Here is a 72,089-nt window from a genome sequence, read left to right on the forward strand (position 1 = left end):
AGACGTATGGTTCTTGTATAATGCCTATGTCTAGATCCTCCTCCACCAGAAGGATCCTCAGGTTATCTGAAGCTACCCTAGAGTGCTTCAAATTGATCTGAACGACCTTAAGCATAGTTTTAATGGGGGGATGATGTGGATGGCCCCTCTAGCTGCATATTATCGATCAGCTTTTCGGCATCGTCGACGTCAACACCATCGTCTTCTCCGTTCGGGCCAAGTGGGCGTAGTATCTTTACTTTGGCTTCCCTTACGCCAAAGAACAGTTTGTTGCCTAGTCTCTCCAGTGCCTCTACTCCGGCCTCTGTTATCGAGAGAACCAAGCTCATACTATTATACTTGGGTGGTTCCATGGCGATTACAGACCATTCGTCCATTGGAACGTCTTTGTTCATTTTCAGTAATTTGGGGCCGTCGCTGTCTATCTTGGGCAACCAAACTCTGGCTCGAGGTCTCATAGGGATATCTTGGGCTGGTATCAGCCGCAGGCTGATGTCTTCCCAAGCATCGCTGATCTTTGCGATATATTTCTCCAAGAATTCTTTTGAGAACTCGTCCATGCATTTGATTACCCTATAACCACGGTGTACCTCGCTAGAGTCGAAATGGGGCACAGGAGAATCGTCGTTTGCGAAAACATGTTCCATAACTTGTTCTGACAACTTTGTTTCTACCATGCCCCATTCCGCTGTGGTGATAGGGGACAGCTTGTTATTCTTGTCGTTGGCCACGGCAACCATCAGGTTATCCTTAACGACTTCGTTGAATGGGCGTTTTATTGTTGAAGAGGCAGTGGTGTTATGTTTTAACTTTTTCCTCTTTGCGGGCTTATTGTCCTCTGTGCGAGAGCGTTCACGCTTGGAGGATGTTGGTTGATCATTTTTAGAGGCTTTAGCTTTTTCGTATTCCTCTACGATTTTAGTGTAGGTAATCTTGTCTTCTTCATCCCGTTCATGGACTGTACCTTCTGCAGCATTCTTAGCAATTTTACTGAGAATATACTTTGCCTTCTGGTACAGGGCCTTACGAACGTCGGACGGGCTTTTTTTCTTTTTGTTAGACTGACCATCTTCAGTGACGGTTAGAGTTTGTGTATTAGTTTTATGTTGCTGAAGTGAGTCAGAGCTGTTTGCAGTGCTGACTACACTTGGTTGGCTAGCTGCCAGCTCCTGGCTGGAGGCTAAAAGTTCATCCTCGGATGAGTTGCCACACTGCAGCCGAGGGGTAGTTTTGTTTTGGTTTTTGTTTGTTTTTTTAGTATTTATACCCTACACCACTATGTGGAAAGGGTATTATAAGTTTGTTTTGGGGGAAATTCATGTAACACAGCGAAATATTCGTCGGAGACCCCCAATGTGCTATACCAATATTCATATCTCGGCGAGATAAAGCGATTTTGAGATGTGTGTCCGTCCGTCCGTCCGTCCGTCCGTGTGTCCGTCTGTCCATTATAAATTGTAATCAAACTCCAGGCCGCAATTATGAACCGATCGTCACGAAATTTGGTATGGAGGTCGGTTTCACATCAGAATAGATCGCTATTTTAATTGGTGATGATCGTGAAATATTTAGCGGGTGAAATGGACCAAAAACATAATTTTTATCCGATTTTGTAGCTGCTCTGTAGGTCGCAATAATAGTCCGATCGCCTCGAAATTTTAAATAAGGTAAGAGTATATGACAAAGAAGAAGCTTGCAATTTGAGATGGCGATCAGATAATATTTAGAGGGTTAAATGGACAAGAACTTTTGTGTGAAAATTTTGAAAAATTTTAATAAACAGCTTATATCTTTGTTCCTGAAAGACACATTCCCCACTCGTGAGCTATATTTGGAAGACGATCTCTTGACCTTTCAAGTGATCTCAATTATGTTGATGTACGTGATCAGATAACAGAGTTACAGCCTAATATATCCAGATTTTTGTTTGTAGTGTAATCATAAACCCGCTAGAGGTCGCAATTATAGCTCAATAGTCACGAAATTTTACACAAGGTAAGAGTTTAGGTTGAAGAAAATGCATATAATTCTGCATGATGATCTGATGCTATTTAGCGGTTGACATAGACCATTACTTTTGTATGAAAAATATACAAATTTTATTTTTGGTCCATATTTTCATTCCTCCTATATAGGGAAAAATAACTACTGATCTTTCCCCTGATGCAAATTGCAGTAATGTGTCTGCTAGATAATGCACCTACTGCCTGTTATATAATGTGTTTTGTGTAGAGAACCACAATTTCCTCCCATGCTACAAATTGTCTCTATCATGACAGAGAAATTTTCAATTCAGTTGTCAAATTGGATTTTTATACAAATATTGCAACATGGGGTCGCCTGGCCACCTAATTTTTACCCCAGGCTTTAGGGTAAAGGGGATACAAACAAAATACGACCAAAGATGTGTCTCATTGAAATATTGGTTTTAGATCAAGTATATTTGGACGATATTCGTTTCAGACAATTTGGAGTCTGTTTAGGGCTGTCCCTTCATCTGTCTCTCTTAATGTCTAGCTGGCTGGTGCGCACGATAACTCTCGAACGGATCTACCGATTAGAACCAAATTTTATACAACGTAATATTTTGCCCAAACTTTAAGTTAGAATGTAGCCTATGTCGGTCCACACTTCCCCCAAAAAAGTTCAAAATTGTTTACGAAAAAGGTTCTTTTTACGGTCCCTATCTGGGGATAAGTCATACTTCCTGAGATACTAGTCCAGAAGTTCCAAAAACCCCTGCCGGCTACAAGTAAAATTGCAAATCTGAAAAAATACTTCTCAAATATTTCCAAAATTCAGAATTTTGCTTACTAAAATTGATTTGGTATAGCGATACCTACAGATTCCACGTATTTTGAAGCAAACTCGTGTTACAAAATAAATATATTTTTAGAGGCTGAAGGTTGCTGACTTATACTTATACTATCTTCTTTGCTGTATAATTGAATATGAATAATTTTGGGATTTGTAAATTAGTTTGCAGCAAAATTTTTGAATTTCTATTTATTGTTAGTTATTTCTACCGGTATAACATATATTTTAGATATCACAATATATGCCCACAATGAACTATTTTCGAAGCATATGTGAGGTACAAGTGCACAATTTTTGGACGACAGATCTTCAATAAACACGCAATTTTTCCAATTACAAATATACCAAATTGCATGGTATATATATGTATTTATTTTAGGTCTATACCAAAAAGGAACCTGATATTCAAAGACAATTTGAAGATGTAGCAGGAGCGGCTAATCAATGTGAATTTTCCAATTTTCGAATATTATTTAGAAATGTATAATTTATGTATTTTTCAACAAACATCCCAGTAAAGACAAGGGAGGCTTCTCTTATATCAATGGATTCATATTATGTTATTGATATGTGACCTAGTTTTTATCGCCGAGTCCGAACGGCGTGTCCTAAGTTGCCACTTGTAGAGACGTTTTTCATGGCTGAAATACACAGGAAATATCGCCAACATTACTAAGGGGTATTTTGCCAACGTAGACAATTCAATGGGAATCGAACCCGGAATTCAGCGTACAAGGCGGTTGTACATAGCTAATTCCAATAGGTTGTGGTGTAGGGTATCACATGGTCGGCCCCGCCCGACTATAGCCTTTGCTTACTTGTTTTTTCCATAGATTGTTCCCACGAGTGTGCCGTAAGGGGATGGACCATCGTACGCAGTGACGGCTTGCGCAGACTAGGCTAATTATAAGTACCCCCGACCCGTGCCCTGGCGTCGAGGGGGAGTTGCTAGCGACCAGACTTCTTTAGACACTTGTCGGCCATTCAGATCCTCGGCACAACTCCATCACCTTGATCTTAAAAGTGTATATATATGTCACTCACCTAAAGGTGAGCTGTGGATTATCAGTTCACCTGCTTTGGTTGTGACAAAGGTGGATAACCTTTGGTCAGTCACACTTTCCTGTGTACAAGATGTCATGTAGAGTGAATACTAGGTCTTCATTCAGAATGTACAAGATGTCATATAGAATGAATATTAGGTCTTCATTCAGAATGACATGTCGAGCACAGAAAATTGTGACCTAAGCCCCCGTATCGCGTCAAGATTATAGTTTATGATCATTCACTACGGCGTTCAATAGCTTTTCTTTTTCAAAAAAAAAAAAAAAAAAAAAAACATAACACCTTTATCAGACACTAAAAGTGCGGTACCAACAATAAACATGAATACTAGTGAGAGTGACGACAGTGAAGAAGACAACTGGCAAAAGGTCGAACCAGCAAACAACAACAAACGAACCATTAAACATTCCAATTCAAGTCAAAGCAAGAAGCAATGTAAAGGGGAGTACACACCATCAGTCAAAACTGACAATCAACGAACTTTTGCTACAATTTTCTGGCAAATAAAAACTTTTGTTTAGGTAATAATGCTTGATATACAATATGTAAAGTATTATTTAGAGATTAGGAAAGTAATTATTCAGCTAGACTTTGACATTAACAAAATAGACCTCGATGACTGTCGGTTTTGTTGGCCGGTGTGTACTATGCTTTAGTCGACTAACGATGCACAGTGTCACGACCTTGGCCAAAAATGGTAAAAACTAAATACTTCGTTGAACAAATTTATTGATGGGGAGTGATAGAAAACATATTAATTAAGAAGAATCTGAATTTTGGTACTGATACGTGAAGTAGTTTTTGCTATATGAGGATTTAAATCAGACAATTTTAGTTAATACGTATTTTTGTGTGTTTAAATTAATAAATTATATTATGCGTTAATATTTAAAAGTAACGGTCGCTGCAAAAATGGTTCCTAAGTTCTCTTGGGATGTAATAAACTTGGCTACACTTTTGTTTGCATGTAAATATTAATCATATGGTGTTTACATTTACCCAAACATATATTACTAAGTTTATTAATTTTCTGAAGCAAATTTAAAATTGAGTGGAGTGGAAATTGTATAAAAGTGTATATCGATATTTTTTGCTGTATGAGTAGTAAAAAGTGAGTACTTCAAATATATAAAGGTCCCAGCTGCAGAGGTTTGCAGACGAATGTGTCATTTCTTTTATTCCGCACCCCCTCACCCCTTTTTTAACAAATCGTTTTGCGGTGTTGGCTATGGCGCGAAAAAGAATGAACCGATCATCATATATTTTTGTGGGCTTATTAAGTACCTAATAATCTTGCTTTAAAACGAGAGAATTTTAAAAATATCAATTTTTTAAAATACTGTGTACAGCGAAAATCAAAATTCGATTTTTTACAAAAAATTTACCGCTTTTTGTCCACTAATCGGTCAAAAAATTTTTTTAAAGGAAATTTCTCATATATAAAGACAAGAGTTTGATATATTCAATATGCTCACAAACAATATGAAGACTAAACACCAAATTTCAGTCATATCGGGTGGATATTGAGGCCACAACACTCTAAATACCGAAAATGAGGAGGCACGGTTCTATGGGGGCTATAGGAAGACGAGGACCTATACCGACATATTTCTGGTGGAAGGTTATAAGTTCCCCAACGGAGACTTAATACCAATTTTTAGCCATTTCGGTGTGATAATCAGGCTAAAACCTCCAAAATACCGAAAATCGGGAGGTACCGTTCTATGGGGGCTATATGAAGGCGTGGACCTATGCAGACAAATTTCAAGGTGAAGGTATAATGCCCCCTACGAAGACTAAATACCAAATTTCAGCAATTTCGGTGTAATAATGAGGCTAAAATCTTCAAAATACCGATAATCGGGAGGTACCGTTGTATGGGGGCTATATCAAAACGTGGACCTAAGCCCACAATTCTCTGTTGGAATGTTTGATACCTCTGCCGAAGACTAACCACAAAATTTGAATACTTTCGGTTGGTCATTGTGTCTAAAACATTCAAAATACCGAAAATCGGGAGGTACGGTTCTATGTGGGCTATATCAAAACGTGGACCGATCAACCCAATTTTTTGTCCTGAAGATTGTAAGTCAATAATAGGTACGTGTACCAAAATTGATGCACCTACGACAACTCCTTCTATTTTTGGCCACAGTTAATATGAACTCGCGACATTGTGCGATGTACCGTTAACATCTACCAACAAATTTGTCATACTAAGTGAAGAAAGTAACGATGTTAATGAAGTTATCGACAACAACGCACAAACTAATGAAGATGATGCATCAAAACCACATCCGATTTTTGTGCCGAATGTGGACAACATAAATAACATGGATTCACTCTGGCAATTTTGCTGAGATGTGTGTTTTACTATTTACTACTACTATTTGTATGTTAGTTAGTCAAGCTTAATCTCATATTTGTTGTATTCAAATTTTAAAAACAACAAGTTTAAAGTGGGATGTAGTTAAAATTGGGGATGGCAGAGAAGACTAGTTTCGTCTAACGCCACTTGGACTCATCAGTTCTCTTAGTTCTTTGTATTGAAACAACGAATCCTTCACCAATTTTATGACGACTCGAGCTCAAGAATAAGTGTGACTGATGAATTTTTTTAAATGCGAATTCAACCGGAACACCTAAAAACTCTCGTAGCCGCATATGTAAACGAAATTAACTACTCCCAGTGTCATGTGTCTCCACATTGCAGAGAATGCACATAACTATTTTGATAGTTGTCGAAAAATAACAACAACCAATCGTCCACGGTGCTCTGTGTCTGTTTATAGATTCACTTTGGCAGTTTTGTTGAGGTGTGTGTTTTACTTACTATTTGTATGTTAGTCAAGCTTAATCTCATATTTGTTGTTTTCAAATTTTAAAAACAAGTTTAAAGTGGGATGTATTTAAAATTGATTACTTTTGGGGATGGCAGAGAAGACTAGTTTCGTCCAACGCCACTTAAACTCATCAGTTCTCTTTGTTCTTTGTATTGAAACAAAGAACCATTCACCAATTTTGGTTGTTGTTATTTTTCGACAACTATCAAAATAGTTATGTGCATTCTCTGCAATGTGGAGACACATGACAGTGGGATTAGTTAATTTGGTTTACATATGCGGCTACGAGAGTTTTTAGGTGTTTCGGTTGAATTCGCATTTAAACGAATTCATCAGTCACACTTATTCTTGAGCTCGAGTGGTCATAAAATTGGTGAAGGGTTCTTTGTTTCAATACAAAGAACTAAGAGAACTGATGAGTCGAAGTGGCGTTGGACGAAACCATCCCCAAAAGTAATCAATTTTAACTGCATCGCACTTTAAACATGTTGTTTTTAAAATTTGAATACAACAAATATGAGATTAAGCTTGACTAACATACAAATAGTACATAAATAACATGGTCAAACAAATATGTAAAGTTATTCAAGCTGAGCAATTTTGTTATAAATCGTTAATGAACGATAATCAAAATAATGGTTAAATCGATTGATTCGTTCAGTAAACTCGTAAAGTTCCTGGAAGATAAAAACAAGATCTTTCACACTTATTAAATAAAACGAGAACGTTCTTTTAGAAACGTCGTCAATGTTAGAAGGCGACAAGACAAAAAGCCATTGCCTATGTTTTTTGTAGACCTTGATCCTAAGCCGAATAACAACGATATTTATAATCTAAAATATATTGAAAAAGCTTCAGTCTAGGTTGAACCCCCAAAAAAATCAACTGATTTAATTCAGTGTCACCGGTGCCAATTATTTGTCCAAACTAAGTCATACTGCAAGCGGCCATATCGTTGCGTTAAATGTGGTCTGGATCACCCAACAGCAGAATGCAGAAAAAACATCGAATGACAACCAAAGTGGACGAATTGTTTAGGGTGTACATACGGTCAATTATAAAGGTTGTAAAATATACCAACAATTATGGCAGAAAAATTTTCAAAATAATTCCTCTGCAGGTGGTCGTGTTGCTTCCAATGAACCCAGTAACACATATTTTACCGGAGTATCCCAAAATAATAATGTGAACGCGCAGAATCAAAACGTACTTTGTTCTGAAGTATTAAAATCAAGCATTGATTCTTCTACTTTTATGTCAAAGATAGAACAAATGTTCACCAAACAAATGGAGCTTACAAATACTCTAATAAGCATGACGACCATGCTTCTTAAAAAATTATGCGACTTAACATAAGAATTGTCATAGGGAACGCAAACGGCGATTCAAAACATACTTAGGAACTCACATTATTCCTGAATAACAATTTCATAGATATATGTCTCTTGTCTGAGACACACTTTACAAATCGTAGCTATTTCCGTATTAGAGGTATGACCTAATCACCGCCAACCATCCAGATAACCGAGCTCACGGAGGATCAGCGGTGTTAATAAAATCAAACGTTACAATATGAATTAGTGAATAATTTTTTTTAAATTATAATTAAATTAAATCCAGGCAGCTGGAATTAAAATTAAATGTGATAATGAAGATATTTTGATTTACGCTCTTCATTCTTCGCCTAGACATTCGATTCATTGTCAAGAATATTACGATTTCTTTAACAAACTTGGTCCGAGGTTTTTAGTCGGAGGAGACTACAATGCCAATCACCCATGGTGGGCATCGCGCCTAACTAATCCAAAGGGAAGAGAGCTTTTTAAATGCATTCAAAAATATAATTATTCCGTTATATCAATAGGAAATCCGACATATTGGCCTACTGATAATGCAAAAATTCCGGACTCTGACAGCAATGAACTCAGCTCGCATCACTCACCAGTAATATTAACTTTTTGTTCCGTACTTGAAAAAATAAAGAAATCCGTTAATATATTCACATCAAGAACTGATCTCAATTCACTTAAAAACTGGATTGAGCAAAAACTGGATTTATCTGTTTGTATGGACACCTGTGACAGTCTTGACTCTGCAGTAGAAGGTCTCACAAATTTAATTCATGAAGCTGCCTTTTTAAAAACCAGAATCCCCAACAAAGGGTAATCTCTGTAACGTTTCCTTTGAAATAAAGCAGCTTATTAAACAAAAAAGAAGATTGTACAAAGTCTGGAAAATCACAAGGAATCCAGCTGATAAAACAAACTTTAACCGCGCATCAAAGGAGCTATCGAGGCATTTAAAGGATTTTAGAAACTAAGAAATGGGTGATTTTTTGAAACAACTTGATATAAAAGTTCTTCGAATAACGAATTTTAACTATGGCCTGCAACAAAGTTTTTTTTCGCTTCGCTTTCTGGAATACCGCGCCTTTTCATTTCTTCATTCACTTGTACGCTCCATCGAAGCTTAGGCCTGCCGATTCTGCGTGCACCGCCATGTGGCATGTATTCATACGGCATTTATTGCCTCAAATTTCAAAATATATGCAAAAATTCCACAATTTTTATACATTACACACCGTATCTCCAAAACCGTTAACTTTTTCCAAATATTTTCTTTTGGAAAAATATTCCTTGGAATGTAATACACAACTCTTCAGAACATGTTGTAAAATGCCTCTATGTCGTTGTTTTCAGAACATTTTTCAACGACGATTTAATAAAAATGTCAATAAAGTAGTGAAATCCGATGCGAGAATAAGCTGTTGGTGTGAACTGTGTTTGAAATACGTGTTGTAAAAGGTATGATGCAAAATACCGCTGAAACAACATGAAATAAGCATTTTAGAGTTTCTAATGAATTGTTGAGAACTTTATTTGGAAGATTTTTGCAAAAGGTTACTTGGTTCAACTCCCAATAGTTTAGCCGATACTGACCGGAATTTCAGCAATTATGTAAAATATTATATATTTTATAGATTTTGATGCCCTAGATGGAGTTTTTCTTATGTGGTCTTTTCAAAAGATAAGTTCTACTAGTTTAGGGCTACAGTATTGCCAAAGACAGCAAGGTCAAATTCCTATTCTTTTCTGAGATAAAGGCCTAATAAATGCAAAAAAGTGTAGATTTAGCCCGGTTTAGATGAGGCCATAAAATCCGAACTGGATCTGACAGGACATAACCCTACTAGGGTTTTTGTAGTCTAAATATGTACTTTCAAAAAATGCATACTAGAAGTTGTTTGCATTTTCAGTGTTGCATAGTGTACTCCTGCTCCATTTTACTTAGTACTAAAATCATATCTCTGCGATCGACATTTTTACGTTAAAATTAACAATAAGGTATCGGATATATGTAATATTCATGCTGGTGTCCCTCAGGGAAGTGTTTTAGCTCCTGTTCTTTACGCCATATATACTTCAGATATGCCTATTAATGCAGATACCACTGTTGCAACGTACGCTGATGACACTGCTTTACTAGCTACTGATGACTGTCCAAACAAAGCTGCAGAAATTTTACAGCAGGCAATAAACGATATCGAAACCTGGTTAAACAGGTGGAACATAAAAGTAAATCCTGATAAATGCGTCAACGTAACATTTACATTAAGAAGAGGAAACTGTCCTGATTTTCATATCTACAATGAGGTCATTCCCAAAAAGGATTGCGTGAAATATTTAGGAATTCATATCGATAAAAGGTTAACGTGGGAACAACACATAAAAAATAAAGTTCAACATTTGAAGATAATAAAAATAGGTAAAAAAACTTTTTAAGTTAAACGGTTTTATGTTAAACATACATTGCAATGTTTGAGATAAATGTACTAAAAACCAAAAAATAATAAAATATATACAGTCGTGGGAATTATAAACATATGCATAGACTAGACAAAAATAAAACCGTGGGGCACGTCAATTGTCTACAATCGTTGATTAAAATGTTCGTTTTGTAATGTTACACTATAATTAGGCAGTTGTTCAACCGACAGCGATGGGCGTGTGATAAGTAAGGCTAGAATGTGCAAACAAGCTAGCAAGCTCGATTATAAGCGAGTTTTAGGGTTTCACAGTGGTGAGCGAGTAGTACTTTGTCGATTAAAGACAAACTACGAGCAGTGAAACGATTCCTCGCCAGCCAGCAGTGTGAATGTCCAACGATAAACTAGTTGAAACATCTCTTTTATTTACATGGAGTGTATAACTATTGGAATATCCATGAGCAAGAAAATAGTAAGTAATTTCCTCACCGTCTGCGGGCCAACTGCCTAACGACGAATTAAACGATTCTTCTATCGCACATTAAGTCGATAATTTGTAGACAATTGACGTGCCCCACGGTTTTATTTTAGTCTAGTCTATGCATATGTTTATAATTCCCACGACTGTATATATTTTATTATTTTTTGGTTTTTAGTACATTTATCTTAAGCATTGCAATGTATGTTAAACATAAAACCGTTTAACTTAAAAAGTTTTTTTTACCTATTTTTATTTTCTAGTTTTTAGTTTTTATTTCGCATTCTGTTTAATTCATTTAGTGCTTCATTATTGCAAGGTTTCTTGCCCGTTAGTTTATTGCAGTCCATCTCCTCTATACGTAGTCCCTGCAAAGATATTACTCTACTAAGAGCCACGTAGGCTTGACCTTCCTCAAACACTTTCGCACCTATGTATACGACTGCGTGATCCACAGTGCTGGCCTGCATTTTATGTATTGTAGAAGCCCATTATAGTATTAAAGGCAACACACATCTGTGTGTATCGCTCCCGTTGTTTTGTTAACCTGGCTTCATATTCTACAGGCGTTTCTGACGCTATCATCTGTGTGTATCGCTCACGTTGCTTTGTTAACCTGGCTTCATATTCTTCAGGCGTTTCTGACGCCGTCATTTGTGTATATCGCTGACGTTGCTTTTTTAACCCCCCCTCATATTGCTCAGGTATTTTTGACGCTAATTGTTCCCGTCGTTTCTGTAACCGACTATTTCTATCACCTTCACTTTCTTTAGCTCGTTTTGCATTATACTTTTCTTTCGCTTTTTGAAGCCTTCGTTTACGTTGTGTTGCAGTTTCTGTTTTATTTGTGTTTGTATTTTTTATATATTTTTTTACCATTTTGTTCCCACGAGTAATGGACATTTAAACGGTCGACCCCCCCCAGAGGTCCAATAACGGGGCAAGGCTATGTACAACAAGATGAGCCTGAGTCTTGAGGGGAAAACGCTAACGACATATCATTTTGATCCACCGTAATGCCATACAGTTCTCGGCGCGTTTTAACCTTTCACCTTAACTTGGGTGGTGTACCGCTAACGACGTATCATTTTTAGCCACCCTAACGCCACACAGTCCTCAACACGATAACAAATCTTGACTTGGGTGGTGGATTCAGGCTGGATTAATCAGATACCTAAATTACAGATTCAATTTCTAAATTTAAATCTTAATTATACGCCATTTTGTGGCTTCGCCCATCTTAAATATTGAGGTTGTATAGTGCACTGTATTCTTCTTGTCAAGCCCTTTTATTTGATACCCATATTGGTGGGATTGATAAAAAAAATTTATCAGCCATTTGGTAGCGGCGGCCATCTTAGATTTCAATTTTGCATAGTAAATTGTATTCTACTTGTAGAGACCTTTCATTTGATACCCATGTTGATGGGATTGATAGAACCTAAGTTATCCGCCATTTTGTAGAGGCCGCCATCTTGGTTTTTAATTGTATATAGTACATTGTATTGTACTGGTTGAGCACTTTCATTTGATACCCATATTGATGGGATTGATAAAACCTACGTTATCCGCCATTTTGTAGCGGCCGCCATCTTGGATTTCAATTTTTATAGTATATTGTATTCTGCTTGTTGAGCCCTTTCATTTGATACACATATTGATGGGATTGATAAAACCTACATTATCCGCCATTTATGTTTGAATAAACATAATTGTATTGTCACCAAAATCCACAGTGTATACAAAATTTCAGATTAATCGGTTGACAGGAAGAGGGTGAAATTTGAATTACTAAATTTGACCCAAGAATAAATAATAAAACAAACGGGGTGAGCTAAATAAAACCATTTAAAAAGGGTCTACACATGACATTTTTCGAAATTTGCTACCATAAAATTCTTCTTTTCATCGTAAACGTGTAATAACAATGACCTACGAGAGTTCTGAATTCTTTTTATCTACATTTTGATTCAAATTTGCTCTATTTTAGGGGATTTTCAAAATGTATTTATGTTTTCCTGAGAAAAATTTTAGAACGACCCCATTATATATTTTTTTGACATTCATGCATTTATCTTATATAAATATGCCTTGGCTTAAACATTTAATTTTATTTACCTATATAATTAAAACAATTATTTATTACATTTATATTCATTTTATTTATTCATTGTTTTACTTTTTCAATTTTCGTTACACGAAAAATGGTCAATATTTCGGTCAGTCGTGACAAAATAATTCATTAATAAAATATGTATAACAATAATTCATTATGTTTTGTATAAGTCATTTAAATGCTATATGTATCATAAAGATTTGGATAATAGGTAGATGTCTTGGTTCTGTAAGAATTGTATTCAATTTCAATATATTTTTAATTTGGCTTGTGATTTTTTTTTTTTCTGTTTTATTCTTAAATAAACTTGTTGATAATATTATTTTGTATGTATGTTTTTTTGCCATATATAAAAATTATTTTTCCAAGTGTCATTTCAGCACTTTTTACAACTTTTGACTATTAGAAATTGTCAGTTTTTTTTGGAATATATTCACATGCTTTTCACATCTTTATTTTGATGACAAATAATTTCATTTTTGGTTCGGTGGTTTCCAATATTGCAACAAACTGGACGGCACTGTTTTAAGGGGACAATCGCGACCAGCTTCCGGATTTTAAACACCTGTTCCATTATTTTCATCTACCAAGGCAGTTTCGTGATTTTCTTCTGGATGTTCCATATTGCGATACAGTCTATATACTGGATAGAGAAATAGCGCTGTTAATGCTGAAAAATTATAGAAAATATAAAGGTTAGATTAATTCAATCGAATTTATATGTATCTTCATTGTATAATAATTAATTCATGAGAAGCAACAAGTATCTTACTTGTATCAGTCGGCTGTGCTGACCGAGATATACCCTCAGCCACTGACAAAAAAAAAAAAAAAACCAAACCAAACACAATAATTATGTCGTATATAAAATATAATGATTTTGTATCACGAGTTTGCTTTAAAATCTGTATCCGTAATGTGGGGCTATATCAAATCATTGACATATACCAAACATTTTTAGTAACAAAACTTCTTCATAAAGGACTCGAAATATTAAATTACGTTAAACTAAGTTTGAAAGAAATTTTTGAAAAACGTTTAAGAGTTAGTTTAATATGTGTTTAACCCTTTCGGTGCTTCTTTTTTGTTTTTGATCTGAAAAATATATTTTTCCAATTTTATATATACTTAAGCCCACTATATGAATAATCAAAACTAATTTTTTAACATTTTGTTTGGAAAAGTGGTTTTTGGACACTATGCCATATGGCATAGAATGTATTTAAAGGAAAAAAAAAAACAAAACTAAAATAGTCAAGTTTTTAATTAAATTTCATCTTATAGAAGACCAGGAGGCCTTATAGAAGAGGAAGAGGTCTTCTTATAGAAGAGCAGGACGTCTTCTCATAAAAGAGCAGAAGGTCCTCTCATAGCAGGGCAGGATGTCTTCTCCTGGAAGAGCAAAAGGTCGTCTCATAGAAGGACAGGATGTTTTCACATAGAAGAGCAGGACGTTTGCATATAGAAGGGCAGGAGGCCTTCTTATAGAAAAACTGGAGGACTTCTTATAGAAGACCTGAATGTCTTCATATAGCAGATCTGAAGGATTTCTTATAGAACACCTGAATGTCATCCTATAGAAGGGCTGGAGGTCAGCTTGTAGAAGACGTGGGGCCATCTTATATAATATCTGGAGGATTTATTTTAGAAAATCTGCAAGAGTTGTTATACATCATCTGGAGGTTTTCCTATGGTGGATCTGGAGGTTTCCTTACAGAAGACCTGGAAGTCTTCGTATAGAAAGCCTGAAGTCTTCGTATAGAAGACCTGGAGGTCTACTTATACAAGATCTGAAGTTCTTCTTATAGAAGACCTGGAGGTCTATTTATACAAGATCTGGAGGTCTTCTTATAGAAGATCTAGGGGTTTTACAATAGAAGATCTGGGAGTCAAACAAAGTGAAACATTTCCGTTGGGAAAAATCTATGCCATATGGCATAGTATGAAATATAAAAAATCTGGCAGCTCCATTGAACTATATTTCGGATCTTTTTTTTCGTTTTAATTATTAAGGCAACGATTATCTACTAAATTAAATACAAAAAGTTAACAAAAAAATATTTTTGTTAATAAAATATATAAAATTATAAGGTGGTATTTTCATGCAAATTTTAAATCGAACGAGGAGCGCTTGCTCTTTGAGTCATAACAATGTATAGGGTCCACCAATCAAAAATTTTTGTCGAATTATTTTTAGATAACACTTCAGGGAAAAATACAAAATTATTAAAAAAGGAGTGCCCATAAGTATTTTGCCTTAAAACGGCCTTCAAAAATTGGTTATGCCATATGGCATAGAATCCCCGAAAGGGTTAATATGTGCAATATCTAGTTTAATATGTGCCGGGAAGGTTTCGGTGCTTGGACCATTATCTCAGGAAGTATTGACTTACTCCAGAAGAAGATTGTACCGTTGAAAATAAAAGCGCTAGAACAACCTGCTGAAAAAAGAATCAAAACGATGCGAGAAGAGCTATTAAACTTCACTCTTATCGAATTTTGTGGGAGGTACCCGAAGGAGTGGACCAATATAGCCCATATTCCAACCAGATGCATGACTGAATAAAATAATATGATGTCCAAAGTCTGCACCAATCAGAAACTCCTGAGAGAATTATATTGCGGATTTGACATTTTGGTTGGTGCCGTCACGGTTCCTTGGAACATTAAGGCCAATATCTCAGGAAGTATGGACTTGCGCAAGAAGGAATAATACGATGTGCAAAGTTTGGACCAAATCGATTGCTCCTTCGAGAGTTACCGTTTACACCATTTTACAGACAAATTTTGAACTTTTGTGGGCAAGGTACCCGAAGGAGTGGACCGATATTGCCCATCTTCGAAGTTAAACTATGTTTGGACATAGTATTTCGATACCCAAAATTTAGTTCAAATCAGTTGATCCGTACGAGAGTTATCGTGCGCACCAGCCAGACAGACAGACTTACGGACGGACGGACATGGCTAAATCGACTCCAAATTGTCTGAAACGAATTTCGTCTAAACATACTTGGGGCCTAAAACCGTTATTTCGATGAGACACATTTTTGGCCGTATCAAAGTGTATAAACCCTTTCTAGCCTAAAGGCTAATGGTATAAAAAACGATTCTTAGCGTTCAATATACATTGGTGAGATGATCCTTATTTAGTTGGATTCTACATTTACTTTCACAGGAATATCGTGAAAAGGGTGGTTTAATCACAAATCGAGAGAAAACTAAAAAAGACCAGTTGGCTTCAACCCATTTTTACCCATTTTGTAAAATAAATATAGACACAGCCTCCACGCAAATTATCTTTTTAAGTCAATATTTTTTGCCAAGTCTTAAAACATTTCATTTTATCCAAAAGCATTTAACTTTTATAATATACAACCACAATTCGTGAGTTATAAAACGGTAAACCTGGGCTTCAACTATGTTAAATTTTCAAAAATATTGCCCATATACCCTCCAAAATCAGATGGTATATTAAATTTGTCATCGAAATAATTGTAAGGACCATGTGCAGTACACATTAGGGCTACAAAAACAACACATCAATACTCATGTCCTAATAACAAAATCGCGTATTTTAGGTAGTTTCAGTGAAAATGTTGCGGTTAGTTAAACAAATTAACTTTGACTTATGTAGAATGGTCCCGTATAAAAAATAGGTTATGGTTCGATAAATAATATGTTATATTAACTGCAATGGAAAACTTCTATGCAATCGGCATGGGAACTTTTTTAACACAGGGGAAAAGAGACACTAAATCTCTTTATAATTTTCCAAGCTCTATGTGGTGGTATTTTTTATAAATCGTAATATAACGATAAAATGCTAAATCGACGTAAATTAAGATAGAGCTTTCAGAGAAATTATATAACTCCTAGGAGTTATAAACTATGTAACTCCTAGGACTTTTGGTATCAAAGATCGGTCCATGTTTTGAAATAGCCCTTTAGAACAACACGGCAATATATTGGTATGTTGATGCTACTTGTTATTTTGTGGAGGTACAAACCATTCTCGGACCATTTTTTCGACAAAGTTTCGAAAAATTAAATTGCCAGATATCCTGTATTTGTATGCCGCCAAAAATTTTTATTTGTTCCTTGCAAAACTTTTACTCAGAAAATTGTAGGTCCAGTTTTTCCACAAAACCTAGTAAATCTTGGTCATATATATACAGTTGGTAGATGTAACTTTGAATTTTCTAACTCGCGAGACTGGAATATGGAATTTTTTGACTGAACTATCTGTAATTTGACATTTGAGGTTCTCAGTGGTCTCGAAACTTCTCCACCAAAATCGTCAATATAGGTCTATATTTTGGTATAGAACTTATATGGGTTCTATCAGATTGAAGAAATTTTTTGTTTAACTTTTTTTACCTAATTTAGGCATTTAGGGTATCCGTGGTCGAATAACAGGAAACTAGTTATTCCATTTTAGTTCAGAATATTTTATGGTGGAGGGTATGTATATTGAATCCTTGGTTTAAGTTGTGAAATCGTTTCAAAATGGATAGTTTTACATTACTTTAAACAAGTGGGTAAATAATTGGGTAGATACCCGAGTATTTACCCAAATGTTGGGTAAAAACTCTTTAACTGCCGAACCACGTGACGTAGACTGACAAAATTTGGCTCAAATCTTTCTTATGTCAGCTGAACTTCTGATATTGAAAATGGGATCTCTGGATCCATGTTTTGATATAGCCCACATATAACCGTACCTCCCGATGTAAGTGTTCTTTTTATCTATTAGCCACATTTTACAATCTTATTGACTGTAATTTGGCACAGTGAGTTCTCGATGTGTGTAAATATCCTTGCAAAAATTTGTCAACGTAGCTCCACGTTTTCTTGTAGCCCCCATACTCCCGATTTCGAGTATTTACCCAAGTAAAAACTATTTATCTGCCGAACAAATTTACTTAGGATTCAAGGATATTTTATATACATTGAGAACCCACTGTGCCAAATTACAGTCAATATGATTGTAAAATGTGACTAATAGATAAAAACATCTTAAATCGGTAGGTACGGTTATATGGGGGTTATATCAAAACATGGACCCAGAGACCTTATTTTCAATACCAGAAGTTCAGTCAAATTTTGGCACCCTACATTAATTGGTTCCGCATATAAAAAGTTTTTACCCAACATTTGGGTAAATACTCGGGTACACAGAAAAAATTACTGTACTTCAGGAATAGTATTCATAAAGTCTTGCCAAGAATCAAATTCTCCATTTCAAGAACGCCTTTCATAAAGCAAAAAAATACTGGTTTTTCAGAGAGATTAAAAAAAAACAATTTTGGCGAGTTTTTGTTCTGTTTTTGTATTGACTAACAACCACCACACACCACCAAACAAAGCAGAGACAAATTTTGCTGTTTTTTATTTATTAATTCTTTTAATTTGTATTATTGTAACTTACCGGTTCTTCTAAAGATTTTCACTGTAGTTGTCGTCGTCTTGCAAGGATAGCAGAACAATATGAACCATACATACATATGTACATATATGTTAAGTCTATTAGCACTAGGTTAAGATATTAGATGTTGCCTTTACATCAGCGACGACCACAGAAATACAACCAAAGCGAAGACATGTATGTTTTTGTTTGTTTTCATTCATTTACACTGTACGTGAGAGAGAGAAACAAATGCAAAAACAACTCAGTGGGCGCCCTCACTATACGATCTAAGCAAAGAAGCTCGCCCCTGCTTTACATTAAAGAAATTACAAATTTGTAGTTGCGAAGGTTTTGACTATACGAACTTTGTTTTTTTTTCGACACCAAACGCACTGTTGTTGTTTGGTTTGTCAGTTAACTAACAACAATTGTTGCGACAGTGGTAGCTGTTGTGTGTGTGTGTGGTTTGTTGTTAGTCTCAATGTGATGGTAAGACGATGAGACCGATGAGAATGTAGGGAATAACAGGAAAGGGATTTTGCATCACATGAATATCTTACAGTGTTTTGAAAAGATAGTGGCTTTCGTTTGGATATAAGAAACTGCACATGTATCTTATGTGAGGTACCTGTACAGTATGGAAAACCTACATCACGAACGAAAATATGTAAAAATTCTTGAAATATTTTTTTCTGTGTATTCACCCACATGTTTAAATTATTGTTAAACTCTCTATTTTGAAACAATTTCACAACTTAAATCCAGGAATTGGGTGTAAGAAGTTGTATAAGCGATTCAATATAGTAAATACCCAAATAAATACCCAAATATGGGTATTTACCCGGTATTTATCGAATAATACCCAAATATGGGTATTTACCCGGTATTTATCCAATTTACCGGGTATTTACCCACTGCCCATCTCTACGCATAGTGATAGAAGACCAAACACCAAACACCGACCGAGGTATACCCTCAGCCTGTGTGAATTGTAGGTTCGCACCGGTAGTGCCCATCTTCGAACTTAAACTTAGGTTGGACAAAATATTTCAAAGGCCAAATTTTGAAGCGAATATGATGTACCGTTCGAGAGTTATCGTGCGCTCCAGCCACTATAGATGGTGCCATAAAGGTTTTTACAGCTTTCGGACTACTTTGTCAGGAAGTAGGGACCTACCCCTGAAAAAATCGTTAACTGCCGTAATGCGGGCAGTGAATACAAGTTGTTACAACAAAAATCAAAGCGATTCGAGAGCAGGCCCTAAAAAGATCTTTTCTGAAATTTTGCGTGGGAGGTAAACGAAGGAATAGACCGATAGAGTCCATATTGTAATCTCACCTATGCTCGGTAGAAATTTCACGATGTGCAAAGTATGGACCAAATCGGTATATACCCTCGTTATTATAAATGCCAAGGGTATAAAAAGTAAAACACGTGACCCGACATTTTACCGCACTTTCGCGGTTATGTGCACCCAAGGACTTGGGGCCTTGATCTGAAAAATCGTCTTTTTGTCTGGTTCATGTTAAACCGTTAAGAATTTTGATTGACTCTCTTGTCATAAAGAACATAAATTGTGAACACATAATATCCATCAAACATCATCCTCAAGATTAAAATTCTCAAAGTCAAATTTCTTTTCAAATTTTCTTTTCGGGTTTTGATCTATAGATAACAACCCTATCTACAGTGGATCCACTTGTATGGCCAAAAATATTTAGAGTGTAAAAATCAAGCCAATGCGCCGGTTACAGCTTTGTGCTGCTGCGAAGAGTGTTTTAAGAAACCACGAGCGTAACATTCTCCCCCTTTCCCCTCTGGAGGGGATATACGTTAAGAATTGTTTTATGCTGTTAATACAAAATTTCATAAACAAAGGTCCCGATTATCTTATGATGCAAAAATAGGCTTGGGGAAACAAAACAATCTCTAAAACAACATAAAATCCAACCAATTTAGCGGATTAAAAAAATCAACATTTTCGTCTGAAAATTTATAAAAATTTTTAATATAGATCTTATAGCGCTCCTCCTGAAAGGCACCTACCGTCAACGTAAGACAAATTTGGAAGAAGATTTCTTCACCATATGTAGTGGCTGGAGAGCTCGAACCGAATACTGCGTTCGTCCACACTTTGGATATTTTAATATTTCTTCGAATATTAGATGAAATTCGAAGGTGGTGCTTATAGGTTCACTCCTTTCGGTACCTCCCCCACAAACGTTCGAAAATACTCGCTAAAATGGTACGCGCGATTTCTCATTGAAGTAGCAACCGATTTTTGTCCAAATTTAGGATTTCTAAATATCGTCGAAATTTAGTTTATGTTCAAATTTGGGCCCTATCTGTCCAATCCTTGTGGTACCACCCACACAAATGTTCAACATTTTTGTTTGGTTAAGGGTCTGTTTGAGGATCCTTTGGACATTTTTACCGAAGGTTTTTCTAGTGGCCCTGTTTAAAGCGATATTATGTTTTTCGTAGGCTAATGTGATGAAAAAGCTCTATCTATCGATATCCCCGCAAATTTTTGAGCTTTAATCCTATCCATACTTTTGTCGGTTCATACTCCCAAAATTTTGAAAACCCCCCTAAATACATAAGTTTCTTTTTTTGGGAAAAATGTGTTTCAATTCACACAGGCTGAGGGTATATCTCTGTCGGCCGACTGATAATTTTTTACTTGTTGAATATGGGTTTTCTCCATTTTGATATCACAAATTCCGAAATTACAGCTACTTCTTCAAGAATACCCTTCAAGTACCCTGTTGATGTGTAGGGGTGTCATAAGGTCCTTTTTTGGAAATTCAAACTAAATATATACGAACAGTTCTAAAATGAAATAAAATATCAATTAAAACTGGTATAAGTACATCAATAATTTCAGTGTCCACCGTTTTCATATTAAATATTGTTTATTTGTATATTATTTCCTTTCCGCATACGAAGTAGCGGGCATTTTGCTAGTACCATATAAATAAAAATCAAATATCGTTTGTTAGTAATGGCATCAGTTGAAAACGGCTGGACCTATTTTGATAATTCTCATAACCCAACTTAGATTTGTATGCAAAGAAAATTTGAACAGTCCTACTTTTACTCCGACCTTCTTCTTCTTTATTTGCACATCCGGTATTCGGATATAAAGCGATCATACAATATAATAGATATGTTCTTTATACATTTTATTTTATATACTTCATTTTATGTTATGTTAGTGATATTAGTTCTCTATTTCTTGCAGCGTGTATTAGATTTCTTTCATTACTGTATCCAGTCCAATCCTGGATGTTTTTAATCCAAGATAACTCTTTTCTGCCTCGAACTCGATTTCCTTCAACATTGCCTTTAATAATGGTCTGGGGAAATTTGTACTTATCGTTCCTCAGAGATGTCCTAGGTATGCAATTTTACGGCTTTTGACAGATTTCAGCAATTGTCGATCCAAATCCATTTTTCTTAAGACTTCTTCATTTGTGACCCGCGCAGTCCAAGGTATTTTCAAAATGCGACGGTATACCCATATTTGATTTATTTGTAGAAAGCACCTCTGGCTACCTCCACACGACGTTTTATTTCTTTTGACATGTTCCATTGTTCGTTCAACAGTGTTCCCAAGTATGTAAAGTTTTTAACGCGTTCGATTGTATCATCTTTTATTTTGAGTATTGTATTGTAATTTTGATCCTTTCTGCTGATTACCATATATTTTGTCTTCTTTGTATTAATTTTAAGGCCATATAGCTCGCTTACGCATGTAAGTCTATCTAATAGTTTTTGCAATCCTGATAGGCTTCCAGCTATTAGTGTGGTGTCATCAGCATAACGTATATTATTAATTAATGTTCCATGCACTTTTATACCTATGCGTTCAGTTTCAATCGATTCATGAAATATCTTTTGTGAGTATATGTTGAACAGTAGAGGTGATAAGATGCATCCTTGTCTGAACCCCTTAGATATTGATATTTCATCAGTTAGTTCGCCATTTACTTCTATCCGGGCTTTCTGATTCCAGTACAGGTTTTGTATGCATCTTATTTCTTTTTCTTCAATACCAATGTCTCTCAGAATAGTCATTAATTTATCGTGCTGGACGTTGTCAAAAGCCTTTTCATAGTCAATGAAACATATAAAAACGTCCTTCTGCACATCTCTACATTTCTGAACAAGTACTTGTATGCAGAGGAGGGCTTCTCGGGTACCCATAGCCTCTTTGAACCCAAATTGAGAGTTTCCCATAGCAGCTTCACATTTGGCACATATCCGTTTATGGATAATTTTAAGAAACAATTTTAGAATGTGGCACATCAAGCTAATAAGTCTGTAGTCGCAACACTTTTTTGCATTTGATTTTTTCGGTTTTGCAATAAAGGTTCAGATTAGCCAATCATTTGGATATTGTCCTGTATTATATATGTGATTAAGTAATTCCATTATCAATAGTATATTATTTCCATCTATTAATTTCAGTATTTCTGAGGGGATTTCGTCGGGCCCTGTTGCTTTCTTGTCTTTTAGAGACTTTAGAGCTTGTTCCACCTCAGATCTCGTAATAGGGGTTCCAGTGACGTCAGCATTCAAGTCGGTTATATTTTCTGATCGATTTTCATCTGTGAACATTTGTTTAATATATCTTTTCCATAAATTCTTTTTTTCAGTTGCTTCGAAGATCGGCTGGTTATTTTCATCTACGAGAATTGCTGGAGATATTTTTCTCTAAATTTCTGCCGTTTCTTTCAACTTTTTATGTAGATTGAAGTCGTCATGCATGTATTGAAGGTGTTCAATTTCTCGGCATTTTTGATTCAGTAATACATTTTTTGCAGCCCGTGTCGCAGCGCGGATTTTCTTATTAATTTCCCAATATTTTTCGTAATCTACGTTTTTATACTTGCTTCGTTCTTCTCGAAGTTTTATGATTTCATCTGTCATCCATTCCTCTTGATTTTTTCTTGTATTGTTTCCTATGGAGTTGTTTGCTACATTGCAAATTGTCTCTTTGACGTTATGCCATACATTATCCATATCGTTCACATCAATATCTTCAAGTTTATGGTTTAGGAGGTGCTTGATTTCATTTTTTGTTGTTGGATTGTTGAGTTTCTCTGTGTTCAATTTACGGGATGTTTTCTTTTTTCGGATTACTGTCAATTTTATTCGCATATTCATCATCAGTAGGTTGTGATCTGAGGGTACGTCCGCTCCTGGATAGGTTGAGCATTTTGTCACAGAGGATCTAAAATGTCTATTGATGATTATAAAATCGATTTGGTTCCATACTATGTTTCCTCTATTATCTTGTGGTGATTTCCATGTGTAAAGCCTTCGGGGATGTAATAGAAAAAGTGTGTTGGTAATAGTCAGATTATTTTCTTGACAGAACTCTATTAGCCTATCTCCTCTATCATTTCTTTCTCCCAAGCCATATTTTCCTGTTATACCATATACCTTCTCACTTAAAATTTTGGTATTAAAGTCGCCTTGAATAATCGTTATTTCATGTGATTTCGTCATTTTTATCAGTTCGTTGATGTCATTGTAGAAGTTTTCAACTTCATCGGTATTTCCATCACATGTGGGGGCATAAACTTGAATTATGTTTAAATTTAATGGTTTTCCTGTGATTTTTATCATCATTACTCTATCTGACATCGCTATCGAACCAGCTACACTATTAGCTATGTATGTCTTTTCTGACTATAATAGCTACACCTTTCCTGTGTATTCCATCCATATTTCCTGAGTGATACACCATAGCATTTTGGGATTTAATCTTTCCTCTATCTGTCCACCATGTTTCACTGACACCAAGTATATCAATTTGGAGCTTATTCATTTCATTAATGGTATTGTTCAATTTTCCAACTTCGTACAAACTTCTGACATTCCACGTTCCAATTTTCAGCTTCTTGTTGTTTTTACCTCCGGGAAAAGCTTTACCAGTTCATTATTGTGGCTAAAAAACGATTTCTACAAAAAAAATTTGAAAATCGGATCGGATTTTGATATAAGCAGATTTTGGGTATATTTGGCTAATTTGGGTATTTTGGGCCTAATATAGTTATATAAAAATCGGAACCGATTTTCAAAATAATTTGTAGAAATCGTTTTTTAGCCGCAATAATGAACTGGTAAAGTTTGTTCATCAATCGGGACATAATTGTGCCTTACAGAGAATTTTCATGAAAATGGACCTTTGGTCCCTTACAAATTACTATGGTAACAAACATCGCTAAGTTGGCACGGATTAACGTTAATCGATCACCATAAAATTTCACCATTTGGGATCAAATGGAAAAAAGTTAGGGGGTAGGAAATCCAAAAAAATATTTTTTTTTTGTTTTGGGTCACCCTAGTGATCAATTATAAAACTTACATATTGTAAAAGCTGGCAAACCCACATTAAAAGCAAATATTTTGGCAGACTTCAACCCTTGGCCAGACGAAGATTTCTACGCATGTATGTATGTGTATAGATGAACTCCTATAAATGCAATGCTTCAAATAAACATGTATGTATGTATGCGTATTTGTATAAATATGTCCATATATCAGTTATGCCATGGCTTCATACAATTCTTCAAAAAATGTGCAAGTTATGTTTCCCTCACCGAATTGTATACAATTTCCTCTAATACGATGACGACATAATGTCTTTTAGAAATTCGTTGGTAGAAAACTTACAAAATATATACTCCCTATGGAGTTCTTTATCAACATCAAACATGCTACATACATATGCTTGTCACACTAACATACATACTTACATATATAATTATGTGCATAATAGTGGCTTTTTAATGCCAAAAAATGACTTTGCCACAAAGAAAAAATATAAAACAATAGCAACAAATTTGAGTCGGCGAAAAGGCGTTTTAGATGATGATGTGTCAACTATTTGGTAAATTAATTAAATTTAAATTACCACCAATTTAAGAGGGTGATACTGCGGGGACTGCACACTCCGTGTTAAATGGGAACGAGGAAAATAAAGTTGTATGAAAATTTAAATTTTTGTATGAAATATTCTTTTACATTTTAAGATATTTGGGCTTTTTTTTGGGTTTAAAGTGAACTCTGCCAGATTTGGGACCATGAGAAGAAATAGTGAGCGGGGAAACGACGTTTTTGCAGGTAAAATGTAGAAATGAAGTACAACATTTGTAGCACATTGACGACATTATAGCATGGATGGCTCCTACTAGTATCGACAAAAAAGTTGTCAATGAAACCAAGCACAGTTGATTTTACTTAATGTATACCGCCAACATAAAAAGTTATAATGGAGCAGAAGTACCACATCTTCTTCAGTTAAAACGAGTTAAGATGTATGTATCAAGTATTTAGCAACACCAGACAATGATTGGAATCCATTTTTCCATCTCGGACTTTACATAGGAAAATATCAAGTGAAAACATGAAGTGAAAAAGTATAAAGTTTGGTGGGGCCGAAACTTTTGTTACGAAAGTATCAACGTACACAATTTTTGGTGACAATTAATCAGTGGAAAACCTAATTACCAATTACATCAAATTTCGTCCGACAGGTAGATAAAAACTTCAAAATACCAGAAATCAGTTGGCTATACCAAATGCGGATCTATGTCCGAAATTTTTAATGAAGAAGTTTTTTAACCACTTCCAACCCTAAATTCAAAATTACATAAAATTTGGTCCGAAAATGTAGACGAAAACTTCAAAATATTAGAAATCAGTTGGTACTCTTATATGGGGCTAACTGCGGATCTATGTCCGAAATTGTTGGTGGGAAAGTTTTTAACCACGTACAATTTGGCGGTACCGTTAAATGCAGGATATTCCAAAACGTGGACCTATATCCATAATTTTTAGTGAAGAACTTTTCTAGCTAATTCAAACCCTAATAATACCTAAACTCGGACTGTACCATTATATGGAGGCTATACCAAAACGTGGACCTATGTGCAACATTTTTGGAGGGGAAATTTTTTGAGTGTAGATAAAAATTTCAAAATACCTGAAATCGGGTAATAACGTTATATGGGGGCTATACCTGAAAGTGGATCTATATAGAAAGTTTTTTGTGGAAATACAAATCCCTAATTACGGTGATATTCTCCTCCATGCGAGAGAAGTTGTTGACCACCCAAAGGCGGACCTGCCTGGCAAGGAAAACTATTAATATTTTATTGATTGTACCTCCACCATAATATGGAGGGTATAATTAAATTTGTCAATCCGTTTGTAACACATCCAAAATATTAATCGGAGACCCTATAAAGTATATATATTCTTGATCAGGGTAAACCTCTAAGTCGATATAACCATGTCCGTCCGTCCGTCTGTTGAAATCAAGATACAGATCGCAATTTTTAAGATAGAGCTTTGTAATTTGGTATAGAAGTTTATATTACTCGTAGGATGTTTGGTATTTCAGACGGGCTCTATTGGTCCACGTTAGAACGGTACCACCCGATTTTGGGTATTTTTAAGGTTTTAGCCTCATTATCACACCGAAATTGCTGAAATTCGGTACTTAGCTATCGTTGGGTGCCAGGGACGTAGCCAGGATTTCATTTCGGGGGGGGGGGGCCGCCTGACCAAAATTTTGAAAGTTCATGTTAGCGAAAATTTTGTACTTAGCAATGATGTAAACCTTATTTTAGACTTATATTACTGATGAAATAATGTTCATTACTATTTTTAATTAAAACGACGTAAGACTGCTTGGCCAATTTCCGCTTGTTTTCAGAACTTTTTTTGAAATATATCAGAGTTAACATATCGCTCATTTACTCAAAGAGTGACACATCTCAAAAAACCGATTTTCGAGAAAAACGCGTTTTAAGTTGGCGATTGAAATTTGACTTCCCAACTCAAAACGATTATGACACAACAAATAAAATAACCACTTGAACCATATTTTGCAAATAGCCAGCCAGATATCAACGCTAAATTTCCGTTCATGATCAATCACGATTCGAAGTGTTTTAGTGCTTCATAAACTCAAAAAACTGTTTTGTTGAATTATGCCAAACTCGTAGAAAATTAGCTGTAACTCGATGAAGTGATATCAGCATGAAAATTTGACACAAGATAAAGTAGAAGTCTTAGAAAAAATAGAAATTGCTAATTCAGAAAACGTGTTTTTTGAGTTATGTCACTCTTTGAGTAAATGATGGATATATTAATAATCGCATATATTTTTGAGTGTATCATTTATCGAATAACTCACAACCACAGTCAATGTTATGTAATTCAGTGATATCACTTCGGTAAGACCAACGAATCGGAAACCCTTAGAAATATCTTAACAAAAAACTCCAATACACGTGTCTTCTTTTTTTGGTCTTTTATCACGCTGCGGTGTCAGAATATGGTCAATTTTTCAATTTCGAAAAGTCAGATGTTCAATCGTTGTTATTGTCATAAAGAAGCCATTTGAAGTTATTTCCCTAAATATATTTTGGTGCCCAATCGTAGATCTTATCACAAAGAATTTCTGAAAACTAATGCTGAACAATAGTGAGTCCATCCATCATGAAATTCTAGCGGGTATGTAAATAGACTAATTTTTGCGTCCAAACGTCGAACTTTATTTATAGAAATTCTGGTTTCCTATCGTAGATCTTCTCATAAATTGATCAGGAACAAGGAAATTCTGGCGTCCAATCCAAGGTATTCATAGGCATACATTATTTTATTTTTTCCCCAATCTACATTTTTTATACTATCAGCCTTTAGTCAAAATGTGCCACATCGAAATAATTATTTTAGGGCCAAAGTGTGTTTATACGAAATCTGTTTCAGAAAACTTGGAGTCGACTTAGCTATCTTCGTCCTTCTGGATGGCTGCCTGGAGAGCACGACAATTCTCGAACAGATCAACCGATTCGGTCCAAAATTTGGCCTTCGTAACGTTTTGTCCACATTTTGATAAACTTCGTAGATGGACCATATCGATCCACTCTTTCTGTAACCTTCCACAGAGTATTTAAAATTTTTTCAGAGAAGTGCAGGTTAAGGCCTCTCTGGATAATTTGTAAATATACCTGTGTAAGCTTAAGACCTCAGTAGTTGTGGCTTCACTTCCTTTATTCTAATAATTTAGTTATAAGTAAAAATATGAAATAAATAAATAAATTTGCAACAAATGTTCTCGGGGTCCCTATTACTACAGTACCATTTTTTTCAGTCCATACTTCCAAAGAAAATGGCCCGAAAGCCGTAAAGAACACCTACGGCTACCATGTGTAGTGGCTGGTGCGCACGGCAACGTTCGAATCGGATACTGCGTTGGTCCAAACACACACACAATATTTCTGCGAGCGTTATATAAAGTTCGAGGATGGTGCTTTTCGGTATACTCCTTCTGGTATTTTCCCCAAAATTTCACGAATTTTAGCTTAAGTGGTATGCGCGATTTTCTTGAACGGAGCAACAGATTTTGTCACAAACTTTGGATTAAGTAATATTTTGTACAAACTTATTTTTAGCTCAAAAACCATACTGCGGTACCTCCCTCTCAAACCTTCAAAATAGTTGTTTAATGCAGTTTAAGGTCTGTTCGAGGATCCTTAGAGATTTTTACTAAAAGTATTCCTTGTGTTTAGAACGGTATTATGTTTTTCGTGGGCAAGTCCATATTTTCTGAAAAAAACTGAAAATTATACTATGACGAACTGAAATGACTGGTGGGGGCAATATCTTTTAAAAGGAATGACTCCCAAACTAAGATCAACTTCCAAATTTCCGGTAAATTTCTTCAGGTACCTCCTCCACAACAATTCTGATCCATATCTTGTATACGCCCAAAAATGGCTACACAATTCTGAAAATCTCCTAATACATAGATTTGTGTTAAAGAATTTTGGTTGTGTAGCCGCTATTCGATCTGTCCATAGATGAAAGTTTCAGTTCCTGTCCGCAAAGCCGACTGATACTTGTTGAGATTTTGACGAAGAAGAATCTGTTTCCGATCATGGGCCTAATTACGACATTCGATTCGATCGAGTATTTGCTCGTGAATGAAAAAATCGAAATATTAAACCCTATTCGCACCACCAATCGTACATTTACTAAGGTAGATGCATTAGCAATTTGTTACACCAATGTCACAAAGTTTTACAAAAATAAATAGTTTCGTACATTTTTCTAGCACAACTTCATTCCGAAATTATTATCTAAAGTATTATTCAGCAATTTCAACAAATATTTACATTTTTTTCATAAATAAACACATAAACACAGGTTTTTATCGTTCGATTTTTTCATTCACGAGCAAATACTCGATCGAATCGAATGTCGTAATTAGGCCCCAGTTTTTTTGATTTCGTTTGTCGTCACAAAATCCTTTGCCGAAGAAGGAAAGACTATCATTTTAGAAATGTACATCCATTGAAAGTACTTCCTAAAATAAAATTCACAGAGTAATCGACAGAAAAATCCTTGAAGATGAAATTCAATGTAATTTCGAAACATCGGAAATAATACGCAATAAATAATATATATTCATTGACCTCAAGCTCAATAATCTTGATTTAATTAACATTCGAAAAGGTCGAACAAATCATAAAAATACGACAGAAAATCCGTTTTTGTACAATAGACATTTACTAATTTGTAGCAAGACACCAGTTTCAAATAACCTCAACGACGACACTGCGGTGGAACAGAAATTATATAATAAAAAATGGTTGATATAGTTTCTTTTGCGTGAATTTGTAATTGTTTTGATGTTCAAAATAGTTCATCACAAAAACGTGTTAGAGACTATATACAAACTTTTAAAACTACAAGATTAAGCAACGATTTTATATTTTATTGCTGTATTGCTCTATCACAAATTTTAAAAACTAAAGATCGCAAGAATATTTTTCTAGATGTTGTTTATGAGCCGAAGTATTGGACGTAATATGCTACAAACGTTCAAAACGTTCAAGTCAGCCTAAAATTACGATTAAACTCTTAAACAACGCCTTAAGACTTAACAACAACTATGCAGAAAATTGCTCAAAACGCCTAACTTTTTAATTATTTTTATATTTTCAAATATGTTGAACAATAAGTATACCAATGTAGTTAAATTATTCTCTATAATTTGTCCTCCAAATACTTTACATATTTCTTGAAAAATTTAAAACAGTTTAAAATTTTACTTAAAAATTTAAAAATGCGTAACATAAGCTAATATCCTATGGGAACGAAAATCATTTCGGGGGGGGGCCCGGGCCCCCCGCCCCCCCCCCCCCCCCCCCTGGCTACGTCGGTGTTGGGTGCATTTCCCCCAGAAATTTGTCGGTATAGGTCCATGCCTTCACATAGCCCCCATAGAACGGTACCTCCCGAATTTGTGTATTTTGCAGGTTGTGTTGGAGGTATAAAACTTTCACCCAGAAACTTGCCTCAGTAAAGCCCCATAGAATGGTCCCTCCCTATTTCCGGTATTTTGAAGGTTGTGGCCTCAATATTCCACCGAAATGGCTGAAATTTGGTCTTCATTTGGGATATTAAACGTTTCGTATGAACTTTTTCGGTATAGGGTTACGACTTAGTATAGCCCCCATAGAAGGTTTCTCCCTATTTCCGGTATTTTGAAGTTTGTGGCCTCAATATTCCAGCGAAATGGCTGAAATTTGGTATTTGGTTTTCATTTTGGGTACTAAACGTATAGGACCACGCCTTAGTATAGCCCCGTATAACGGCACCTCCCAATTTCAGGTATTTTGGAGGTTGTGGCCTCAATATTCCAGCGAAATGGCTGAAATTTGGTATTTGGTTTTCATTTGGGGTATTTAGAGTTCCATATGAAATTTTTCGATATAGGTCCATAGAACGGTACCTCCCGATTTTCGTAACTCTGAAAGTTGTTACGTCAATATCCCACCGAAAGACTGAAATTTGTTACTTAGTCTTCCATGTGGTTATAAAATATTCGAGAAGAGAATTATCAGTATAGAAGCGTGCCTCTTGATTTTCGGTATCTTGAAGGTATTACGAAATATCGGAAATTTGGTAATTAGTCTTCTTTGAGTCTAAAAACTTTCCGCCAGAAAATTGTTGGTATAGATCGAAGTTTTATATATGGAACGGTAATCCCGAATTTTGGTATTTGGTCTTCTTCACAAACGAAAGGAAACTAATTGTTCCATTTTATTTTAATACAACTCAAGTTTTAATACAACAACAAGTTAGGCCTGGCCTATGTCTGCAAAGCTCCATAAAAATGGCATGTTCTTTGTGGCTCTGATGGTTTTTATATCCCCAGCCTTTAGGATAAAGAGGCTATGTACACCCTGATACGATGAAAATGTGCCTTATAGAATAAATAATTTTAGACCCCAAGTATGTTTGGACGAAATCCGTTTGGAGTTGATTTAGCCGTCCGTCAGTGCGTCCGGCTGGAGCGCACGATAGCTCTCGAACGAATCAACCGACATGGTCCTAAATTTGAATGTCGTAATATTTTGTCCATACTTAGATCAAGTTCCTACATGTGTCATATCGGTCCACTCCTTCTGGTACCTTCCCAAAAATAAAAGAAATTTACTTGTGACGTTGATTATCACGGCAAGAGTGCATCGATGAAATTAAATCTTTGTATGGTGATGAAACATCATCCTATAGCACTGCTAAAGATTGGTTTAATGAATACAATCGTGGCCGACGTCGAAATAGAACTGCTGTGCCAGATAATATTGATGCCGTGGGTGAACTGATAACAAAAGATCGTCATGTGACATACCGTAAGATATAGAAACATACTTGGTCATTTCTTCCACCAGCAAACATTCGATATTGTACGAACACCTGGCCGTAAAATAGGTTTGTTCTCGTTAGATCCAGCGCAATGTGACAAACGCTCAATAAAAGGCTCGTGCCTATCGGTTCAAATAAATTTTGAAAATAATACGATGGCGGTGCTTCAAAAAACGTTTATAAGATCGACCCAAGTGACGAATCATGGATCTATGCGTATGAGCCCGAAACAAAACTGCAATCGACCGTTTGGGTCTTCAAAGACGAGTCAAATCCAACAAAGTTGTGCGTGAAAGAAGCACTTCAAAGCAAATTGTCCCCTATTAAGCCAATAGCTTATATAGTATCCCTCGTATTAAAGCTATGGTATGAAATTATTATCAGGGATGTCCATACTTTTAAGTCGATATAAACATGTCTGTACGTCCGTCCGTCTGTTGAAATCAAGACATAGCATAAAAGGGGCTATATAAGTCCAAGTTTTGATATAGGGACCATCGTTTCCGATTTTCGTTATTTTGTAGGTTTTAGCCTCATTATCACATCGAAATGGCTGAAATGTCTTCGGTGGGAGCGCTGAACCTTTCCATAGAAATTTTTGGTATTATTTTTGAAAAAGCCCCCATAGAACGATACGTTCCGATTTTCTGTATTTTCAAGGTTTTAACCATATTATCACGTCGAAACTACTGAGAATTGTCGATTAGCTCAGTCAAAATAGACATGCGTAGAAGGGGGAATTAGCAAAAATTCTCACAAAGCTGAATTTTGGTGGAGAGCTAGAGTTTACCTTTAGAAGCAACGTCCTAAAAGTTCCCATCGATCCCGTGTGTGCAAAAAAGTTATTCGGGTTCAAAGGTAATTTTTTGAGGTATTATTCAGTTTTTTTTTCCAAAAGTTGTAGAATTAATAATTGTCTACAGGAATGGTCTTTACGATTATTAAGAAAGACTTTTCATATAGGAGATATCGCGATCTAAAGGTCAAATTAAAAATTAGCTGCGTAAGTACATGATGAGGCAAACCGGTTAAAATAACCACATTATGTGTTAGGTATAGGGTTTTGGGTAGGGAAATCCCGCACCGGGAATTCTCGTTTTTTTTGGTTACGGGATTTTCCCGGGTAATATCTTTTTACATTTATCACAATTAATATTGAATGAATGAATACTTTTATACCATAGAATCAGAATTCTATTAGATTTTACAGAATCAATAAATTAGAAAAAAATTGGAAATAACTTTAATCTACAAAAGTGTTTTCAGGGAAAAACGTTATAAAATGCGCACCAAAAACATGGACTATAACGACGATTTTCTTCTGTTCCATTTAAGTGCGAAAGAATATTTTCTATTTTAAAGTCCCATTCTTATACCCTCAGCCATTGGGCTAAAGACCGGCTGGCAGGTTGGTGCGCACGATAACTCTCGAACGAAGATACCGATCAGGTCAAAATTTTGGCATTCTCGAAGGGAATAATCGAATCGACATAAAACTGGTTTCACACAAAATTCGGAAAAAAAGTAAAGTATAAGAGCTCCTCTCGGATCGATTTGAAATTTCTTCAGCAGTTTGTCTTTACGGCCCCCTTTACGACGGTATAAATTTTGTCGGGGGCAAGTTCATACTTCCTGAGATAATACCTTAAAAGCTCCAAGAGACCTTGACGGCAACAACTAAAATGGAAAATTGGCTAGATAACTCCTGCAGGATGTTTCTCATTGGTCCAAACTTTGCACATCGTATTATTACATCTAATAATGGACTATATCGGTCCAGCCCTTCGGGTACCTCCAACACAAAATTTAGGAAAAGTGCAGTTTAATAGCTCATCTCGATTTTTTTTTTAATTCGTTCCAACAAGTTCTTCCTGTTACGACCCCACCCTTCCTGAGGTAAAGGCCCAAAATCTCAAAAAAGCCTTCCGGTACCAACTACATTGGGTAGTACATAAGATAGCCGTCGAAGGGATAAATTTCCCACAGTCTCTCTTTTAAATGTTTGGCAACATATTTTGTGTGCGGACTAGTTAAAACGGTAAAATTTTTTTCGGGCAAATCCATACTTCATAAGAAATTGGCTCAAAAACTCAAAAAGCCCTTGGAAACATCAAAAATATTTTGTTTGCTTCTTTTCTTTAGGTCCGGCACTGCTGACTGATATTTTCTTACTTGTTTCAAGCAATCTTAAGAATATGAATAAACCATTCGATTTTCGAGGTCCATAAAATTTAAATTTCAGATCAATACCTTCATAGTTTGAGCCAAACCACTTTCTATCGAGCGATTTCCTTAGCTTTGAATGATGGTAATGGTCAGTGTGGGCAAAATCCAGGCAACATGGTGCATTTTTCCACATTTTTTCGTTTTTAGTGGATAGAGCGAAAACGTGTAATCCATTTTGAAAATATTGTATTTAATATAAGTAAATATGGGAAGGTAAAAAAATCACCGAAATTTTGATCCACTCTCATATTTTAGAAATTCCCGGGAAATCCCGGATTCCCGGGAATGGCGATTTTATGATTCCCGTTTTCCGGGAATGATAAAAGGCGGGAAAACCCAAAACCCTAGTTAGGTATTGCCATAAGCTTTCAAACAATATCCACTTTGCAGTAATGGGTTCAGTAGAACCGGGTTTAACCCGATTTTTAAATCTGGCTTTTCGGGTCGAATAACCGGCGAACAGGATCTGTCGCCAATGAAAATTATATTTTTTCATAATCAGCGCAATAAACCCTACATTCGGACAATACTTAAAAAAATCGGGGAAATAATTATAAAGACAAGACTTATAGATAATTTGTCTGTCTACAATATTTACTTTAGTCACTTTTTGATTAGATCAATCGTTTTCAAAAAACAAATCCAAAAACCTAAAAAACCCTTAAAATTTGACCTTTGACCCCGAATAACTTTTTTGCACACATGGCATCGATGGGGACTTTTAGAACGTTGCTTCTAATAGCAAACTCTAGCTCTCCACCAAAATTCAACTTGTGGGAATTTTTGCTATTTCAATGTCTATTTTGACTGGGCTAGGTATAAATCCACGTGGATATAAAAGTTTTATTCGAAAAATTTTCAATACTGGGCAATGTTTTGGCCCGGCCGATTTTTTTTTGCCTCATTATCATACCGGATTGGCTACAATTTCGTAATTAGTCTTTGTTGGGAGCATTTAACTTTCTTTCAGAAATTTGTCCATAATAGGTCCACGTTTTGATATAGCCCCTATTAAACCGTACCTCCCGATTTTCCATATTTTTAAGGTTTTAGCCAACCAACCAACTCATGGTGCTCTTGAAGCAACATTAAATGGAAGGTGCTTACACCTGGGAAGTTTTTGCCGATTCTGAAACTACAATGTTCATAGATGAGAAAAATCAAAAAACAAAAAAAAAATCGACGGAGCACATTTTAGGCATTTTTAGTTTTTTTTTTTTTGTTTTTAACGATTTTGCTTGGAGACCGCAACTACTATCGTAATAAGTCTCAAAAAATGTAGCTATATAAATTCTCTACAAGATTGACCTTTATGGTATTTTCGTAGATTTTACCGTTTTTGAGATATGTATATAAGTTAAAATGGGACAATGCACTGACTGTATCGTATCCTTATAAAACACTGTCATGACTACAATTTCCCAACTTAAACTTATATATCTCAAAAATGGTACAAACTAGGAAAAAGATAAGAAAGCCAATCTTGTAGAAAATTTTCACAGCTACAACATTTTCTTTAGTTCCATTCCGATAGGACGGTTGCGGTTGCGGTTTTCAAGCAAAATCGTGAAAACATAAAAAAACTACAAATGTGAACTTTGACCGCGATTTATTTAAAAATCCTTAAAGCGATTTTTCTTGTTTTTGGATTTTTCTCACCTATGAATATTGTAGTTGCAGAATCCGCAAAAACTTCCCACGTGTAAGCACCCTCCATTTAAAGCTGCCTCAAGAGCACCGTGAACTGAGAATTGTCTGTATGATTCCATGTGGATATAAAAGTTTTATTCGGTTAACCGGCCGGGACCGGCGGAACTTAAGACTTTTTCAAAGTTTTTTTTTTTCGTTATTGCTTTTACTTACATGCATATGAGACATCCAATACCAAATCCAAGAAACTGTATGGCTCATCCTCTCCATTTTTAAGGTCATACAGAGCATCTATGATGACTAAACTAACAAACATTACGAAAATCACACATTGGCCATAGACAAAGGGAACCATTAGCTCACGATTGTTCTAAAAAAGCAACAGTGAAAAAGAAAAGTTATCTACTTTAAGCAACAAAACAACGATTTTAATATCCCCTCAAACTCACCTGTACGATTCCTTTAATTAAACAAACGGAAATTATTACACGGGAAACATTGAGCAGGAGATATAGGACCAGGACAATCGTTTCGACCTGAACAAAATCGGCTAAAAAAAAACACAAACATGAATTACACCATAGATACGGTGAAGTACTGTTAAAATGATTTCAGTTCGTTTTACTTATAGCTATTGTTTCGTGTTATGTATTACTAATGTTTATTTATTTTAATATTGGAACACTGTGCAACGTATCGAGAAATCTTTTTTGATATTATTGGTTTTTTAAATGGCCGGTTGAATTTTACTGGCCGATTCGAAATCAAACCCTTTCGGATCACTACCATACTTCTGTTTTTATGAAAATTATGGAATTCACTTTTGTCTTCAGGCAAAATATTATTTTCTACACTCACAGGATTTTGGTAATAATTCGAACAGATTTGGTTACGAAGTGTCAGTGTTCCATATAACCGTAAAAAATATATATGTCTGTTATGGTATTTCCTACCGTATTTCGAGGTGTTGGCCAATTTTTGTTTGGCATAATAATCGAAATATACTGCCCCAGCAATAGCAGCGGAGGCATACAGCAAGTGAATCCATCCAATCAACAGGCTTAGTGATCTGAGATTAAGGAAACGCATTTAGTGGAGATTTTTTGACGTTATATTTTCGTGTTTTTTTTTAACAATTTCTCTTTGTTTCTTAACTAACTTCACAAATTTCGTTTATGTTAAAGTGATGAAGCTCCGTGGACGGTCGTATAAACACTGACTAACGCTTAGAGATTTTACAACAAGGATTCCCGTCAAATTGTCACACTCACAGACATACACACACACCCCCACATACATTTATGGTCGCATGGGAATTTTTGTGTTCTTTTTTTGGCGACACACATACGCACACCATTCCCGCACTATCCCCAAGTCCCATTTACTGACGCGTCAGTGATGCCATTACCCTAGAGTGTTTTATTTTGTATTTGTTTTTCATCTCTGCACGTATCCTTAGCTGCGAACATATATCCAACTTGGGGTGTAAGATTTTTTTCTTTAAGTTGTTTTTGCCATTCTCATCTTAGTAACGCTGATAAAGAAAAAGAAAATGAATTGCCATGAATCTCTAGACGGCAATATTCCTAACTATTTAACACAGAGGGTGCCGGCACACTGCACAACTGTTGCTTGAATAATATCCCCAGCATCCACATCATCATCTTCTCTATTCCTCACTACTATTTGTTTATTCATTGTATCATTGTATGCCAAAACCACAAACACAATAGGTTTTGGCATACAATGACACAATTAGAAATAGTTGTTTAGCCTTGAAACTAAATCTGTTATGAAGAACACAGGATTACATACCCTGAGAAATGTTTTCTAAAGCTTTATTCAGGAATTTGTGGATTTTGGGGCAAATGTATCTAAATCTTATGTTAAATATCAGAAAGTTTAATGCAAAAGTACAAGAAAAGAAGAGCATATTCAATGCATATCCACCCATTCTAAAAGGAGAAACCAAGCTATTTCTTTTACAGATTTAAGGCTCCCTATCATCCACTAGTGAGGCTCTATCGACAGGCATTGAATAGTCAAAGCACCAGAGTCTGGTAAAGTGGTTCGGGTTTTGGCCATCCCTTCACAGTAGCATAGTGACTCAAAATCGTTTTCATTTGCTAAAAATCTGTAACTTTTGAATTACCACAGATGACTTGTTGAGCTTTTCTTCAATTCGAATTCAATTTATACCGTCTGAGTGGTTGCATTTGCCCATAAGAACGAGAAAACCTAGGGTTGTGCATTGGGTTATCAAAATATTTTAGTTCGCTATAACCGTTTTTCTTTTGTTTTAACCACGTTCATTGGGTTGGAAGCAATAAAATAGATAAAATGAGATGTTCGTTATATCCGTTATACTTTTAAATATCATATATTAAAATATTTAAAACAGTGCTTAATTTCGTCGTTATCGGTTTGTGCTTAAAAGCGGACCTGTAAATCCTAACAAATTGTAAAAAATTCTACTCGCGGGCTGACAATTTTTGTTCGTTATGGTCGTGGTCGTTTTAAGAAAATGAATGCGTGTAAAATATTAAGAACAATTCTTTGGGTACACAAAACTCTGTTCGTTGTAAGCGTAGTTTCTTATAACCGATATTCGCTATATCCGAATTTTACAGTTTGATTCTTTGTTTTAGCCTACTTTTGCATATAAAGCATTAAAAATCAATAAAAAGTCCATAAGTCCACCGCTATTTATTTTTGCCTCAAAAACAGGCCAGATTATCTATAGTGCAATGCTGCGAACTTATATTTAAATTTCCATTTAAAATTTTAGGTTTTTGTCGGTAGGGAACAAATAGTAACAGAGCCACACTCCTGAAGTGGTTGTGAATTAGTAAGAATAATAATAGGAGAGATGTCAGCAGTTTTAAAACGAAGTCATATTATATGCCAATAATAGATTCCGAAGCGTGGTAACTTCTAAAGCCGTACTGCCTATGTACTTTGGTGTGGGAAAGAAAAATCATTCAAAAGATATATGTATGTACGTGGTAATCTGTGTTGAGAGTGGGCAATTAAAAGCTTAAGTTCATTTCAAGTATGAAATTAATATTTTAAAACCTAACTAATTAATATTCAATTTTATTGAGACAGAGATAGGAAAATTTATTTGTCACTTTGTTCCATGTGATTTACAATATTTTGCTTTTGTGTCATAAGTGTGGATATGGAACAATTTGACAAAAAATCTATTTTCAAAAAATTCTCTATAACTTTTTTTATTCCAACAGATATTGCTCTAACTTTTGACAAAGATGTTCAATATACTATCAATAATAAATCTTGTCATGTCCGTCTGTCCGTCTGTTGAAATCAAGCTACAGCTCGCAATTTTAAAGATAGAGCTATAATTTGGTATAGAAGTTTATATTACTCCTGGGATGTTTGGTATTGAAAGTGGGCCATATCGGCCTTTGTTAGGGGTATAAAACGTTCCACCTGAAATTTCTCGGTAAAAGTCCACACCTTCATATAGCTCCCATAGAACAGTACGTCCCGATGTTCTGTATTTTGAAAATTATGGTCCAAATGGCTGAAATTTGGTATTTAGTCTTCTTTGGGGGTGTAAAGCTTTCCACCTGAAATTTGTCGGAATAGGACCACGTTTTCATATGACCCCCCATAGCACAGTACCTCCCTATTTTAGGTATTTAGAAGGTTGTGACCTCAATATTTCACGGAAATGGCTGAAATATTATATTTAGTCTTCGTGGGGGGTATACAACTTTCCACCTAAAATCTGTCTATATAGATCTGCATCTTCTTATAGCCATAGAGCGGTACCTCCCGATTTTCGGTATGTATTTTGAAGATTGTGGCCTCAATATTCCACCGAAACGTCTTCATATAGCCCTCAAAGAACGGTACCCTCTGATTTTCGATGTTTTGAAGGTTTTTGCCTCATTATTCAACCGGAAAATTGTAAATATTGATCTATGTTTTGGAAAGAACTACGATGACGACCCATATGAGCTCCTTTGAAGGGAGTATTATCAGTTACGATATACTGCTCCTGTAATAAGAGAAAGTACTTGTTCTTATTCACTGCAATAAAGTTCGTGGTGGAGGATATAAAAAGCTCTGCCCGGCCGAATTTAACGTCACACAGTGGTTCAGATTCGTTTTTCCTGGTCAAAACTCTGTAACTTTTGAACGGATAGAGATATTGCCATATTTTTTTTTTTTTTTTTTTTTTTTGGACAGATAACATAATCAGCTTTCCGATAAATTTAAATGAATTCGAACTCGGTTTATTAGTTGCAGAGGAATTCAAGGTCAAAGTTAAAAATTTGAGTTTTTTTATATTTTTTTTATCAAAATATGAGTTTTTCATATGTTCTAACTATCTAAACAATAAACAACCCAAACAAATACAAAAAATTAAACAAAATTGGAAATTTTTTTCCAAAATTAAAAAAAATCCTCATTGGGTTTTCATAAAAATCATATAACTCTTATAAAAACTCATATATTAAAAAATTGTCCATTTGTGTAAAAAAGCTGGAATTTATATAGGAAACCGTATGGAAAAAACACAGATTTTTACCCATGTAATTTTAAAAAATTTAAAAAAGTGTTAAACGTAAAACTAAAATTCGAATTTCACTAAAATTTAGCACCTGAGGAAAACTTTAAATGCTACGGTAATTTATTTAAACAGATCTTTAAGACAACAATATTACCTACCTAACAAAAAACAACGAACACAATATCTGTTATAGTTTTAGAGAAATAGCTATTTCTTTCTTCAGAAATTTCCAAAAATTACGTATTTTCGAAAATTGCGAAAAAAAAATTCATTTTTAGGAGGACGCCACGCCTCCAATACTTTGACCTAATTTATTGGTTTCCTTGGTTTCAATATGTTTACTATCTAATCCCGCATAAAACTTAATAATCGGTGACGACAAAAAAATGGGGTTTTGGCCACTTGTTTTTCTTTCAATTCTGATTATTAACTTAGTTTTAACTTTAATTACGTTTGCAAATATTTTTCTTTGGTTTCTTTGGGTCACTTAATTTTTTTACCCTCCACCATAGTGCGGAGGGTATATTAGGTTTGTTTTTCGGTTTGTAACGCATTTAAATAATCATTTTCGACATATATCCTTGATCAGGGTAAAATTATGAGTCGATCTATGCATGTTCGTGGGTCCGTCTATGGTAATGGCTCTAGCATCCACAAAAGGAGATAAGAAGCTGAAATTTTGGTAAGATGCGTCTTTTGTTTGCAGGCAGGTTAAGTTAGACGATGGGCTACACAGAAAAAAATATTTCAAGAATTTTTACATATTTTCGTTCGTGATGTAGTTTTTTCATACTGTACAGGTACCTCACATAAGATACATGTTCAGTTTCTCACCTCCATCCAAAAGCCACTATTTTTTCAAAAATATGTAAGATTTTCATGGGATACAAAATCATTTTCTTATTTTTCCCTATATTCCACTATTTTCTCTCATATTTCCTCTCTTGGTTGGTAAATGCTCTCAACTTTGTTCTCGTTCTCTTTTGAATGGTCTCGTCGTCTCACCATCGCATTGACAATGTATCAACAAACCACAACACAACCCCCACCATCGTCTCTCAATCACAATGAGACTATATCAACCCAGCAAACCAAATGTCGGATGTCCGACAAGTCTGAACAATTTCGGAAGCAACGTCGTTCAGATTTTGTTCCGATTTCTAAACGATTTTTCGGAGCGGAAATAGTTCAGATTTTGTACCGATTTCGTTCCGATTTCGGAACGAATGTCGGAAAGAAATTTCCTTTCCGAATTTCCCAAGGATTTTCTTCAGATTTCGTTACGAAATCGGACCGAAATCGATCCGATGTCGCTCCGACATTTCGTTCCGAAATTATGTCAACCACTTCATACAACTTTCGTTAAGATATCGTAACGATTTCGGATCAGATATCGGACGTATCCGAATTTCGTTCCGATGTCGGCACGATTGGTTTGCTGGGAACAAACCACACCACACACATACCCACCACAACAACATACCTAAACTACGTAGCAACCATTTTGTTGTTAGTTAACTGACAAACCAATCAACTACAGTGCGTTTGGTGTCGAAAAAACAAAGTGTTTTGGGGCTGTATAGTTCGCAACTACAAATTTTAAATATCTTTAATATAAAGCCAGCATCTAATATATCAACCTAGTGCTGATAGGCTCAACATGTATGTGCATTAGGGATATAACTTTTTGCACTTTTTTGCAAATATCAAAAATACCACCACATAGCCGTGTAGAGCATGAAAAACTATTATGAAATACGGTGTCAATTTTTCTCTATCGCGAAAAAAGTTTCCGCACCAAATGCATTGAAGTTCTGTAATGCATTTTTTAATTTTATCTGTCATAACAACATATTTGCTTTTCATTAAAATTTTTATTTTTTTGTAATCTAATTTAAAATCATTATCAAAGTGTTCTGGACCAATTTGTTCTAAAATCGAGCCATTTCGGACCATATTAGGATTTTTTGACACTATTGCAATTTTTGGTTTTTCTTTATAAACTCGTGAATTTTATGTTTATATTTTTTAACCTATCGGACAAGAGAATATGGAGTCATTTGCACCTAATTCGCGAAAGTTACAGGCTGTTTTTGTTGACTTTGTCTGTGAGAATTGTATTTTTTTCTATAAATATTTATTCAAACAAAGCAAATTTAAAATTTTACGTAAAAAAAATATCAAAAGGGTTTTAGTAATCACGGCCGGTGCGGGTACTTTTTTCACAGAATCGGTCTTAGAAACGCGTTTTCATTATGAGGACAAAATTCCCCACATGGTACTGGTGTTGTGTTTTTGTAGAAAACAAATACGATTCTCACAAGCAAAGTCAACAAAAACAGCCTGTAACTTTCGCGAATTCGTTTCAAATGACCCCATATTCCTTGGTCCGATAGATTAAAAAAATATAAACATAAAATTCACGAGTTTATAAAGAAAAACCAAAAATTGCAATAGTGTCAAAAAATCCTAATGTGGTCCGAAATGGCGCGATTTGAGAAGAAATTGGTCCAGAACGCTTTGATAATGATTTTAAATTAGATTACAAAAAAATAAAAATTTTAATGAAAAGCAAATATGTTGTTATGACAGATAAAATTAAAAAATGCATTGCAGAACTTCAATGCATTTGGTGCGGAAACTTTTTTCGCGATAGAGAAAAATTGACACCGTGTTTCATAATAGATTTCCATGCTCTACACGGCTATGTGGTGGTATTTTTTTGGTTATAGCCCTAATATGCATATGGTTCGTATTATTCTGCTACGTTCACAAGACGATAACAACTACAGTGAAAATCATTAGAAGAAACGGAAGGTTTTAAAATAATACAAAATAAAAGAATTAATAAAAGTAGCAAAATTTTTCTCTGGTTTGGTTGGTGGTGTGTGGCGGTTGTTAGCCCAAAAATAACAAAAACAACCACTCGTCAAAAAAATTTTTTCAATCTCTCAGAAAAACCAGTATTTTTATTTGCTTTACGAAAGGCGTTCATGAAATGCAGAAATTTGAACTTTGGCAAGACTTTATGAACACTATTCCTGAAATGCAGTAATTATTTTTTTCTGTGTATATCGATCCACGTTTTGGTATAGCCCCCATGTAACCGTACCGCTCGATTTCAGACATTTTGACGTTTTTCGTAACATTATCTAACCGAATTAGCTATAATTTGACATGTATGGTTCCTTGTGATCAAAAGACGCATATTCTAAAAATTATGGGCATAGGTCCGTGTTTTGGTATAGCCCCCATATAACGGTACCTCCCGATTTTCGGTAGCTGTAATTTGACATTTCAGGTTCTCAGTGGCCACAAAACTTCTCCACCAAAAATTATCAATATAAGTCCATGTTTTGGTATAGCCCTCATATAACGGTATCTCCCGATTTTCGGTATTTTGAGGATTTTAGCTACAATTTTTAAACGAACTAGCTGTAATTTGACATTTGAGGTTCTCAGCGGTCACGAAAGTTCTGCACTAAGTTTATCACGGTTGTTCTAGTCTAAATGTTTAATGGTGGCATTCTTGAAGAATATTAATTTGCTAATATATAAAAGCTGTGATCCATTCGAATTGTTGTTTTCTCCAAAATTATTGTTTGCAATATAAAACACTGTATAATGTGTAAGTGGCAAATAGAGCATATTAGGATTGGAAACCAGTAATAACAATGGTATGTATGTTCATATAAGTACGACTCTATATCATTGGTGCCACCGTGTTGCCTTTGTGAAGCCGTGTATTCAAAAGGTCAGCCGTGTAAAAATTCTTTATAAACAGATTTGTTATATGATCAACACGCATTTCAACCATAAGAAGAACATACGATATCGTTGACTATTGATATCAAGGAAGCTTCGCTAGGATGGTAGTTGGAAAAATATATAGATATTCTATATATATATATATATATATATATATATATATATATATATATATATATATAGATATTCTTGAACAGCTGCCATATGTCATATATGATTTATTGGTTCCTTCACGATTTTAGCACAACGTCGTTTAAGATGTTTGCTATTGCTTTTTGACCCTATTGCTATTTTACCCTTAACATTGTTCCAAAGAGATAACTAATGACACAACTACACATAAAGGGAGTAGGTATTTCATGTTTGCTCTCTGTCACGTCTATGCCCCACGAATTCCATTTACCATAGTCCTGGGAATTCCCGATTTCCCGGGAATGAAAAAAAGTTGGGAATTCCCAAACTCTAGAAGTGACCCAAAAAAACCAAAGCTATTTTCGTCTTCCATGGACTCCCACGAAACCGTATATATGCATCAGAACCATGCATCAGAACAGGTTAAAAATAATGTGATACAACTAATAATTTCAACAATAAAATAACCCTTTTGAGAAAGTTCGAATAAAACCAACGAGACGCCGAGTGGAAATGAAATAAAACTTAAGGTAAAGTCACATTAGGCTAATATTTGCTCCAGCGACCGGCATTGTTCGCTTACTGAGAGCAAGTGTTTTCACGATTTTGCTTGAAAACCGCGAGTCCTATGTAAATGGGCCTAAAGAAAATGTTTTAGCTATGAAAATTCTTCACAAGATTGATATTTTCGTAGTTTTTACCGTTTTTGATATATAGAAGTTCAAATTGAGACAATGCACTGACTGCATCGCCTCCTTATAAAACAATATCATGCTAACTTTTGATGAAAACCGCTTACACATGGGAAGATTTCGCGGATTGTGAAACTGCAATGTTCATAGATAAGAAAAATAAAAAAAAAAAAACAGAAAAAATTGCCGGAGGGATTTTTAAATAATTCGCGATCAAAATTCACAATTTTAGGGTTTTTCGTAGGTTTTACCATTTTTGAGATATAGAGGTTTTAGTTCAAATTTGTAGGTTTTTATCTTAAGTCTTCAAGATTTTGCTTGGAAACCGCAAGTCATATAAAAATGGGACTAAAAAAATTTGAAGCTGTGAAAATTCTCTACAAGATTGGATGATTTCTATTTTCCTAGGTTGTACTATTTTCAAGATATTTAAGTTTAATTTAGGAAATTTCAGTAATGAGATTGTTTTATAAGGAGGCGATACAGTCAGCGCATTGTCTCAATTTGAACTTCTATATCTCAAAAACGGTAAAACCTATGACAACATCAAGAAGTTAGATTTTGTGGAGAATTTTCACAGCTACAACATTTTCTTTATGTATATTTACATAGGCCTCGCGTTTCCAAGCTAGATCGTGAAAACCTAAAGAACCCCTAAAAATGTGAACTTAAATCGCGATTTATTTGAAAATCCCTCCGGCGATTTTTTTGTTTCTTGATATTTCTTATCTATGAGCATTGTAGTTTCAGAATCTGCAAAAACTTCCAAGGTGTAAGCACCTTCCATTTAAATTTGGTTAAGCCACACCGTGAAAACGTATTAACTAAAAATTGTCAACACAGGTCCATGTTCAGTTATAGCCACTATATAATGTTACCTTCCGATCTTCCGTATTTAGAGGTTTTAACTACATTTGTTGCTACAATTTTTAAGCAAACTAGCTGTAATTTGACATTGAATATTCCCATGTCCATGTTCTGGTACATCCCGCATATACCGATATCTGTCGCTTTTAGGTGTTTTGAAGGATTTAGCTACATTTGTTGACCAAACTATATGTAATTTGGCATGTGAGGTTCCCAGTGATCACAAAACTTATCCAGCAACCTGTGGTGCAGGGTATTAAAATTTCTTTTTTTTCTGGTGACACTTATTGTATCATTTCGTCGTCACATGTTTCAAAGATATTCTCGTATTCAATTTTGGCATTAAAATCGCCAAGATTAATGTTAATGTCATGGGCAGTATTTCGGTCACATGTTTTTTTGTAAGAGCTCGTAAAATACATATTTAGTCTGCTAGTGCTTGTCTTCGGTGGGGACATTGCCACACATACGACTGATGTTGACAACTGTATCTTTTATCCGAACTGAAGCAAGCTTTTCATCCACAGCTGTGTAACTGGAGGCCATATGTTTTAATCTCCGACTAACACCAAGCCTTAACCAAACGCGTACTTTACATCATGGCAACTATAATGGTGACGGCAGCTTTACTTATTGATGTGACTTTTTTCCAAATCCAACCCAATGGCTTAACTTCATTACAGAGAGTAATGTTTTTCAAAACGAACTGGCAGTGTTGCAAAATTTTACTGATCGCTACCATTATCATGATTTCATCCCGGCATAGGGAATTATCAATTGGCTTTTTCAGCTTTTTGAAATGATGCCTTTTTTATCGAAAACCCGAACTCTTTAAGTGTCTAGTATTCTCAAATAAATGAGAATCACGCTCACTTTTCGGCTTTTCCAAAACACATCAGAACAAAAATATTTGCAAACAATGATGAGTTCTTAGTTGATACGTGCTGATAGTTGTTTGCAAATATTTTTGTTCTGATGTTTTTTGGAAAAGCCGAAAAGTGAGCGTGATTCTCATTTATTTGAGAATACTAGACACTTAAAGAGTTCGGTTTTTCGCTAAAAAAAGGCATCATTTCAAAAAGCTGAAAAAGCCAATTGATAATTCCCTATGCCGGGATGAAATTATGATAATGGTAGCGATCAGTAAAATTTTGCAACACTGTCAGTTCGTTTTGAAAAACATTACTCTCTGTAATAGAGGGTAATAAATGAAGTTAAGCCATTGGGGGAATACTCCAGCTTAAGCAATCAAATGAGATTGAATCTTCAACAATAAACAAAACAAACAATTTTCATAAATTTTATTATTATCTTGTCTAATAAGTCTTGATTTAGTCTAGTCTTTAGCAACAATTTCCTTCCAGAATATTATAAAATAATTTGCAAGTTAAATGGTCATCAACATTCATTTAAAATTTCAAGTCAAAAGTTCAAATTTTCTGTTATCGAAAAGAGATGCCAATAAACCCAGACCACATGAACAATGATAATTAAAGATGTTTTCGTATTTTGTTGTTCAAATCATATGCTATTGTATTGTCAGTATTAATATAATAACTTATAAATAAATACAATTAATTAGGTTAATTGTTCGGTCATTTACCCAAAACTTAGCTTAAGAAAACGTGTAGTATGAAAATTCAATAAAAATAAACATATCGTATTTCCATCTAAATAAACTGAATAATTTACTTCAGTTCCGGATCATCCCAATTGTAACGAATTTTCATGTAGTACATAAAGACAGGATACGAAACAAAGACCACTGTGCCTATATAACAAAATCAAAAATACTTGATGTTAAAAGAAATAAATGTAGAATAAAATAATTTCACTTACCCAATGTCAGACAATTTCCAATGAATTTCAGCAGAAGTATAATAAAAGGATATCCCATTATTGAATCGGCTATAATATCGTAGACTAAGAGGAACGTCAATGCAAATATAATAAAACCGGTTAAATAAACCCAGGGCATCATCATTTTATGACGTTTCTAAAAAAGAGCAGAAAATTTATAAAAAAACATGTAAGAAAAGAAATTAAAGGTGCTTACACCTGGGAAGTTTTTGCGGCTTCTGAAACTACAATGTTCATAGATGAGAAAAATCAAAAAACAAAAAAAAAATTCGCCTGAGGGATTTTCAAATAAATCGCGGTCAAAGTTCACAGAAAATTTTGTAGCTGTGAAAATTCTCCAGAGGATTGACTGTAATGATATATTCCTAGGTGTCTCCAATTTTGAAATACGGAAGTTTAGTTCACATTTTTTGGTTTTTTTTTTTGTTAGGTTTTCACGATTTGCTTAAAAACGGTAAGTCTATCGAAATGTGACTGGGCAAAATCTTGTAGCTGTGAAAATTCTCTATAAGATAGGTTTTGTAATTTTTTCCTAGGTTGTACCATTTTTGAGACATATAAGTTTGATTGGGAATTTGCAGTCATGACCCTGTTTTATAAGGAGACGATACAGTCAGTAAATTGTCAAAATTTGAACTTCTATACGTCAAAAATTGTAATAACTACGAGAACATCATAAAGGGCAATCATGTAGAGAATTTTCACTGCTACAACACTTTCTTTAATCCCTTTTGGATAGGGCTTGCGGTTTCCCAACAAAACCGTGAAAACCTAAAAAACCCTAAAAATGTGAACTTTGACCGCGATTTATTTGAAAATCCCTCCGGCGATTTTTTGTTTTTTGATTTTTCTCATCTATGAACATTGTAGTTTCAGAAACCGCAAAAACTTCCAAGGTGTAAGCACCTTTCACTTAAATTTAGTTAAGGCGCACCGTGAAGACTATTGTCTAAATCTAAATAGGAATCTGAGATGAACATATAAAACGTCGCTTATTTGCGCAGAGTGCATACACTTTGTGTCCGCATCTGATTTCATTGTCCACCATTCAGAACCATTAATGTACTGTTTCCTAGAAAGTGCGTACAGTCAAATAAGTTCTTTGCTTAGGTCTGAGGTACAATTTTGTAGTTGACTGTTTCCACGAATGGTTAGCCTTTAGATATCTATGGACTAAACCCAAAAAAAAATTAAAAGCAATTTGACCTTAACGATTTTTGACCTTGAAGATGACCTTTGATGGATTTTGTGTATTAACAAGTTTTGTTCTTTATGACAAGTACTACAACTTTGCCTCGGAGTGGAAATCAAAATTCTTAATGGTTTGGAAGATATGAGCCTAACAATGTGATCCTTTTTGATATCAAGGCCTCAGACTTTTGGGAGGCTATAACCGCGCAATTCGAAGTGTTGGGACGAAGCCCCGAGACACGCGTCTTCTTGTTTTTGGTCTTCTATCATGCTGCGGTGTCAGAATATGGTTAATTTTTCATGACTCAAAAAATTACACAGAGTGTAATAGAACTTACCTCATAAATTCCCTTTGTCAGCAACACCGACAAAATGAACCACAATATCATGTAGGTGAAAATTAGTGCCAGCAACAGCGAAGCATGTCTTTGGGAGTCACCTTTAATAAAACAACAAATAAATCTTAACACATAGTTCATAATATAAAATCATATTACTGCTTATCCGAACCTTTGGTTTCAGGTATATCATAAATTAACCACGATACTAATACCACAATTGTCGATACAATTGGCAGGATAATATTTAGCCAACCCACGATTAAACTCAGATTTCTGTGACTAGAACAACTCATGTTGCTGCAGTTGTTGAAGGACCGATTGATTTCTGTTTATTCTTTAATACTCTACAAAATACTGAATCTTTGTGTTTTAAAATGTATACCAGAATCTTGGTTTTATTATCACAAAAAATCCGTAGGCATTCGGCGTAACATCTCCAAAAGGTCGACTAAAGAATTCCCTATAAATCGTGAAGGTGTCTTAATAAAATAAATATATTAAAATGATGTACAGACAAATTTCTCTATGACGTAGCTGTTGGGGACAAACTTAGTTATAAAGAGACTACATACATATGTTCCCACAACATCCCCGAAGTACAAGGGAGAATTCTTTTATATCATCGAGTACACGCCGATACATATTGGCTCAACTATATGACACCTACTTTTTATAGCCGAGTCCAATAGGGCAAAACCGTTAAAGTGAATTATTCAATATAGGAGCATTCGTTATAGAGAGGTTTGACTGTACTTGCACCAGATATGACCTTGTCCTCCCTTCACTTCGTTCTTTAGTTTTAGTTATATAGATATATTTTCATTACAAACCAAAAAAATACATTTCTTCATTTTCTATTATGTTGTGTTTGTTTTCCGGTTTCTAAGGGGAATATTTGTTGCTTTTCTTCAATTACCTTTTCCTTTTAATTTCAATGTTTGTATTTCAAACACTTCCAGCAAGTCGCATAATCCAATTATTTTTTGGCATCAAATAACAGCCATTTCGTTATCGGAAAACTGTCATTCACAAATCATGTCTTATAAATGAGACATGACGATTGAAAGAAATGCATCTTTCAATACGCTATCACAACTGACAATCAAGCAACAGTTGAATTATTATTCTTGCAATGAACAACATATGTTTTAATTAAGATACATACATATACAAACAAATTAAAGGAAAAATATTCCATCCACATAGCCAAATAAGAAATAATTGAAAGAAGTAAATAAGTATATAATTAAAAAAAATTAAGTAACAGTGTTTTATTTATAAATGCACTTAAAAGTAGAAAATAATGTTTCATGATGGAATCTCTCAATATTGTCACATTTTTTAATTCAAATGCAAGCGTTTTATTTGAGAGATTCCATCATGAAACATTATTTTCTATTTTTAAGTGCATTTATAAATAAAACACTGTTAAATTTGTCGAATGTAGTTTTTGTTGACCTTTGGACTGTCTATTTTTGTTGGTTTAGTTTGGCTTTTAGGTCAGGAATAAAAACAAGAGTTTTTGTTTTCATTGTTTCAATCATTGCGGACATAGTTATGGAGAAACTTCTTGACGAAACGATGGAAAAATTACCCATCAAACCAAAGACGTTAACAAAATATGTTGATGACATATTTTGTATAGTTAAAAAAGACCAAATTGACCAAACTCTTGCAACTCTGAATGCGTTCCACAAACAAATACGGTTCACAATGGAGTGTGAAACCAAGAGTCAACTACCATACTTAGACTCAATAATTCATAGAAAAGGCAACAAGTTGCTACTGGATTGGTATCAAAAGCCAACATCTTCTGGTAGGCTTATTAATTACCATTCAAAACATCCCAGAAGAATAAAAATAAACACGGCAATGAATTTTATAAGAAGAGTACTAAACATCAGCGACCGAGTTTTCCATTCAAAAAACATAAAGAAGATACGACATATCTTAAATATGAACGATTTTCCATACCAAACGATCAATGAATTGATCAGACAGACAACATTAAAACCCCTGAACAACAATGAACACAAAGAAGAGAAGATGTTTAAAAGGTTCACATATATACCAGGCTTTTCTGAAAGATTCTCAGGTTCAAATTTATACGACAAAGAACGCTACCAATTAGCAATGAAGAGCAACAATACCAATAACAGCTTCTTCAGCCGGACAAAATCTAAAACAAACAACGAGGACAAATCGAATGTTATCTACAAAATAAAATGTAATGGTGACTCGTCAAACTCATGCCAAAAAGTATATGTGGGCACGACGAAAAATAAGTTAAAGACAAGATTGAGTGGTCACAAATCGGACCAAAAAGTGAAAAACAAACCACTAGAACAAAAAACAGCTCTTGCGGAACACTGTGCTCAAACTGGACACATTCCAAACTTCAAGGATGTGGATGTTTTAGCACAAGAAAGCAACAGTAGACGTAGGTACATGTTAGAAATGTTGCACATAATTAATGTATCAATGGAACAACGTATGAATTATAAGATGGACACAGAACACTGTGCCCAAATATACAGAAACATTATTGGAAAACACAAAAATTTCAGTTCAGTTGGACATTAGTTGTGAAGTGCAGATGTTGTAACGGATAGCTAATTAAGTAAAATTGTAATAAATAATCATTCTTTGCTTATATATTGTTATAACATATATTATTTGTTTATTCTTTAAAAGAAAAATCCCTGATGATGAACGTCGAGTACGTTCGAAATATTGGATAATAAAGCAAACAAAATAAAAACAAAAACTCTTGTTTTTATTCCTGACCTAAAAGCCAAACTAAACCAACAAAAATAAAACACTGTTACTTAATTTTTTTTAATTATATACTTATTTTCTAATTTTTAGTGCATTTAAAAATAGAACACTGAAACTTATTTATTTTATAATTATTTTTAATTTTTTGATAAATACATTTTTAAGATTTTCAATTTTATTTCTTTATACTTGAGATTATAAATGATATTTAATGATGGGCTTACATTTATTAATTAAATGTATAATGTTAGTAAAAATTTATTTAGGTTTGCAGTTTCTCATCCTATTGATTTCAGTTAACGCTTTGTTATTGCATTGCTCCTTTCCTGTTAGTTTCGAGCAATCCAGTTCTTCTATTCTTAATCCATCCAGCGATCTTACACGACTCAATGCCACATATGCTTGCCCTTCTTCGAAAAGCTTGGATCCTAGATACACCACTTCCACCGAACCTCCGAAAAACCACCGCCGAACAACCTCCTCCGAACTTTCCCCTCTCAACATGCTCTTTCCGTTTTCAACGGAACCCCATAACCAATTTAAGCCGAAAATGTAGATATATATATATGTACTTTTTTATTTGATACAAACTTTAAAATGCCTGAAATTGGGTGGTACCATTTATAGGGGCTTTATTAAAACTTGGACCTATGTCCACAATTTTGGGTGGAGAAGTTGGGAACTCGAAATCAAAGTTACAGCAATTTCGGCCCAAAAATTAAGATAAAAAACTTGAAATCGGGTGGAGCCGTAATATTTGGTGGAGAAATTTCTGTACCACTGGGATGTCCAAATTCCAAGTTACACGCAATTCGGTATAAAAATGAAGATAAAATCCTTAAAACACTTGAAATCGGGCGGTACCGCTATATGGGGGCTATATCAAAACCTGGACCTATGTCCATAATTTTTAATGGGTACGTTTTTGTACCATTGGAAACCCTAGTTGTCAAAAAAAGCCAATACGGGCTTAAAATGACTATAAAATACCTATCGAGTGGTACAGCTGGATGGGAGCTACAGGAAAAAATGGACCCATATTGGTTTTGGTTTCATATTCATGTATTGTCATCCAAATCTGAAAAGTGTAGTTTTAGTTCGATTGGTCAACTACAACGGTGTGAATAATGAGTTACCAGATTTGAAAAGCAAATTAGATAAAAAAAACTGTAAAACAGTGTAAAAATGGACCAATTTTGGTTTTGATTTCATATTCATGTATTGTCACCCATATCTAAAAAGTGTGCAAAGTTTTAGTTCGCTTGGTCAATTACAACTGTGTCAAAAATGAGTTACCAGATTTGAAAAGCATGTAAAATTGAACACTGTACAACACTGTAAAAATGGGCCAATATTGGTTTTGATTTTATATTCATGTATTGTCATCCAAATCTGAAAAGTTTGCAAAGTTTTAGTTCGATTGGTCAACTGCAACTGTGTGAAAAATGTGTTACCAGATTTGAAAAGCAAAATACCGGAAATCGGGTGGTACCGTTATATGGGGGCTATAAGAAAAAATGGACCCATATTGATTTTGGTTTCATATTCACGTACTGAAAACTATGCAAAGTTTTTATACTTTTTATTCTATTTTCTTTCCTGTCCACAATTTAAGGGGAATACCTTTATATGAGGCTATATCAAAGTGTGGACCTACGTTGAAAATGTTGGGTGGAGAAGTTCTGTGACCATTGGGAGACTCAAACGTCAAATATTCAGATAGTTCGGTGAAAACATATAGTTGAATTTGTCAAAATATCAAAAAGGTGCCGTTAATAAAGCTATACAAAAGCATGGATCTATGTTGACAATTTTTGGTCAAATGTCAAACTACAGGCAGTTCGGTCATAAAATGTTGGATAGAATCCCCAAAACACCTAATAACGGGAGGTATCTTTATAAGTGGGCTTATACTAAAAACATAGACCTGTATTGACAATTTCCAGAGGAGAGGTGTTATGACCGCTAGGAACCCCAAACGCCAAATTACCGCTAGTTCGTTTTAAAATTGAAACTAAAATCCCAAAATGCCAAAAATTGGGAGGAGCCGCTATATAGGGGCTATAAGAGAACAGGGGCCTCAAATAACAAGGTATATAGTTCAATCAAAAAATTTAGCTAAAATCATCAAAATACCAAAAATCGGGAGGGGGCTAAACCTAAACCTGGATCTATGTTGACAATTTTTGGTTGAGATGTTTTTTTGCCATTGAGAATATCAAATGTTATATTACAGGTATTTCGGACAACATTGTATGGGCGCTATACCAAAATTTGGACCTCTGTTAACAATTGTTAGTGGAGAGGTTTTGTGGCCATTGGGAATATCAAATGTTAAATTACAGGTAATTCGGTCAAAAAATGTAGCCAAAATCCTCAAATACCGAAAATCGGGGGGTACCGTTATTTGGGGGTTGACCCCCTCAACTTGCCCGCCCTCAACTTCCACCCCACTTGCCCCCCTCAACTTCCGATCCCCAAACTTCCCCCATCCTCAACTTCCGCCCTCCTCAACTTGCCCACCTCAACTTCCACACCCCTTGCCGCCGCTGAACTCCACCCCATTTTCCGCCCCCACCCCCCAAACTGACCCCTCCTCAACTTGCCCCCCCCCCTCAACTTCCCCCCCAACTTGTCCCGACTCAACATCCCCACCCTCAGCTTGCCCCTTCCTTCTTTTTACTCCCATTCTTATTTTTTAAACCCGAGTACACGCGAGTGCTCTCAAACAAAACAAAAGAGTGGGGAGTAAACTCCTTTTAAAACTCGCACTCTTCGAATACTCCCACTCGCAGGTACTTTTCACTCGCGAGTAAAAACGAGCAAATCGGACTTTTTGCTCGCACTCTTCGAGTACTCCCAATCGCGAGTAAAAACGAGCAAATCGGAGCTATGATTTGACCTAAAATCACAAAAATACCGAGAATAGGGAGGTATCATTATATGGGGGCTATACCGAATCGTGGGCCGATATAGCCCATCTTCGAAATTGACCTGCCTATGGAAAAAAGATACTCGAGTGCAAAAATATAGCGATCTAGCTCAATTATTGCGGACACTGGGGTGATTACAATAGACGGACAGACGGACTTGGCTAGATCTTCTTAGAATTTTATCCTGATCAAGAATATATATACTTTATGGGGTCGCAGATGATTAGTTCGATGTGTTACAAACAAAAAACAAACTTAATATACCCTTCATACTATGGTGGAGGGTATAAAAATTAAGCTACAGTGTTTTATTTATTAATGCATTTAAAGCTAGAAAATAATTTTCGCTTACCATCAATTAGTATATTCTCTTAATATTAATACCCTCAGCCATAATATGGAGGGTATATTAAGTTTGTCATTCCATTTGTAACTCATCGAAATAATCATTTGCGAGGGTATAAAGTATATATATTCTTGTTCAGCGTAAAATTCTAAGTCGTCCGTCCGTCTGTCAGTCTGTTGTAATCACGCTATCTTCCGAATGAGTTGAGCTACACGGCTGAAATTTTGTACACATGTGTTTTTGGTCTGAACTTAGATCAAGTTTGATGATGGGCTATATCGGTCCACGGTTTGATATAGCCCCCATATAACGGTACCGCCCGATTTCAGATATTTTGATGTTTTTAGCCACATTTTCAGACTGAATTAGCTATAATTTGGCATTTAGGGATCCCAGTGAGCAAGAAACTTCTCCACAAAAAAATTATGGACATAGCTCCACGTTTTCTTATAGCCCCCATATAGCGATACCGCCCGATTTCCGGTATTTTGACGTTTTTAGGTACATGATCTGGTCGAATTAGCTATACTTTGGCATTTGGGGGTTTTAGTCATCAAGAAATTTCTCCAGCATAAGCTATGGCCATAGGTCCACGGTTTGGTAAAGCCCCCATATAGCGGTACCGTCCGATTTCCGATATTTTGAAGATTTTAGCTACATGTTCCGGCCGTATTGGCTATAATTTGGCAAATAGGGTTTCTAGTGGCCAAGTGACTTCTCCAGCTAAAATTGTGTGCATAGGTACTTTCGCAACAGAAAGAAAATTAATAATACCACATTAACTCAGAGTATTTTATGGTGGAGGGCAGGGACGTAGCCAGGATTTCATTTCGGGGGGGCCCACCTGACCAAAATTTTGAAAGTTCATGTTAGCGAAAATGTCTTATTTAGCAAAGCTGTAAACCTTATTTTAGACTTATTCTACTGATGAAATAATTTTCATTACTATTTTTTAATTCAAATGCTATTTTTAATAAGACTTCTTGGTCAATTTTATCTTGTTTTTAGAACTTTTTTGGCAACATGTCACAGTTAATATATGGTCAAAACAATGAATATATTAATAATCCCATATATTTTTGGGCGTATCATCTATTAAATAATTCACAACTACAGTGAATGTTATGAAATTCAGTGATATCACTTCGGTAAGCGAATACAACGGAAAACCTTAGAAATATCATAACATTTAATTTTTCAAAAATCTTAACATTATAATTTTCAAAAGTATGCAAAAATCCGATGCCTACTTATCACAAAGAATTTCTGAATGCCGAGAACTAATGCCGAGCAATAGTTAGTCTATCCATCAAGAAATTCTAGCACCTAATCGCGGTTATGTAAATGACAAATTCTGTCGCCATATCATGCATCTGTCAATAGACTAATTTTAGCGTCCAATCGTCGGACTTCACTTATAGAAATTCTGGATCTTCTCATAAATTGATCAGGAATAAGGGAAACTCTGGAATTCAGTCTTAACATCTTTTAAAATGAAATTATGTCGCCCAATCCAAGGCCTATACATGTATAAATTCTTTTAGCAAAAATCCCTAAACACTATTTTTCCCAATCTTCATTTTTTAGCCAAAATGTGCCTCATCGAAATAATGGCTTTAGGGCCAGAAAACTTGGAGTCGACTTAGCTATGTACGTTTCTGGGTAGCCACCTGGAGAGCACGATAATGCTCAAACTGATCAACCAATTCGGTCCAAAATTTGGCCTTCGTGATATTTTGATCAGCTTCGAAGATGGGCCATATCGATCTACTCTTTCGGTAAACTTCCGCAGAGTATTTCAAAAAGTTTCAGCGAAGTGCAGTTTAAGACCTCTCTGGATAAGCTATGTATGCTTAAGACCTCAATGGTCATGGCTTCACCTCCTTTATTCTAATAATTTAGTTATAAGTAAAAATATGAAATAAATTAATAAATAAAAAAACTCTCTGGAAACGCTTTGCTTTTTTGCAACAAGTGTTCTCGGGGCCCTTATTACTACCGTACAAGTTTTTCAGAGGCAAGTCTATACTTCCAGAGAAAATGGCCCGAAAGCTGTAAAGAACACCTAAGGCAATTTTATCGCAATATTTCAGCGAGCATTATATATACAAAATTCCAAGATGGTGCTTTTCGGTCTACTTCTACTGGTATTTTCCCCCCAAATTTCAAAAATTTTAGCTAAAGGGGTATGCGCGAGTTTTCTGGAACGGAGCAACAGATTCGGTCCAAACTTTGGATTTAGAAATATTTTTTCCAAACTTAGTTTTTGCTCGAAAATGCGCCATACCAGGGTACCTCCCTCACAAACCTTCAAAATAGTTGTTTAAGTGCAGTTTAAGATCTATTTGAGGATCTTAGAAATTTGTAGTGAAGGCATTCCTTGCGGTTAGAGCGGTATTATGTTTTTCGTGGGCAAGTCCATATTTTCTGACATAAGTGTCAAAAGGTGAAAATTATACTGTGACGAACTGAAATGACTGGTGGGCGCAATATCTTTTAAAAGGAATGACTCCCAAAATAAGATCTATTACCAAAATGAACTATGTCGGTCCGGTCCATTTCTCCATACCTCCTCCGCAAAACTTGTGATCAATGATACAAATCCATATTTTGTTTGCAAGTTCATTCGTCCGAAAAAGGTTAAAAATTTCTGAAAATCTCCTAATGCATAGTTTTTGGGTGTACGGATTTTGGCTGTGTAGCCGCTATTCGATCTGTCTATACATGACATTTGCAATTCACACTGGCTCAGCGTATATTCCTATCCGCAAAGTCGAGTGGTACTTGTTAAGATTTTGACAAATAAGAACCTGTTTCCGATCAGTTTTTAGATTTCGTTTGTCGTCACAAGGTCCTTTACCGAAGAAATGTGCATTAGGGTTATGACTTTTTTACAACCTCATATCCCTGTATCATAGCGTGATGAGTTTTGCCATAAGATTACATAAAATCTTAATTATAAGGTGATTCGGTGAAAAAACCTCACGCACAAAATGATTTTAAAATTTGAATTTATCAAAATTATGGACAATTTTTGAAGTCACTGAAAACAGATATATAATTGGAAATACACTTTAGGGCCACATGAGATAATTAAAATGACATAAAATTTATTTCTCACTATTTTTCTTCAATTCTGAGAATCGTAAAAATGTCGTAAACGCTTTTATTCAAAAATATAATTTTTAAAAAAAAAAAAAAAAAAAAATTTAAAATTTTTTCATGGTGACTTTTTTCGCGACTTTTTTAATATTTGAATGAAATAAACGTTATTATAGTTATTAGTAGGCTTATATTTGTTCATTCGAGCAACAAAAAATAAATTTTTGAAAAAAAATTTTTTTCATTCCATATATTTTTTTAAAATCGATTTGTGCGTGAACTTTTTTTATATTTCAAGGGAATAAACGATAGCATAGTGATTATTAGTCAAAAGTTCATTCATCTCTGCTACAGGAAATCATTTTTGAGGAAAAATGTCAAAAAGTCATAACCCTAATGTGCATCCATTGAAAGTACTTCCCAAAATACAATTGCTGTGGGTTTATATGACGGTTTCTTCTGGTTTTATTCAAAGAGTAATCGACAGAAAAATCCATGAAGATGAAATTCATTATAATTTTGAAATATTGGAAATACATTTATTTCAATATTGGAGATACATTTATTTCAATATAAATCAATATTGTTTTTTCAAAATAGTCTGGCTTAATCCCATTATTGTTGTTTTATTATTTTAAAACAACTAATTTATTAGTTGAAAAAAATAAATAAAAAATAAATCAATATATATAAAGTAGAAAAATGTTTGTACGTTTGCTTGTTTGAAGTTTATGGGCTCAAAAACCGCTAAACCGATCTTCCTGAAATTTTCAGAGTATGTATATCACTACATGGCCTAAAAGAACCATAGGCTGTAAAAATTTCTGAAATTCCGCGTTGATCCGGAGATATAGCATCAGAATCGGAGGTACCTCCAAAAAATTTTGATTTTTTATGCAAATATCTATAGAATGGTAACAAATAATGTCTCCAAATTTTGGATGTGTGCAAGAATTTGGTCTAGAAATAAATCTGCCAAATTATATTGAAATCGGTTCAGATTTGGATATAGCGCCCATTTCATGTATTTTATGCATTAAACACGCTATGTATGTCCAATTTCAATGATATTTGGAATGTGTGACGGAATTGGGTCTAGAAATAAATTTTTCAAATTATATTGAAATCGGTTCAGATTTCGATATAGCTCCCATATATATTTTCGTCCGATTTCATGTATTTGATGCACCAAACACGCTTTATATACCCGATTTTAATGAAATGAGTGAGAAAATTTGCCTACAAATAAATTTGTCAAAATATATTTTACCTTATTCGGGGTAGCGAAGCGCACCGGGTTCAGCTAGTAAAATATAAACATTGACCTCAAGCTCAAAAAGCTTGATTTTATTAACATTCGAAAGGTCGAACAAAACATTAAAATTCGGCAGAAAAATCCTTTTGTCAAATGCTTGATATACATAGTTTTTTTATTGCAAATTTCAAACATAATAAAGAATTTGTACTTGTTATGAATTTCAAAATAGTTCATTATAAAAACGTGTTAGAAAAAATATACAAACACTTAAAACCACAAAGATTAAGCAAAGGTTTTACCTTTTATTGTTGAATTGCTTATAAAAAATTTCAAAACCAAAATATCGCAAAAATGTTTTTTTCTGGATGCTGTTTATAAGCCAAAGTATTGGGCGTAATGTGTTACAAACGTTCAATAAATACAAATAAACGTATTGTTCTGAACTCAGTAACACTTACAATCAGCCTAAAATTCCGATTAAACGCTTAAACAACACCTTCATTATTTTTATATTTTCAAATATGTTGAACAATAAGTATACCAATTTAGTTAAATAATTCTCTGTAATGCTTCCAACTACTTTACATATTTCTTGAACAATTTAAAACAGTTTAAAATTTTAATCAAAATTTTAAAAATGTGTAACACAAGCTAATATCCTATGGGAACTAAAATCATTTCGGGGGGGCCCGGGGGGCCCTGGCTACGTCGGTGGTGGAGGGTATAAAAAGTTCGTCCTGGCCGAACTTAAAGATTTTTAACTTGTTTATTTTTAACTTTATAAAAAAACAATTTTTTTACCACTCAGAACCCTATAAGCAAATTACAGTGAATGTTGGCCGAAAATGTTGATAAAAACTTTAAAATTTAAATTTAAACTTTAAAAATAAACTAGGCATACTTTTTGATTCCAAATTCACTTTCAAAGCACATCTAGACCATATAATACCCAATATTTATGCCACCCTTGCTTTTATTAAACGCAATGGTAACGAATTTTGCGATCCATACACTTTAAAATTGTTATATTGCTCGTTTGTAAGATCCAAATTGGAATATGGATCTGTAATCTGGAGTCCGCACTGTTCTATGCTTATCTCAAGGATAGAAAAGATCCAAAAAAGTTTTATACGTTTCGCTTTACCGCATTTAAAGTTCATGGTCCCACGACCTTCTTATGATGTCTATTGTGCTCACTTGGGCATGATATCTCTTGAAAAAAGACGTAAAATTCCTTTTTCAGTACCTAGTAGGTTATCTCTTAGGCACAGAAACTTATTCTATGTTGGACTACATCAGCGTAACTATGCACTAAATGGGCCATTAACACGTGCATTAAATTATTTAAATTCTATACAAGATATTAATTTGTTAGAATTTACGGCATCCAAAACTTCATTTAAAAATGCAATTCTTCAATTTTGTTAATTATATATTTTAATAATATATGTATATTAGGGTTATGACTTTTTTACAACCTCATATCCCTGTATCATAGCGTGATGAGTTTTGCCATAAGATTACATAAAATCTTAATTATAAGGTGATTCGGTGAAAAAACCTCACGCACAAAATGATTTTAAAATTTGAATTTATCAAAATTATGGACAATTTTTGAAGTCACTGAAAACAGATATATAATTGGAAATACACTTTAGGGCCACATGAGATAATTAAAATGACATAAAATTTATTTCTCACTATTTTTCTTCAATTCTGAGAATCGTAAAAATGTCGTAAACGCTTTTATTCAAAAATATAATTTTTTAACAAAAAAAAAAAAAAAATTTAAAATTTTTTCATGGTGACTTTTTTCGCGACTTTTTTAATATTTGAATGAAATAAACGTTATTATAGTTATTAGTAGGCTTATATTTGTTCATTCGAGCAACAAAAAATAAATTTTTGAAAAAAAATTTTTTTCATTCCATATATTTTTTCAAAAAATTATTTTTTTAAAATCGATTTGTGCGTGAACTTTTTTTATATTTCAAGGGAATAAACGATAGCATAGTGATTATTAGTCAAAAGTTCATTCATCTCTGCTACAGGAAATCATTTTTGAGGAAAAATGTCAAAAAGTCATAACCCTAATGTATATATTGTTAATAATATTTGTATATTTTCTTTAGTCTGTAAGGAACATTGTTCAATAGACTTAATTAATAAAAAAAAATGCCAGAAATCGGTTGGTACCGTCATATGGGGGCTTTCCAAAAACCTGGACCTATGTCCACAATTTTTGGTGGAAAAGTGTCTGTACCATTGTGATCTTCAAATGCCAAGTTACAGACAATTCGGGCTAAGAATAAAGATAAAATTCTCAAACTACCTGAAATCGGGTGGTACCGTTATATGGGGGCTATAGGAAAAAATGGACCCAAAAATGGAATAGAATGAACTAAACATACAACAGAGCAAGTTAAATAAAACACTGTAAAAAGCATAAATTTTGTTGTAGCATTTTTCCCGCATGTTGGGCAGAATTTATAGCGGTACTTGAAATCCTGGCCCTAATTCCAAGTTTCAGCAGCCTTTCTTTTCAATAGAAAAGACGATAGGCTGAAGTGTGTCGCTTGACTTCCCCACTTTACGGATGCATGTCACAGTGACCTCTCTTCGTAGAGCCGCAGTGAGCGATAGACACGCACAAGCTTTGAAAATGAGAGACAGGTGTGGGATTAATATCTCCAGTGGATTTTGTAAAAATGCAGAAAGTAACCATCTGGGCCGGGCTTAAAGGCAATTATTTATCAAATTATCTTTGGACGATTATGATCTCCTCGATGACGCTCACCTTCTCAGTGGCATGAGCGGTTGGAGCGCTTTGATACATCCATGCAGTTAAGAAAACGGTTATTTGCTAGGAGATCGCTAGTTTCTAGACCGGAGATAGACACATGATTCACTGCGCTTTCAACCTCGTTAGCTGTTGAAGGGTACTAATTCAGTGAATTTGTTCTAATCATTCTTCCGTGGCTTTCTACGAGTATGTGGTGTATTGGAGGAGTATATTCCGGTGATCCGAAAATCAATAATGAGGTGTTCGTCTTGGTTAATGAGGGTTATATCCCTGGTTCTATTTTGAAAAGTGCTTTCATTAATTACCTTTGTTACATATTCTAAGATTATGTCTCAAAATAAACTCGAATACGAACTCACCCCTGGCATTTGTGTCGTTGCTACCCCAGTGAATTATGGTTAACGATCTTCCAGCAGCTAGTCAGGAGATTGGGATTTGGTCTATTGAGTATCGTCAGTATGCGCGTTGGGTCCACAGGGGGTCCACCTATGCTGACAATACCCTCCTTCAAACTAACAGTCGCTATTCGGCATACTTCCCACTAAGACCACTTAGTTTGTAGGGGGCAGCTCTACCGAACTGCGTGTGTTTGGGAGGTTCCTCGTCACCTGGGAACACAACGTCACCCAGACGATCTTCAATTAGCAGCCATAGATGGTTGCTGATCCTGCCATCAGATTTTTCGATGACTTCTACTGGAAGTTCATCTGATGCCATTGGTTTGCCTGTCTTCTGTCCAGGTTTTATTTGGGGTTGATTGAGAGGGGCGCTGAATCACCATTGCTCCCAATTTGACCTTTGGAGGCTATCGGGGTCGATGTTGGTGTTGAACCCAGGTTGGCCTCTGCGGTCATCGGGATGAGTGAAAGCTTATTAATTCAAGCTTATTATTCAAACTTGTTCACCACCTTGAGATTAAACCTGACCAATTTGATGGGCGAGAGTTCCCTGCCAGTGAAGTAGTCAGAAATGGATGTCGGCAACATGGGGGGGGGCGGGACTAGCTTCATCGGCTGCGGCCGAAGGCCGGTTTGCTGGTACATCCGATAGTATTGGCTTCAAGAAGTTATGTTTGTCCGCTAAGGTCGAGGCCAGATTATCGTCGACTACAGTCACAGCTTTCGTCATCCGATAAGCGCTTCTCAGTCCTAGCAGAAGCACTACCCTGGCTGAGGATCAGGGCCAGCGTCTGTTCCAATAGGGCAAGAAGTTGCCGGCTTTGTTCAGTTAGACCTTGAAAACTTCAACATAGGGTACAATTTGTCCGTCCCACGCGAAACTACTTCCCGTCAACCGTAGTCTATGGGCGTTGCGATGTTATTGTCATGTTCAGATTTTGGTTATTTACTTAGTTTTTGCTTAATCTTCTCAGGTAATCTTCTACAGAGAAATTGCATGTCTTCTTTCCAGCCACTTGTTTCCTTAATCTCAGTTTTACCATTGCTAAAGACTGCTTTCAATCGAGCATAATTGCTTATCAATCCTGCCCCAAGCGGTGGATTAAAGCGAAAAAGTGTTCAACTGTTGGGAAGTAAGTACCTATAGAAAAGGGCCAATATAGTCCGTTTTTAAAATGAATTTTATTTTGAGATTCATTCCCTTCTTATTATGGCCCTTTTTAGCCGATAGCCGTAATCGCTACACCCTTTTCAGATGTAATTCGAATCATCTTAGTTGTAATTCAAGAATTCAATTTGTAATTCGAATTATTCTATTTGTAATTCGAAACATTTTATTTGTATTTCGAAAAACCAAATATAAAACCAATGGGACCAACAATATTGTAATTTTTTTTGTTCGAATAATTCGAATTACAAATAGAATAATTCGAATCCCAAATGGAATAATTGGAACTATAAATGGAATGTTTCGAATTATATGTGAAAATGGTGTAGTGCTAATTGTAATAAATATTTAAATAAATAGGCTTTTGGGCCTTTTTATTAGGCTATTATGTCAAGAAGCATGGAGTTGCCCACGAAAAACATAATATCGCTGAAAACAGGATCATCAGGAGTATGTACCATCGGTTTAAATTTCATAACTATAAACCTAAAAGCTGAGAGTATTAAAAGGCATTAACGGCTTTGCGGCGAAATTTTGTGAACCTTAGAGGGGCGCTACCCAAAGGAGTGGGCCGGTGTCCATCTTAGAACTTTATATAAGATTCGCTCTCGCATTTACCCTCGTTAGCCTAAAGGTTGAGGGTATCAATAACTAATTGTAAAAAATTGGAACTATTGATACAATTGTTACGGCTTATCAGGCTTAAATGTTGATGTTAATGTAGTGCGTTGCCTTTCGGTGTTGCTCTGAAGCATTTGCGAGGTAGTTAAAACTAGATGACTTAGCTCAAGTATAAGCTCAGCAAAAAAGTATTTAAGAAGTTATGTTTGCAACGCGAAACTCTTATTTGAATTCAAAACTTTTATTTCAGTAATAAATTTGTTTGTGATGACATTCTTATATCTCCTTTGTTGATGCTTATATCTCGAAAGCATCATCAGTTGATTTATATAATGCCTTATAGCGGGTTATGTTGAGACCATTGCAAAGTTTTTTGTAAAACTTATAAACTGGATAGCCAATTATCAAGATGAAACCTATTTCAAAGAAGAAATAACCAATTAGAATACTTCTCTAAACTTGATTATAGTTTATACTTACCCAAAATTACTAAAGCATCTAAAAGATTTGTAACGGTACCTTCCATGGTTACATTTTGTTCGAGAATATCTTCAACACATGAATATATGGTCCATGATAGCAAAGACAATAAAACAAATAAATTTGACCACAGCCATGGGACCATAAAGCGATGACGTTGCTTCGAGAAAAATAGGAACAAAAAAAAGAAACAAAAAATATTAGGAAATAGATTTTCATTAGTTTTTTTGTTGTGCTTACCACAGAAATGCCGATTAGCAAGAGCAACGATGAAACTAACATTACAATGCTAATTGTTAAAATGCCAATTGTTGTTGGTTTATCCAGTTCAGATAATAAACGAAACAATTTTTCGACATCTTTTTCAACAACATCACCTAAAATGAAACAAAAATAACTATTTTAAGATTATTGTTTTACACAAGTTACAGATAACCGATTTGGAATTAATATTATATTCAACGTACGTACACTAGGGTGATACGTTTTTTTCAACCTCATATCCTTGTATCATATTTTAATTAGTTTTTATTTATTATTAGATTAAATCTTAAATATAGGGTGATTCGATAAAAAACACTCTGTACATGAACATACACTATACGCATGTCCGTTTGCTTGCTATTTCTTACTGGAAGATATATTTGTCCAGTAAAATCTAGCAGGTTCTTAATGAAGGAAAGTCGAGATTTTGTATTAGAAATTTGTTGAGATGAGATCCTTTAACATATGGAAATAATTGTTTCTAAATATCGAGCAGTCAGACAAAGTTAGTCAGATGTTAGAAAATTGTACATTTAATAAAACAAAATTAGTTTGCTATCAAGGTGACGTAGGGTTGAAAGATACCAAGCAACGGTCCAAACTGCTTTTAATATGGCAAAGCCCAGGACTTATGTTTGTCCCTCTTTCATCTCACGTGGACACAGACCTCTACTTGGCGTGACCTACCTTCAACACCCGTTATAGACAGTGAGCTAAGATGTGTCGCGCGTTCACCCGTAAGAACGACAGACACATGGATTGGGCGTTGGGATAGTAACCAAAATCAACATACTATAAAACAAGTAAAAAAGTATCAGTCGGCTTTGCCGACATAGATATATCCCCAGCCTGTGTGGATTGAAATACTTTTTTCAAAAAAAAAAAATAAACTTATGTATTTAGGGGGTTTTCAAAATTTTGGGCGTATGTACCGACAAAAGTATGGATAGGATTTAAGCTCAAAAATTTGCGGGGATATCGATAGATAGAGCTTTTTTTTATCACACAAGCCTACGTAAAACATAATATCGATGTAAACAGGGCCACTAGGAAAACCTTCGGTAAAAATGTCCAATAGGATCCTCGAACAAACCATTAACAACACAAACATTTTGAACATTTGTGAGGGTGGTACCGCAAGGCTTGGAAAGATAGGGCCCAAATTTGAACATAAACAAAGTTTCGACAATATTTAGAGATCCAAAGTTTGGACCAAATCGGTTGCTACGTCTATGAGAAATCGCGCGTACCATTTTAGCGAACCTTTGCGGGGAGGAACGGGAAGGAGTGGTTATAGGTCCACATTCGAATTTCATCAAATATTCGAAGAAATATTACAATATCCAAAGTGTGGACGAGAGCAGTATTCGGTTCGACCTCTCCAGCCACTGCATATGTTGCCATAGGGGTTTTTTACAACTTTCGGGCTGTTTTCTCAAGAAGTATGGACTTGCCTCTGAAAAAACTTTTACTATCGTAATTGAGGCAGCGAATGCAAGTTGCTTCAACAAAAACTAAAGTGATTCGAGAGCAGGTCTTAAAGTGAATTTATCCAAAATTTTGTGTGGGAGGTACCCAAAGGAGTGGACAATTATAGTCCATATTCGAACCTGATCTATATCTGGTAAATATATTAGGATATGTATGGTATTGACCAAATCGGTCGCTCCCATCAAGAGTTATCGTGCGCACAATTTTTCCGAACATTTTTGAACTTTTGTGGGGGAGGTACTGGAAGGAGTGGACCGATACAAAACATCTTCGAACTTAAACTAAGTTTGGACAAAATATTATGAAAGCCAAATATTGGACCGAATCGGTTGGTCCGTTCGAGAGACAGACAGACGGACATGGCTAAATCAACTCCAAATTGTCTGGAACACATTTCGTCCAAACATACTTGGGGTCTAAAACCATTATTTCGATGAGGCACATTTTGCCCGTATGAAAGTGTATATACCCTCGTTGGCATAAATGCTGAGGGTATAAAAACAAGTAAGAACGGCTTTTAGTTCGGCTGGGCCGAACTTGTTATACTCTCTACCATGAGTAGAATTTAAGTAAAATGGAACAATTAGTTTCCTTTCGTTTATGAAGAAGACATAATACCAAAGTTCAGCCACTTCTGTAAAACAATGTGGCTAACCTTCAAAATACCGAAATTCGGGAGGTACCGTTCTATGGGGGCTATATAAAATCAAAGATCTATACCCACAAATTTCTGGCGTAAAATTTTCAGACACAAAGAAGACTAAATTTGCTAACTTTGCTGATAATTCTTTTCTGGAATATTTGGTAACGCCATGAACGACTAAATAACAAATTTCAGTAATTTCGATGGGATATTGACGTCACATCATTCACAATTCCGAAAATCGAGAGGTATCGTTCTATGGGATCAATATCGAAACGTGGGTGAGGTAGGGGATGGGAGATACCAAGGAACGTTCCTGACCGGCTTTAACATGGCAAGGCCCAGGATTTATCTTGGTCCCTCTTACATCTCAAGTGGACCTTGACCTCCACGTGGTGTCACTTGGGGAACTGCCTTTAACACCTGCTTTACAAAACACTGATACTACCTGTGCTGATGTATGGTTCAGAAACATGGAAGTGCTTGGTGTGTTTGAGAGAAAAATTCTTCGAAAGATCTACGGACCAATCTGCGTTGACGGTGAACGGAGACGTCTCAATCAATATAACGGAACACAGTTTTTAGTGCATATTAAGGGACTAAAGAGGTATTTTCGAAGCCCTCATAAATGGGTACCATAAAATATGAAGTGTTTTTACGTCTTTGTCTACATTTCTTATTTCATTAGGCTAAAATCTTCCAATATTTTCAATTATTAGTTAAGCTAATATTTGGCAATAAATTATAAAGTTAGATCAATCTCTTAATGTAGCTGCCATATAAGAGTATTTCCCGATTTTATGTATTTCGAGGATCTTGACAACAATTTTAGTATATTTTTCTGCAAATTAGAATTTATAGTTTTGAGTGTCTAAGAATTCATCGTGGGAAAAATTTTGGATATAGGTCAGTGTTTTCGTATAGCCCCAATATAAAGGTACAGTAAAATTTTGGGCTTTTTTTTTGAAAATTTTAGCTATATATTGAAACTAAAGTTGCTTAAATTGTTAATCGTGAGCTAACATGTGCCGCGCGTTCACCCATAAGAACGTTAAAAAATTGGGTTTGCGCGTCGGGTTAGTAACCCTCCCCTAGAAAAAACAGTCTACTATGAAAAAAACGAAAGAAAAGAAAAACAACCCCCTCTAAAGCTGACGAACCCCGCCAACGGTTTAAGGACCATGATCTGCGAATCTGCACCTGGAATGTTCGCACTCTTTATAGATAAGGTGCAGTTTACGCATTGGTACTGCCATACAGGAAATACTATGGAACGGAAAAGGCGTCACAACAACACCTAAAGGTGACGCACTGTATTATAGCTGCAAAATTCTTGAACATCAGAAGACAAGGACGAACAGACTAAAGATGTATTTGCCGAGCGCTTAGAAGAAACTTATGACCATTGCCCTGCCCATGACATTAAAATTATTCTAGGCGATTTTAATGCCAAAATTGGAAAGGAGAATATCTTTGACCCAACAGTCGGGAAATTCAGTCTCCACAGTGAAACATCAGACAATGGTATGAGGCTGATAGACTTTGCAGCTGCAAAAAATATGGGAGTTAGCAGTACCAGATCAAAGAATAAGTAATCAAATTAATCATGTTGTGATAGATGGAAGACATTCATCGAGCGTATTGGATGTACGATCGTTCCGAGATGCAAACATAGACTCGGACCACTACCTTGATGCAGCAAAGGTACCTACCAGATTAAACGTAGCAAATAAAGTACGAACATACACAACACGGAAGTTGGACATCGGTAAGCTGCAATCACAACAAATAGTCACAGCATATTCCACCCAACTAGCCCAATTGCTTAATGAAAGGACTCCTCGTCCCGATAACATATCAGCACAATGGCAAAATATTGCCCACTCCATGCAAACAGCCGCAAAATCCATACTTGGATACCAGAGACCTCCACCAAGGAATCCATGGTATGACCAGGAGTGTCGTGCTGCTACCGAAGAGAAAAATGCGGCATATAGGGCTACTTTACAATCACTAGCAACGCGTAGCGCACGAGAGAGGTATCGGGAGAAAAGGACAGAGGAGAAACGTCTTTTCCGAAAGAAAAAGAGAGAGATGGAAAAACAAGAATGAACAAATCCAGATGTACAGGAGACAGAATGAAGTCCGAAAATTCTACCAAAGAGTGAAACATCAAACTGATGGCTTTGGAACTGGCACATCCTCCTGTAGAGACCAGCAAGGTAATCTGGTAACTGATACAGATAGTGTGCTAAGGATATGGAAAGAGCATTTTTCCAACCTGTTGGTATCCAATAGTAGCGGAGTCGACGAAGATACTACAGATCCAATCCCAGAAGATGGTATTGAAGGTATACCACCCGGCCAAGATGAGGTAAAGCTAGTTAGCACCATCTGGCAGGAAGAACGAGTACCCGACGATTGGAACCTGAGTATCCTGTGCCTCGTCCACAAGAAAGGAGATAAGACTGTATGCTCTAACTATAGGCGCATAAGTCTACTCCCGATTGCCTACAAGATCGTGTCAGGGATATTGTTCGAACGACTGAAGCCTATGGTCAACGAGATAATTGGGCTATACCCTGCGGCAAATCCTGGTGAAGACCCAAGGGATGCAGATCGCCACCTACCACCTTGTTGTCGATTATAAAGCAGCCTTCGACAGCCCACTACGTTCAAAGGTATTGCAAGCCATGTCTGAATTTGGTATCCCCGCAAAGCGCACCCGGCTTTGTAAAATGACTTTAACTGACACGAGATCCTCAATTAAAATAGGAAAGAACCTCTCCGAAGAGTTTTGTACCAAAAGATGTTTCAGGCAAGGAGACAGCGTTTCGTGTGATCTCTTCAACATCCTGCTGGAAAAGGTTATACGAGAGGAAAACGTCAAAAGAAGTGGCACAATCTACACCAATTGCCACATGTTACTTGCTTATGTTGATGATATTGACATCAGGGGACAATCAGTAAAAGATTTAACTGATACCTTTATGAAGGTCGAACGAGAATCAGCTAAAGTGGGTCTGGCGGTAAACGGTGGGAAGACCAAGATGATGGTGTCGACGCGCAATGCGTCCATTGAGCTCAGACCAACTGTTGAAGTTGGTTCCTATAATTTTGAGGTAGTAAAAGACTTCGTTTACCTCGGCACCTCCGTAAACACAACAAACGACATCAGTTGTGAAATAAAAAGAATTGTATTGGCCAACAGATGCTACTTTGGTTTAAGTAAGCAGTTTAAAAGCAAAGCCACATCTCGTCAAACAAAAATAACGCTCTACAAAACCCTGATACTACCCGTGCTGATGTATGGCTCCGAAGCCTGGGTACTTGCGCAAGCAGACATGGCAGTGCTTGGTGTGTTTGAGAGAGAAATTCTTCGAAAGATCTACGGGCCAAACTGCGTTGACGGTGAATATCGACCACGAGCTGTATCTGATATACAACGACATCAATATAGTTTAACGTGTCAAGATGCAACGATTACGTTGACTAGGCCATATCATAAGAATGAGCGATGATGAACACGCTAAAAAGACGTATAAATACGAGCCGCTTGGCGGTGCACGCAAAATTGGCAGGCCAAGGAATAGGTGGCGCAAACAAGTGGATAAAGATATGGAAAGGCGCGGTATTCCAGAAAGCGAAGCAATAAGCAGAGAGAAATGGAGATCTTTTCTTAGTTCGACCTATGGAACTAATGTTCTGTAATGGGCCAGCTAAGTAAGTAAGTAAGTATTTGTTTGCACCCAAACATATAATTTGTTTGCAGGACTCAAACATATATTATGTTTGGGACTGATTGCAAACATATGTATGTTTGCTGCAAAATATGTTTGGGACATACGTTAGAGAGGCTTTTTTTCCTCCGTGTACCAATACGACCATTGACTTGGCCCCTAGTACACCTTCCATTTGTAAGCCCATATATTGTATGATGCAGCTGACTATCACAAAGCGTGGATGAACTGTACGTAGACATTTCACATTATCTGTAGTACCGATCAGATGTTAGGTTCCATGTCTGAAAAGAGTTTTTGGCGTTCTTTGACATTACGATGCCAACTACGCTCTCACCACAATTTTCTTTACCACTGTATAGTAAGCACATTAGTGTGGTTTTAAAAAATCGATGTCGGATTTTTTATGCGGCACACCCCTAAAGTGTTTAGTTTTGTTAGATTTTAAGATTGCCAAAGTTTGAGTACAATCGGGCCTCAAAGTTCCCATGGTCCCTATATATAGCTATTATTAAAATCTGTCCTGATTTTCAAATTTTTTGTAGAATTACTTGTTTAGCC

At 35.4% G+C, this 72,089-nt stretch overlaps 3 protein-coding genes across 3 annotated transcripts in view; all 3 read right to left on the reverse strand.

Moving 5' to 3' along the window:
• Positions 1–13,151: 13,151 nt before the first annotated feature.
• Positions 13,152–37,275, reverse strand: LOC141406703 (uncharacterized). Its single transcript, XM_073992629.1, has 4 exons — positions 37,063–37,275; positions 36,559–36,659; positions 36,323–36,479; positions 13,152–13,755 (listed from the first exon to the last, which is right to left on the reverse strand). Exons 1-4 carry the CDS (start codon positions 37,196–37,198, stop codon positions 13,643–13,645), a joined length of 507 nt encoding a protein of 168 aa, XP_073848730.1. The 5' UTR covers positions 37,199–37,275; the 3' UTR covers positions 13,152–13,642.
• Positions 37,276–47,618: 10,343 nt separating this feature from the next.
• Positions 47,619–49,859, reverse strand: LOC141406704 (uncharacterized). The gene is made up of 4 exons (XM_073992630.1): positions 49,673–49,859; positions 49,501–49,601; positions 47,951–48,107; positions 47,619–47,882 (listed from the first exon to the last, which is right to left on the reverse strand). Exons 1-4 carry the CDS (start codon positions 49,794–49,796, stop codon positions 47,800–47,802), a joined length of 465 nt encoding a protein of 154 aa, XP_073848731.1. The 5' UTR covers positions 49,797–49,859; the 3' UTR covers positions 47,619–47,799.
• Positions 49,860–65,122: 15,263 nt separating this feature from the next.
• The window catches only part of LOC141406743 (uncharacterized), a 7,867-nt gene continuing 900 nt past the window's right edge, over positions 65,123–72,089 (reverse strand). The window contains exons 2-4 of the mRNA XM_073992714.1: positions 65,631–65,767; positions 65,391–65,550; positions 65,123–65,326 (exon numbers count right to left, since the gene is read on the reverse strand). Coding sequence (XP_073848815.1) covers positions 65,208–65,326; positions 65,391–65,550; positions 65,631–65,767 — 416 coding nt within the window. The 3' untranslated portion in view covers positions 65,123–65,207. The remainder of the gene's footprint in view (positions 65,327–65,390; positions 65,551–65,630; positions 65,768–72,089) is intronic.

This window comes from Musca autumnalis, unplaced genomic scaffold (genome assembly GCF_047663935.1).
Source record: "Musca autumnalis isolate F117 unplaced genomic scaffold, ASM4766393v1 scaffold_5, whole genome shotgun sequence".
Taxonomy (NCBI): Eukaryota; Metazoa; Arthropoda; class Insecta; order Diptera; family Muscidae; genus Musca; species Musca autumnalis.

What these genes read in the sequence shown, in the direction of transcription:
- LOC141406703 (XM_073992629.1), bottom strand. Translation starts at nt 37,198, where the DNA reads ATGCGTTTCCTTAATCTCAGATCACTAAGCCTGTTGATTGGATGGATT. An exon ending in GGCCAACACCTCGAAATACG is followed by an intron (nt 36,660 to 37,062) that starts GTAGGAAATACC and finishes GTTTTTTTTTAG; the next exon opens with CCGATTTTGTTCAGGTCGAA. An exon ending in ATTGGATGTCTCATATGCAT is followed by an intron (nt 13,756 to 36,322) that starts GTAAGTAAAAGC and finishes ATAATTTTTCAG; the next exon opens with CATTAACAGCGCTATTTCTC.
- LOC141406704 (XM_073992630.1), bottom strand. Translation starts at nt 49,796, where the DNA reads ATGAGTTGTTCTAGTCACAGAAATCTGAGTTTAATCGTGGGTTGGCTA. An exon ending in TGACAAAGGGAATTTATGAG is followed by an intron (nt 48,108 to 49,500) that starts GTAAGTTCTATT and finishes GCTCTTTTTTAG; the next exon opens with AAACGTCATAAAATGATGAT. An exon ending in TGGAAATTGTCTGACATTGG is followed by an intron (nt 47,883 to 47,950) that starts GTAAGTGAAATT and finishes TTTGTTATATAG; the next exon opens with GCACAGTGGTCTTTGTTTCG.